Consider the following 72,089-nt stretch of genomic DNA (forward strand, 5'->3'; position numbering starts at 1 on the left):
TGTCACGTCTGCGGCGGCCTGAGTGGCAGCATTTCACGCTCTCCCTGCTGCTCGCCTCTTTTCGTGACGTGCACGTCTCAAAGTTCTGTCAGTCGTCATTTGGTTGCAATAATAAAAAAAATAAAAAGCAGCAGCCGGGCGGTTGCTGGGTAGGATTTCCCCACTGGGTGTTCATGGGTGACGTTGGGCAGCCGAGCCCGTTCCAGGAGTGTGTGTGTGTGTGTGTGTGTGTGTGTGTGTGTGTGTGTGTGTTGTGTGTGTGTGTGTGTGTCCCACCTCCATTAGATTACAGCAGACATTGATTTTCAGATATTTCGATACTAACAGAGCACCAAAGGAGCTGACTAGATCCCGCCGCGTGGTTGTTGGCAGCAGGCCGCCGCTTCTCCCCGACTTTTACAAACCTACAACGGCCCCTTCGGGGAAAACATATCGGTTGAAGCTCGATTCATTGCCTTGCACCAACTGTTGGCTGTGTGACGTCCTTTCTATCCTCATTCTTTAGCTTTTTCCATTTAGAGGTAAAGTGGGGTGTCGGGCAGAAGCGGCGCCAGCGATGACTCCTGTATTAAACGGGCCTCATCGCGCCATTCTTCCATTTTGGCACCGTCCCTGATATGTAATCTGCACTATCTGCTCCGCCGGCGTCGGCTTGCGTGTGATGAACGCGTGACCCTAAAGAGAAGAGAAAAGCCTCCGAAATAATGAAAGAGCTGGAAGCAGAAACTCCCGGGAGCGCAGATTATACCTGCTTAACGTCGAGCAGACCGAGAACCACATAAAGAGGCGCCCGAATCAGCCGGCTGAGTTTCCCTCTAATCACGCTGGAGAGGTTCGACGCTGGCAGGAGCCTCACGAGCACGACTTCAGCCGCGCGTGAGTGAAAAGCAGCGGACTGAGAAGCTGTCAGCTCTTCAACAAAAGTGTAAATAACACCGGTCATATTGGTCCAGCGGACCTTCGGTAAGGCGCTGCGGTCCAGAAGGAGGCTTGAAAACACCAACAGATGTTCTCAAACAAGGCGGCTGGAGATCGGTGGTGAAAAATTGGCCAAAAGAGGAAACAAAACACGCGTTGGACATTTCTTCTTCGGCCTTCACATCTATCAAAAAATCCAAAAGGGCTGTTGACATTCATCCGATGGCAGCTTTATTATCCTCCGTGCTGATCCTGCGTCAGCTGCGCAGGTCCAAACACTTGAAGCAGAGCCACTCAAATTCAATCAGGAGACCTTTTCTGCTCAAACGCCGGCACCACGTGTGAGCTGGTCGCGGCTCATCAACATGCATGCGGGTTTCATTCTGATCCTCATGGAACGCCTGAAGAACCTGCTCATCTAGAGGGGGCAGAAAACCATCTCAGATGATACAAATTCCTCCTTTAAACCACCGAAGACAAGCTGACGTTTTCAGGTGGGATGGAATTAAGGCAGATTTGAAAGCACAAATCAGATCCATTCCAGACAAGGAAAATAAAAGGGGCCTATTACGGGAATATTATAGCCAAGGAAGCAGTTATAAGATCTAAATAATGTTAATCGCCTCCTCTCATCAATCTATAGTGTCTCAAACTCTGACCCATTCAAGCCATTAAGCCTCAATTATCAGTGCTCCATATTTATAAATCGATATAGAGAATTCACCCTCGGCATTGTAGCTTGTAGCATTTAGCGATGCTGAAATCACTGTTTAATTCCACGACGTCCAGGGCGAAACACCTCAGCTGCGTTGCCTTCAAGTGCTCATCACATATCAAATTAGCAAAAGTAAACATTTAAAAATGTAAAATCAAAACAAATCTTGTAAATAAGACCGCTTAAGCTGATGCTCAGGCTGATTTAAAGCAAGTTTTACCCAAAACAAAGTTAATTACAGCAATTTGCCTCTAATTACCCCCTAATTTGGCGAATTAGAGGAAGGTTAGAGAAAATGTTGAGGCCTCTGGTTTGTTTTGGCTTTGTTTTCCTCCAAATGCACTTTACAAAGTTTTTACATGGTTTGACAACAGAGAATTCTTATTCCCCCAACACTTGAGATGACAACAGATGTGTTACTGTGGATCATAAACAACAGGCCAAGTATTGCATCTTCTAGTTGGCTGTTGCTGTTTTTGAAGCGTTTCCTGTTTTTTTTTTGGCCTTTTTTTCATTCCCAGTGTTGCATCACTGTCGCCTCGATGCCAAAACGTCCTCTAACATCCAGCATTACTTCCATTGGTTCACTCTGCTCCCACAGAGAGATGCTAACTGTGCGGGCCTGTGACAGCATATGTGTGGGTTGTAAAGACTGGAATCATAGTGGAGTTGGACATCTGTGCGTTCATTGTGCCATTATTTTGGCAGATTAAACCTCCCCCAGTTCGTTATCTAAAGATGACACTACATAAACACACACACACACACACACACACACGTGCTACTTAGTCTGCAAAGAAAATGCCGCGAGAGATGAAGTCATTATTGATTCTGGCTCAAGCGGACGCGCCAGTAAACGATGCCTTCAAGTGTCAGGATTGTCACGGCCAACAAAGCGCCTGTTCTTTTTAAATACAGAATCTGTTCTTCGCAGTTTAAGAGTGCCACAGAAATGGCAGCAGCGTTAGCATTATTTCATTATTATTATCCGCATGAACTGTTCCCGTGTTGGGGACACGCAGGACTGAGCAGCTTCCTTTAGCTAGGTCACCCATTCAGAACCCAGGTGCACCCATGAAACGGGGGTGTGCCAATTTGGCTCAAATGCATGTTGGGACTATTGAACCGAGCAGATCTAACCTGACATCTCTCTGGCGTTATTTTATGTTCCCCCCCCCGCAGGTGTGAATGAGACAGTTGCAGATTATGTCCTCAATATGACCTGTCCTGCTTATACAACCTCAACTACAGGCTATACGCCTAAAAAAGATGATCACAAACAACGACCTGTTTCTAACAATCGCTACATTGTTGTTTTGATCAAACGATTAAACAATGTCCAATGCTAAAAGATAATGCTAATGACGATGTAGTGGGAGCGGTTATTGCATAATATCATTGTTGGACCAAAGAAAGTCTACCTGGTTCAGACTTGGGGGGGCTTCCAGAAAAGATGTGGGGTGCAGCCTCGCGGCAGCTTACGCTGATGATTACGCAACGTGTCTCCTCTGTAGAACAATAACAAGTCTGACTGTTGTAATGTTAATTAGAAAAAAATGAGAAAATTTAATCAAAACAGTCAAAATACTCTCTCTCTCTCTCTCTCTTGCTCTCTCGCTCAAATGCACACTCACACACACACATGTAGGTAAAAAACAGTCACGGTGACTCTTGGGAGTCTGAAAGTGATGCAGCTTGTTCGTTGGCTCTGTGCCTGTGGAGTAAATGTTCAGAGGGGAATTTGGGCTAATGCACCGTGACAAGACGACAGCTCTGCAAGCACCTGCCTGTTTCCTCTACACCTGCCACTCTCCTTGGTTCTCTGTGTTTGCCCCTAAAGCCTCCATCAAGTTTTTGGGGTTTTTTTTTTTGAGACTGCTTTCTTAAACCCCTTCATGACAGCATTCCTGCAGTACTGTTGCCCCTCAAGCTCTGTTCTGCAGGAGAGAACCAGGAGATATAAACCAAACAATCCTGTCTAATGTTTGACAGTGTGATTCAGGGGTTTATTCCATTTCAATTTGGATTATGAACATTTTCCTCACTGCCCCAAAGGAGAAACAAGTCCCACTTCACTTCAGAAACATTTGCATACTTATATAATAAGTGAGGCGCTAAAGTGCATCTGAAAAGACAACGCAGAGCTCAGTAAACTGCAGTAAACTGTGGTCATTTTGATACTGTGAGGTTGTTCTGGACTGTTCTGGACTTGGACTGGTGCTGCCCATGGTGCTGCCATGGTGCTGTCCATGGTGCTGTCCATGGTGCTGCCATGGTGCTGTCCATGGTGCTGTCCATGGTGCTGTCCATGGTGCTGCCATGGTGCTGTCCATGGTGCTGCCATGGTGCTGCCATGGTGCTGTCCATGGTGCTGCCATGGTGCTGCCATGGTGCTGTCCATGGTGCTGCCATGATGCTGCCATGGTGCTGTCCATGGTGCTGCCATGGTGCTGTCCATGGTGCTGCCATGGTGCTGTCCATGGTGCTGTCCATGGTGCTGCCATGGTGCTGTCCATGGTGCTGCCATGGTGCTGTCCATGGTGCTGTCCGTGGTGCTGCCATGGTGCTGTCCATGTTGCTGCCCACGGTTCTGCCCATGGTTCTGTCCACTGTTCTGTCCGTGTTTCTGTCAATGGTGCTGACCATGGTTCTGTCCATGGTTCTGTCCAAGGTGCTGACCACTGTTCTGTCCATGGTTCTGTCCACGGTTCTGTCCATGGTGCTGACCACAGTGCTGTCCACGGTTCTGTCCACGGTTCTGCCCATGGTTCTGTCCACGGTTCTGTCCACGGTGCTGTCATGGTGCTGACCACGGTTCTGTCCATGGTTCTGCCCATGGTTCTGTCCACGGTTCTGTTTGCTGGTTCCTGAGTCAGAGGCGACCAGAGGAGCTGTCCGTGGTTCTGAATACTGATTTCCGTTCTCACGCGCATTAGTCCAGGTGAGGCGGTAAATCAGTAAACCTGTTTGATAAGAAGCCTCCTGATGATGGAGACCTCCATGTTCCTGCAGACGCATTAACAGGCGTCACGTGACGCAGCCTGAACACGCAACCGCAGTAATAACGACAATATTAATATTGATTTAAATCACACATTTCGAAAACAGCCCCAGCTTTGGTTCCTAAGGCTCCGAGATCAAGTTCTCACGCCCGCTTCCGCTTTGTGGAACCACGCATGTGTTGATCCGCCGCAGCAGCGCGCACCGGGTCCTCCCTGACCCGCTCCGTCCAGCTCCGTTCAGACCGAAGCTCTGCTGGCTCCGTCTCAGCTGCTCCGTATCAGCGGAACTCATCATAAGACAGAGGGTGGGAGGGGGGGCGCGCCGCGGTCTCTGTTGGGGTGTTTTTTTAGGCCCTTGTTAGGTTGTCGGTCGGGGGGGAGAAACGACGGGAGTGCTGCGCCGCCGCGCTTCCTACCCGCATCCATTCCGTTTCGGGCTCATCCGGTTCCAGCGCACGTCCGTGTCGGGTCAAGATTCGCGGACCCGCTGCCGCTGGCGTGCGTGATGCACCGCGGAGAGGGAGAACCCAGTGAATAGACGGACGCGTCCATCTGCGCTGAAGAGGAAAGGAAGCTGGTGATGATGGCTCCGCCACATTTAGCCTCGGCAGCAATGGCGAAGCCTTCCCTCCCCGTCAGGCTCTTTCTCTGGGTCTTCATTGTCGTTAATCTGCCCACAAGGTAAGGCGGAAATCTGCGGCTCGCTTCCCGGCACACCCGGGGCGACGTGCAGCTTCTGTTCGGTTCGGATTTTTTTCCCCCACCCCACATTTGACGTGATTTTGCGGCCAACACAAGCCCGCTGATCCAGGGTCTGTGGCGTTACCATCGAGCTGCGTCTGTAACACCTTAGTGATCATGTTTTATGCTCACTATGGGTTTTTTCCCCCTCCATTGTGGCGTATTTCGCACGTTCTAACAGCCGCATCAGGGAGCTGTAGGCTAAAGCTAATATTTGATGGCATCCTGGCGATACTTCTCATTTTAATCAAGCAATAAAACGCTCTGCATGGTGATTATTTGTCTTAATGCCGCACACGGGCTGTTAGAAATAGCAGTGAGCGGCTAATTTCCCCTGAGCTAACGCTGCTAAGCTACCTTTAAGGATCAAGCCTGCTCTGAGAGCTTTGAAGCTTCACGAATGAATGTTTGGACTTGAATTCACATTATTTGACAGAATGAATGAAGCGGTGGTGACCGCAGAGGTGCCACGGGTCGGATTTGGGGGAAAAGAAAAACAAATATTTCAAAATGGCAGACGAGCAGGGGACGCAAGTGTGCAGGCACAATAAGGATAAATCATATCGTTCTTGTCTTACGCACGGACTCGCGCGCGCACGCACGCGTGCACACGCTCGCTGCCATTTGATCTCAGGCGCAAACGTTTGGGAGGGCTTTTCTTTATCTCTTCTTCTTCCCCCCTTTTCTTCGATGCCCCTGTCAGGACATTCGACCCGAGCGCGCAGATAGGACGCGTCAGCAGGACGGATGCAGCGCGTCCGTCTTGCGGGGTGTGCGTGTGTGTGCGTGTGTGTGTGTGTGTGAAGGGGGGGGGGGGTCTAAGGAAAAAATAAAAATGTAGGCACATGAGCCTGCCGACGTTCAATCACCGTCACGTTGGTGTCGACCTGAGCCAGGAGGACTCTTGTGCAGGGCTGTAGGGCCTCACTTCTTCTTCTTTGGTATTGGGTCACAGTATTCCTGGGTAAACACCGCAGCTTGTCCCATCATGCACTTGGTTGGGTTTTATGGATTCAAGACCGGTTGAAAGATTGATCGCAGCAAGCGGCGCCGATTCGGCTTTAAATAATCGCAGGGGGGCCGAGTGTGAGGTCATTACTCAGCAGCTTGTAAAGAGTTGATATCTGGCTCCAACGTATACATTTATATATTGAAAAAGTCACCTGCCCCCTCACTGGCAGCTGGGAAGTTGCATCGGAAGTTTCTTGTGATTTATGTACGAGGAGTCTTACGTAAGACTGCTCTCAAGGCCTCCGGCCTGCTCCCAGTAATCTTTGGTGCTTTGTGACTCATTGTGACAGTTACTATGTGGAGTGATGTCTGATGAGTACCAGCACACATCAGGTCCAGGGGCCACAGCCGGGTTTCTCCTGAGGTGTCTCAGCATATGGAATCAAATGTAGCTCCGCCAGGAGCTCAGAAGACAACTCTGAGCTCCACCAGACACGTTGCTAATTAACAGCTAGTTTTGCTCACCTGAGGTGATAGCGGATTAGTGGCGTTAAAGTCGGAACTGTTAGCATGAGGAGAGCGAGGAGAAGGAGGAGAATGAAGAAGAAGCTGCTGGGTGACTGTTGGTGTTTGAGTAAGAGAAGACCGATGAGGGAATCAGCCATGAGAATAAATAATAACAAAGCTCTCACTTGAGCCAACTTAACAGGCTGGAGGCACCATCTCAGCACTAAACGTGTGCCCGTCAGGGGCATGCACACCTACAAAAATGACAGAACTGTGATTGATCTTAATCTGTAAAGCATCTGGGATTCATCTGAAAAAACAGTGGCACGGTGACTGGTTTGTCCGACAAGATGGTGTTTTTCTCTATTTTATCATTTTGCACCTGTAATGAAAGATAACGTCAGTGATGTTGGTGAGGAGGGGCGTCCGAGACAGCTTTTTATTAACCTAACGTAGCACGTATTAGAAACATTGCCCTTTGGTACCACTGACAGAAGGAAGTCAAGCTTACCTGCTAATATTAGCTAAACTGGATTTAGCCTTGGCTAACTGAAGCTCATTTATGTGGTTATTCACAGACAGCCTGACCAATGTTGGTACGGGTCAGCCATCAAGATGTGGGATGATCAGATGAAATTGATTTCATCATAGTAATGTGAGCTGGATGCTAATGCTAGCCACAGCCTTTGATGTGCTCAGTGTTGGAGCATTGTTATGGCCTCAGCTGTACTTTACATTCCATCCACCTGCCCCCCATCCCGTCTTAAGGTACTGCTCCCATAGCAGGGATGTATTTAATACATTCTGACTCACCGTTAGTCAAAAAAAAAATCATCACACCAGAACATGAGAAAGCTATCAAGGCTTCTGTCCTTGTACTTCACCATGGAAACAGTGGCTTTCCCTTGCACCATTACTGATTCTTTATTATTTCATACATCCCATTTCATACGAGTTGGATCCAAGGTTGCTCTGTAGGACGCCTCCCGCAGCCAGTTCATGTAGCTAGCAAGAGGTGCGGCGACACAACTTCAATCAACGCCACGTGCCTCATTGTTTATGCATGTCACCATCCTTGAATCCTTATTTCTGCCTTGAACGTTGCGCGTGGAAATAAATCCGTTATATAAAGAACAGCTGCATCTCCGCCACGGCCTGCATAGTAATTCAAGATTGCGGCTCTCATGCATATGCATACGCAGAATCAGACTAATGGCAGGAGCCGCGATACCTCATTATTGCCTTCTCCCCGTTTTAATCGCCGTCCTGACTGAAATCGATTGAAGCAGATTAAAAAGTTTCGTTTCAGTGCCGGCTGGAGTTTTCTGTGTTTTCCCGTGATGAGTTCTTCTCTTCTCCCTCTGAAATGTCGCTGGAGGGTCAATCATCCCGACTAACCCCCCTTTGTAGTCACTTTTCATGCCCCAAAACGTCACAATCATGCACTAGAGGCATCTGGGAGGCACTTTAGGACCCTCGTTATATAACAAACTGCCGCCGTAGTAAATCAGACTCTCGTTACGCACGCAGCGCTAATGCTAATTGAATGTAAAAGGTGCCGTTACGTCCAGAATTCTGACTCATATTGCACTTGTCCTCCGATCGCTTCGTCTCCCGGAGTGCTGTGTTTGTTTGACCTCAGCTCCGAGTGTCTTCGAGCGCCATCCCATTAAACCTGAAACTGTCTGCTGCAGGGGGAGACCTGTTGGGTTCCGTCCCTGCAGAGATAAGGGAGGGACGTTGGAGCGTTTTATCTTTCATGAGGCTTTTTTGAAACATCACTGGAAGAAGTCTGAGATTACAACTCTGGAAAATGAAGAGGGCCTTAAAATATAACCTTTCTTCACTCACCATATAGTTTACTCCTATTTTTCAACCCGATAAATCACAACCGTGTTTCATGGGAACGTAGAATCCGACTGAATGCAGACGATATTTGATGAAAAGGCTTTTTTGATTATTTCCAGGCCTCAATATTGTCATCCTCAGCCCCGCTTTCAGAGAAAATCAGCTAAAATTGCCCTTCCTCTGTCGACAGGCCCCATCAAACAGGGCCCAAACCCTGACAGACGGGAGCAAACACAATGTTTCACATCGAAAGAGTTTCAGTTATCGTCGGTCATGATAGGAAAGAATAAAAACAGACAGTGGAAAACAGGAAAAAAAAGCTCAAAAATGCAGGAAGGTGTCACACAAGCCAAGATCTGAAGCAAACGAGTTCAGCCTGCTCGCCTCATTTGCACATCAAACGTCAGGAGGGTTTGTTTATCTGCTTTGGCCTAAATGCACGATGAGGCCGGTCCTGCAGAAACGCCGCGTTCTCATCGCTCATCACTTCAGTATCTGCACAGGCGACGTGGAGAAAGACTAAAACCGGCTTAAAGTCGGCACATAAAGGCTAAACACTGACATGTTTGTGTTGTTGTTCTACCACAAACTGTCCTATTGAAGAATTTTGCCCCATATTTATATAATAGAACGTACAAAAGGAGAGCATGTTTAGCTAACGTTGATGGCTAAAGCCAAAGGAAGGTTGGTGGTCATTTCCTCTCATTTGAGCTCCTGCTGATCAGGACCTGAACGCTTCCTTTCCCTGAACCCGAGTGCTTGAGAGGACCAGCGCTGCGCCTTCACCGCCCGCCCGCGCCACCGTTCCAACGTCAAGCGGCAGAAAAGACGGCAAAATACTTCAGCAAAGCCGAATTTTACCTTCAGTGGTGCCGACTGGGCCTGTGTGTGCGTTGGTTCCCGACTCTTCCTCAGCACTGCCAGATCTCTCAGGCAGACTTTGTCAAGTCTGGTCTCAGTCCAAACTCCCTCCGGTTACAAAATTACACAAACAAGCGACCAGTTACATAAAAAACAAGCCCGACTCCATGTGCAACGCTTGAATTTGTTCTATTTTTGCTCTGATTTGCTGAGTTTTGTGGTTAAAACACACTTGCGGGCCGTCTTCGCTCGTCCCGTGTCCGAAATTTCCGTGCAGATATTTGAACAGCTATAAATTCCGGAGGCTTTGACGTGTTGGCGAGCCTCTAAATGTGCTCTGATTGTCCTCGTTTGGTGATTCGTGGGCCCCCAGTAACACCTGGGTGTGCCCATCATGGCTGGACGGACGCACGGGCGGATGAACGGAAGCCGTTTCTCAACAGGAAGCACTTCCGTAGATGATGAAACTCTCTCCCTCTCTCCTCCCGCAGCTCCTTCCAGTCCGACGACGATGACGAGGTGTCCAACAAGACGTGGGTCCTGACCCCCAAAGTCTACGAGAGTGACGTCACGCACATCCTGAACAGCCTGCTGGACGGCTACGACAACAAACTCAGACCTGACATCGGAGGTGGGCCCCGATTCTTCCCGCAGATGATCCGTTTAGTCACGGAGCCGCAGCGACGCACGCCCACGCGCGCGGTTGCCTTTGCCGTCCAACATGTGTGCGTGATGTCTGCCCATGGTTTTTTTCTAGGGACTCTTGGTAGCCCGGAGCCTGCCATTGTCTCCTTTCATGGGGAGAGCTAATCTGGGATTTCGTAACGGCGACTCGCACGCGCCACCTTTTATTCCTTTAGTCGGAACATTAATGAGGAGAAACCTGTTTTTATAACATATTAGCTGTTATCATGCTAGCTCATTAGCCAACAGGAAGGGGGTGGTGATTCCTTATGGATTTGGTGACCTATAGATATATAGATTATAATTGACAGATCTAAAATGCTGAGTGGGGATTGGTGAACATTATGGGATGTCTCTTTCTGCCCCAGACTTGATTCTGCTCCACACGCGAGCTCACAGGCTGAGTATTAAATAGGAGCAAAGCCTTGAATTAGCAAAGTGAGTGGAGAGGAGCGGCCTCCCTCTGACAGACAGGCAGGCAGGCGGACAGGCAGACAGACGGACAGACAGACAGGCGGACACGCTAGCAGACAGACACGCTGGCAGACAGACAGGCAGACAGACGGACAGACAGGCGGACACACTGGCAGACAGACAGGCAGACACGCTGGCAGACAGACAGGCAGACAGGCGGACAGACAGGCGGACAGCTGGGTAGGTTTGTCTTGTCTGCACATGCATCCTAAACCCGCCGCGTCCCTCTGGAGGAAGCAGACTGGGAAGTCTTCAGCACCCTTTAATGCCTGATCCACGGGTGCGTTTTTACTGGGAGCACTGGTCTAATCCCAACTAATAACTGTGGACGGAATAATAACGGTGAGCCGTGCATGAGCAGCTGTCAAGAGGACGTTGATGGGACATGGAGGAACAGACCTGAATCGCAGGAAGCAGCAACAAAGTGTGCTTCCCAAAAAGCTCCAGCAAGTCTCACACACTCCCTAGAGCCTAACTAGTGCACTAACGAGGGTGCGGGGCTGTTCAGTGAGGATTGCTGGACCCTATTTACATGAAGAGTCGTGTCCAACCGACCCACCCCAACCAAGCAATATATCCCATCATACTTTGGAGCCACAGCTAGAAGCAAGGCCTGATGCTAATTATTGATGAATCATTATTAAAGGCACAGGAGTAGATCAGCAGATAACGGAGCCAGGAGTCTTTTAGTAGTCAGAAGGGAATAAACTAAAGGCAGCAATTGGGGCTGACGTAGGTCTGGTTCGTGTTTGTCATGTGATGCTGAGACACTGTTGCCAAACTCGTGTCTGGATGCGGAAATTCAGCTCATTAGAGAGCGCAAAAAGCAGCAATATCACGTACAGCTAATGGAACTAGCTTTGCTGTCAAACACCTGCGCTGGCATTCATGAATGATTTTGAATTCATACAAATTTCTCTTAATTTTCCATTTGTAGGAATCTTTAATTCTCGCCGAGCCATCGGTAACAACGGCCTTTATTTACTTACCAACCCTACATGCTAAAACAGTCTCGGTTGCAGAAAAAAAGGCAACACGGCATCACAGGTGTGGCAGTTTTCCCACTAATTCCAAAGAATAGAACACACTTGCTAAAATTCCTCCCCTCAGGATGATAAGAGGGAAAGATGTTGAGGTTTAATCTCATTAATTGCATCAGGTTCCTAAAAATTCGTCATGTTAGCATGGAGTAACTAAAGTAGCATCCGAGCACCAGACCAAGAAGGAAAACTGGACGTTTCAGTGGGGCCGGACCATAAACAGCAGCCAAAGACGGTAAATACAAAGCTAATTAGGCTCCCGCCACTTATGGCGCAGCGCAGCACAAACAGGTTTTACTGTCCTTCCAAGACGAGGACTGAGCGCCCTGGAAGGGGCGCATCTTCATCATCAATACTTTAAGAAGTGGGTTCTTGCTTTAAAAGCCGCTCAGATGCTTTGAGGAGCGGCTTCAACCTTTTGGAGCCGCCGCGCAGCTCAGAAGCCGACTGCCACCGTCTCAACCGTCATCTTCAAACGCGCTATGATCTCACTCCCCTGACGTTGGTCTTCCAGCTGCTGCCAAGTTGCTCAGCTACAAAGGGGTTATAATTAGCTGGCTATACTGTCATGTGGTGCACCAACCAATCACGCAACAAATTGTAGCGCCGCTCCACGGAGCTCGGAAATGCTGCGGATTTAGATTCAGCGCCGATCGCCGCGACTCTCCTTTGAAGTCCATTGTGATGCTCATTTAATTTTAATGCCCCTGGAGTCAACTGTGTGTGTGAAAACCGAGGCGAGGAGTGCAGAGATGTGATGGAGGGGGCTGAAAAGACTCCTTATTTCATATTACATCAGGAATGTGATCCAACCAGCCCAATGGAATGTTTTGTACCGTTTGTGAAGGGGAAGAGGAACTCGGCATGAAGCTGTTTTAATAAAACATATCAGCAACCCGCTGGTACAACAGTGACTTCTGGAAAGCCGATTCAACCAGATTCCACCAGTATTCCACCACTATTCCACCAGTATTCCACCAGTATTCCACCAGTATTCCAATAGTATTCCGCCAGTATTCCACTAGTATTCCACCAGTATTCCACCAGTATTCCACCACTATTCCACCACTATTCCACCACTATTCCACCACTATTCCACCACTGTTCCACCACTGTTCCACCAGTATTCCACCAGTATTCCACCTGCTCTTGGTGGCTGTGTTGTTGAGCATTAGCTTGTCTCCGACTCCACATTTGAAGGCCAATGTTTGTTCAATGCTCTGAAAGAATCTCCAGGCATTTCTGCTCTACTCCATTTAAAATGTCAGTAGTTGTTATTTTTTAAATTTCTTTCCTAAAAGGTATTTTGCACAACCTCTTAAATCCAGCAGAGCGGTACAGGAATATTTTCACGTGCCGGCGTGTTGGGATCACAAGCGAGGTTGCTACGCAAGCAAACATGACAGATGGCTGCAAAATTACACTCCCTCCATTTTACCCCCCCACCCCCCACCAGAGCCCCCCACATCATCCAGCTTGAGGTCGCTTAAGTCGCTCTCGCAGATATAGTGCCCAGTCATCCATAAGCGTGCGCATTAGTGCGGTGTGGAGGTTGATCCGGGCTGACTCGGAGGTTCTGACAGTGCACGGACGTCCATTTGACACCAAGCTGTGTGTTTCCTCAGCCGCACTTTATCTGACAACCAGCTGTCCGTCTCGCTAAATTGCTCGGGGCTGTTTGCTAAGAGGTGCACGGCGCCGGACAGATGTAAGCATGCAGGTAAACAAGCAGCAGCAGCACGTGTGTCCCGTGTCCCCTAAGGACCCCCCCCCCCCCCAGCTGGGCAGCGTCCACGTCATCGCTTCTCACTGGTTTGGTGTCAAGTTTTTGTAAAGTCAATAGTGATGCTGTCGTTAATGAGGCCTCTCTGTTTTAAAGGGACACAGAGTAAATAACTAAATGGAGTTTAAATTTAGCATAGAAAAAAAGCTAAATGGCCTTTTAGTCACCCGGATTGTGAGTTTATTGGTTGTGTGGACCCTTAATAACAATTCTGCTGAGTCATGTTGGTAATATGATGGCTGACTCCGTCCTAAAAGGTCGTATTTTCATCCGTACGATTAAAAACTGTTAATCCAAATGATAACAAATCGAATTCTGAAGGAAACCGTCACCGTTGCCCTCCTCTAAATCCATGTTTCTGTGCTTCTTTGCAGTCAAACCAACTGTGATTCACACGGACATGTTTGTCAACAGCATCGGCCCCGTAAACGCCATCAACATGGTGAGTAAAGCCGGTGTGATGCTTCAGGGGGGTCGTGTCCAGCTTTAGGGGGCCGCCGAGGCCACAACCAGGGTCTCACACCAGATATTTGGTCGGTCAGCTGGCCCCGCCCATAACGGCGCCTTCGTTACTGCAGTGGCCTCTGCACCGCTTTCATTTAGAATTCAGTTTCATTCCAAAAGCAGAAAGTGCTGATTCAGAGCAGCATCTGCAGCCCGTTGCTAACGCCGCTGTCCTGGTGTAACGCTACGCATCAAAGTGGGGAATCCATCCAGGTTAGGGTAAGGTGGCTCCTCACGCTCCTTCTTCACCCTCTCAGGCTCCTTCAGCTCCGTTCTGCCTTCCCTTTCTTTAGCTCCTCTCACTTCTGCAACATTCTAATAAAAAATCTCTTGTTTTGTTCAATTTCTTCTCATCCACCTGTTGAAATATTTCTCCATTATATTCGAAAGGCAAGACAGACGTGTCCTTCTCATCCATACTTTATTGTGGCGCCCATTGAGTTCTAAAGATGAACAACAGAACCAAAGGGAGGGAAAAGAGATCAGAGATCAAATTAGAGAGAGAGAGAGAGTGTGTGTGTGTGGTGTGTGTGTGTGAGAGAGAGAGAGAGAGAGAGAGAGAGAGCCACACCTACTGACCAACATATTGATGATTCTATGCACAAACACTGTTATTAATTGTTTTATGTTTCATATTCATGTTTTAAGCTTCTGTGGAATTAAAAACAAAGTTGCCACCGATCCCAAACTTCCCCAGCACGGCCCCACCATGGACCCGGTGGCTTTAAAAGCATCCCAGAGCCTTTACGGTGTCAAGATAATAAAAGTTTATCCCACTCAGCAGAGCCTCTGGGAAGCTCAAAAGCATCCAATCTTTTTCTCATCACTGGCTTTTATAGTGTTCTGCCCTTTTGTCGAAAGGGATTCCGTTTAAAAAAAAAGGAAAAAGCTGGAGCGTCGCCAAGCGAAAATGTTATTTTTCAGATCTCGTTTAGGACACTTTGGCTCGGATTTAGCCTTTATTGTCGGACACTAATGCCTCGGTGTCCTCGCGCGCCCAAATCCCCTCCTTTATTTTTCACTCCTCTTTGAACCTCGGGGCTCAACCATTCCAGGAACCCAATAACGGAATAAATAAAATCAACAAGTCTCACACGTGTCATTTTGTCTACATCGAATTCTCTTAAAGGGACTGAAGAGAATGTTTTAGCTTGTGGGCTTTGATGGCTTTTATGCCAAACAATGAATAATTAATGGCCTCAGTGAGCAGGCGGAGTGATGGTTTATTGGTTTCTTTGTGAGGACTTCTGGGTTTTTAATACACCCCCCTCTGCTGCCAGAATGGAAGGGGTTTGAAGCCCCTGTTTCTATTTGACCTTTGCCATAGTGCAGCGACGGTTCCGTTAGCATAAACATAAACGGAACATTTCTTGGTTTCGCCCCGCCGACAGGAATACACCATCGACATCTTCTTCGCTCAGACCTGGTACGACAGGCGCTTGAAGTTCAACAGCACCATGAAGGTCCTGCGCCTCAACAGCAACATGGTCGGGAAGATCTGGATCCCAGACACGTTCTTTCGCAATTCCAAGAAGGCCGACGCCCACTGGATCACCACGCCCAACCGCATGCTCCGGATCTGGAACGACGGGCGGATACTCTACACGCTCAGGTAGAAGTCCGAGGTCATTCCATTCACACTCATCCACACGGCCTGCTGAGCTCTCCCATTTAAGCCAGGTTTATTCTTCTGCCCTGGAATCCATCAGAAGGAACAATCAATGCGGGCAGAAGGAACCTACCTTATGATAAATAAAACATGGCACTGATTATCCTGGAGAGGCCCGGGGCCTTTCGAAATTCCAGTGAGTAAGGAACACTGGGATGTCCTCAAACTCCTCATTTTCCAGCAGCTTCGTGTTTATTTCGTAATACCGCCATCAACAGCCTGTGTTAATAAGAAAACTTTTTGACCCCCTTGCTTCAGAAAGTGAACGATTGTTAACCCAAAACCTGTGAAACAGAAGAACTAATTAACTCTTGTCGCGCTAATTAGCATGTTTTACATGCTGGATACAGCAAACATTAGCGCTGGATCATAAGTGATAATAAGAGCGAGCAAACTCTCCTGGACTCAATCAGGACGTGATGGATGTAGTGCTCAGCAGAACCCCCCCCCCACACACACACACACACACACACACACACACACACACTTCATTAATTAGTTAAAGAAGTCTGAATTTTCCCAGCGCTTCATTAGGATGACCACCATGATTGCGAGGACAGTGATACATGACAACAGCCAGTGTGCAGATAGGTGAGGTCGTTGGAGGTCATTTTCTCATTAAGGGGAAGTTTAATGACTTTGCCTCTAAATTCCCTCAAGTGTGAAAGAGAGAGATGGGAGGCTGCGGAAGCATCAGTTTGCTTTACTGAAATTTTAATTAATGTGGCCTGGCGTTAGCACGGCGGCGTTCTAAATATGCTCCTATTTACACAAGCTTCTCTCACCTAAAGAAGTGGAGCGGGTGCGTTTATTATACAATTCTCATGCCCACGTATAGAAGACAATCAATTAGACAAATAATGAATGCATTAATTTCCCAAACAGGCGCGCACAAAGCCCCATCTGTTAAGTCCCACACAGTCTGAAAGTCATTTTAAAACTTTTAGCAAATTAAAAATTCTCCAATATGGAATTCAAACATCAGATTCTCATTTAAATACACTAATTATGGTCCCAGATGGCTGCGGGCAGCTGTGGTTATTTGCTGTTCTGGGCTCTGAGACGAGGAGGCGCTGGAATCTATTACTTAGACCCACTAATGCAGAAACTTTGGTCGAGCGGATCATCCATCGCTCGCAGATCTAATTGTGCGGCGCATCCCGATCAAGGCTGCTGCAAACGATAATTGGATCCAGTTCCGATGTTTGATGAATCGGAGCGTCTGTTCGGACGCGATTCCACAAAACGTCGTTAGCCAGGGTCGCGTTAGTTAGCGGCCGTTTAGTCAATTAGCTGAGAGCGGAGCCGTGTCTGCTGAGTCGCACAAATATAATAAAAGCCTTTGGTTCGACTTTATTTCGTGGAATCTCAGGAAGCATCGGGCAGGACCGGCCTCGTCAAAGATACTAAAACTGTGTCCCTGCAGGTTGACCATCGACGCAGAGTGCCAGCTGAAACTGAACAACTTCCCAATGGATGAGCACTCGTGCCCTCTGGAGTTCTCAAGCTGTAAGTTGACCTTTACTGTCGTGATATAGTCTGCGCATGTACGTGCACCCTTGGACACAGGCAGCCTAGCAAAGCTGTCTTTGTCAGGACTCCATGAAATCCATTAATTTGCTCATTTTGTTGCTTCAATCAAGCAAAGAAACAAATCATTGTTTTTCCCTCTTTTTGTCTAAAAAGTTCGACGAGACCAAATGGGTCACACCTCCCACGTTAAGCATGTTAATGAGGCTGCTGCGGCTCTACAGAGGTGCACTATGGGATATTCCCCAGAGTAAATGCCTCCACCAGAAGAAAAAGAAAGGGAAACCAGCAGGTGTGGGTCCTAAAAGGGAACAAACGGTTCCCTAAATGGATGAAAGCCGCGGACGGCCGCTGAAGTTTGGAAGCTGCTTCGTGCTCAATCTCAAAGGAAACAGGCCGAGCAGCATTTATCACGCTGCACATTCCCCCGACGGCCTCAAATTGCAACGTTTGGTGGCAACAAGGCCTCTGCTACAAGCTAAAAGGTGTAACGTTGAGCTCCTGGAAGAGACAACGACGCTTCCGTGCGCGCCGACGGCCTAGCGGTGCAGAACGTGGCCGATCCGTCCGTCCGCTGAGCCGCAGAGTGCCGGCATAACTGAATATCTGAGAGCACTTTAGTCATAAAGCCATTTAAAGTTTGCGCCGAGGAAGATTCACGTGCATTATTCAGCCCTCGCTCCTCCATCGACCGCACACGACGCCTCGCCAGAGGAGAGGCGGAGGAAAATCCCCGTTCTTGTCGGGTTCTGGTTGACACCGGCGGGAACCCAGCGCGGTTCCCGCCCAGTCAAATGAAAGCAGGCCAACTGGAAGCTCTGAAACTGGGATCTTGTTATAAAAATGCATCCGGTTAGATTCAATCAGTATTTACTGGTTTACTGGAATTCATGCCGCCGCGCGTGGAGTGCGTTTGAAGCGGCGTTCTTTCCCGATCTGATGTCTTTCTTCTGTGGAGTTGATGAATAATTGAAATATTCCACACCGGTTCCATTTAGGTATCAGGAGCGACACACGCACCCCAGGCCTATCCAGAACATACTGTACCTCGTCATGCTAAAGTGAGCCGCCATGGCTAGCTTAGGTTAGCTTAGAAGTACACGAGCTGCCTGTAGTTTTAGAGCTTTTCCGGAGTGCAGAACTTTCTGGAATCATCAGTCCTGAGCTTATTTCCCTGAAGGGATGCAGATGAGTCTGAATAAGGGGGTTATTTTTTGCACCATGCAGCTTTTTTCTGTTCTTTCCCTCCTTTTTTTTAACTTTGTACTTTGCCGTTCAGATGGCTACCCCAGGGAAGAGATCGTGTACAAGTGGAAGAGGAGCTCAGTAGAAGTCGGGGACATTCGCTCTTGGAGGCTCTACCAGTTCTCCTTCGTGGGCCTGAGGAACACCTCGGAGGTCGTCAGGACCGTCTCGGGTAAAGAACCACGGCTTTTGCTTCCTGCTTTTGTTGTTTTTGCTCTTCACCTCCTGATTAAACCCTCAAAAAAGCCTTGCTGGTTCCTGGAACCTATACCCCGTCAGGTTTCCCACACTCACCGGAGTGCTGGACTCATTTCCCTTCCTCTCAGTCCATCCCAGGTCATTATGTTACACTGTTATGTTGGTATTGATCCGGGGGATGGATGCTTTTTTGGCTGCACTTCGGTACTAATCTCTTTAGAATATACTGTTGGCTGGAAGGATACAGTAAGTAGAGTCATTACATCAGATACGTGGCAGCGGGCTATTACTCTTGCTATAGCATGTTCAGCCGGGTCTGTCCAGTCGCTTCGTGCCCTGATTCCCATTTACCAGCGAAGCTCAGGCTGCCTGGTGGGACGCAAACACGTCAGAAGAAGGAATTACAGCATTGTGAGGAATGAATGTGCACTACCTGTGGTACCGTCCGCTGCCTGAATCTTAAAGCTTTAACCTCAGAAGGCCACTTCAACGCTGCGGAACAACCCAAAAAGCAGCCCGCGTGCTGAGGGACAGCGCCGTGCCCGGGTCGACAGCCTGGTGAACGTGCACGCTTCACAGAACAAGGCCCACAAAGCCTGTGTTTATTCTGCGCGTCGCCGCACAAAACAGTCATTTGCCAGCTGAGCGCTACGCAACGATCAGACACAAGGACCGATCGTTTTTTAGAGTGTTAATTGCGTGTTTACACGGTGACCCGCTGCCGCCCAAATTGATCCAACAACCAGATTAAAGAAAAGGGAAACTTTCGGTTTTAACCGAGACATTTTTTTTTGGGGAGAACATGAAAAAGGCAGTGGGAGTGGGCGGACATGCCGGAGAGGAGCGCTTCCATCTCCTCTGTCCCGGCCCGGCTTCCTTCTCTCCACAAACACCCATCTGCTGTCGGCGCCGGGGCGCAGAACCTCGGCTTGGAGAGCTCGTGCCTCATCTTGCAGTCGGTTTGAGTGTGCGACCCGCTTCAGCCCCGGCTCGATGATCCTCTCCCCTCTAAAAAAACAGAACACGTCTGATTGGGCTGAAACGTTTGGCTCTGAGGTTCCTAATGGAGAAATGTTGTGACATCACAAGAGGGCGGAGCCTCAGGGTGCAAGAGGAGGTTAGGAACGGGGGCAGGAGTTCAATGGAAACCTGAACGGACAGACAGGACAGGTGAGCTGACCCTGACAGCGATGGTCACAGGAAGTCAGCGCCTCTCATCCTACATGACGAGCCGACCCCCCCCCCCCCCCACCGCGCTCTGCTTCTCCCGGCGCTACTTAATGTCCCCCCTCCACAGGCAATCTCTCAGTGTCGCCTTTAAAACGGGGATGAACGATTATTAAAAAAAAAAAAAAGTGATATTAGAGAAACGGGCAGGACGTGGAGGTGGGCAGGGCGGGGGCGGGGATTAGCCATCTGCCGCTACGATGATGCAGCTCTTTATAAAAGGGTATGTCTGCTTGGATTTGTTGATCTTACCTCTCTCAGCCAGTGTCCAAAGGGAGGGTGGGGGTTGGGGGGGGAGGGATGGTCCTGTTAGCGTGTCACTTCACATCTAGTCGGCTGCACTGCCTGGAAGCTCATACCTGCATTTGTGCAGACAGACATTCGCATGCTAACACACACAAAATGAAGCAAAAAAACAAGGGGAGAGGGGTGGGGTTGTGGGGGGAGTGGGCAGCAAGGGTGGTTGAAAGGACACCAGTGAACGGAATAGCAATAAGCTGCCACATCTGCAGAACATTCTAATGTATGACACCCGAGGTGTGAGGCACGCAGCTAGCTGTGGTTAAGTTTAGCACCGAGTCAAATGTGTGAACAAGATGAACGGAGGCATCAATTATCCCGGCAAACCAGGATGTGGTGGCAGTGTGTGTGTCTGTGTGTGTCTGTGTGTGTGTGTGTGTGTGTGCGTGTGTGTTTACAGGTTTACTGTGGACGGTTACCCAAGGATGCAGGAAGTCGTTCGTCTCTTCTAAAGTGACGCGGCCAGTGGGGTGCATCTGCGTTAACCGTCAGATCTTTGGTCTCTTTTCTGCTGTTTGCCATCTTTGCAGCACATTAGCGGAATAAATATGCCTAATTAAACATTGCTTGATGGGCAAAAAGCTTTTTCCTTTCAAGCATAAGGAGGTGAAGCCATCTAGCCCCCCCACGACAGTTATTTCCCCAGCAGTGAGCCATCCGATGCTCCAGCGAAAGGCGAGATGGTTGCTTGGCCGTGCACGAGTGCGTTCTCTGTGCGTCCGTCGCTGCTCTGCTGTGTGTGTGAGTGCGCTGGACTGCATCCTTGAATTCATGCATGTTCCTCTGTCCATTTGCCTGCGTGCACATTCGGCAGTGCGCCGCGTATCGGGCCTGAACCATTTTTAGCTATTCTTAGAGTGACCTTCCGAAAGCCATGGCGTGCAGCCCTGTTGTCTGTGTGCGGCCGCCTGTGTGATTCACTTTGAGTGGCGAAAGCCCAGGGACACATCAGCGGTCCTCTCCCGATGAGATAGTTACGCGTTCCGCAGACGATTCTTTGATGGGGCGAATCTGAAGGCAGCGCGGATGAAAAAGAAGTGACCCGGCGGAAGAAACGGTAGCAGACGAGGCAGGAACGTCCGCGCGTGGTGCACATATGCACAAACAGAGCACGTTAGCTCGCCAGCAACGGCTCCTCCTCGTAGCGGAGAGCATCATCATGCTAGTTCAGGTCGGGGAACCTACGCATCACTTAAAGTTTAACTACACACCCACCAGGGCGCATCAGAAGGATATGGGCCCCTCTGGGTGAATTAGGAAACAAGGATTACTATGGGATCGCTCTCAAAAGAGCGTTAAAGATGTGAGGCTTTGGAATCCAGCCGCTGGCTCGCCACTTCTGCTCCTTTCTGACCCTCTATAACCAGTCAGAGTCGCCTTCCATGTCCCCCCCCGACCAGGCCTTTGCAGCCGTTTGACGCTTTAGAAGCTTTTAAAGACACACAAGACCCAGATGAACTGGGGTTTGGACCCTTCACCCTAAATCTATCCATCTGTGTTGCCCATAAAAGGGCACGACGGCCGACTCCTGATGGCGTTCTCTCCCCCATTCTTCGTGCGTATCTCATTTGGCTTCATATGTATTAAAGAGGGGCCTTTGTGGGAGAAGGTTGTTGATGCTGCTGATGCTGACACTCGTTTGTGTCAGGACTCTATAATGAATCATCAGGGCTGCGTTTCATTAAATCCAAACTTCCAGATGCAGAAAAGCAGTTTTACTAAAATACCCATGCGAGAGCGACGACGGGCACATGGCAATATTGTCTGGAGGCATCAGGGGGTTTGCCCAATCCCAGAGCGCCGGCGCGACAAGCGCTCGCATCTTCAATATCGGAAAAACAAATTGAAATGAAATTTTTTTGGCAGATTTCTTGGGAGTAAGATGAAGCGGAGGGAAAGTTTGTCATCATCGGCTTTGATTAATAAAGCCAAGATGGAGGAGATGAAAAGCAATAAAAGCAAACTTCCTTTTTTTCTATATATATTTCTAATATTACACAGATATTGCTTTGCTAACCCCTTCAGCATAGTCTGGGAAACAACTACAGATGCTGCATATGAATTCCCGATAATGCTCAAACACGGGGAAGTGAAAAGGGAAAACGTGGCCCCGCTGTTACGCGACAGTTAGTGGAACAGCAAGTTAAGTTTAAAATAAGATGATTGCTCTTTCAGAGCATCTTAAAAATCACAGCACTCGCTACAATAGCCGCAGCTGCCTCGCTCCCATAATAACCCCGTCCCTAATCTCCCCCTCCGCGCTCATTCCCGACGTCTCCGTCTTGCTACTGGGCGATAGTTGTGATGGACAGGAGTGGGAGGGAAAAACGCCCTGACTCAGCCGGAATCCTCTTTTTGTGAAGTTAAATCCCAATTTGCACCCTCTCCCGTCCTCCACGCGCAAATCCTGCCCTGCCCCATTACTGTATCCACGGTAACACAAAGGCAGCAGATGCCCAACTGCTTCAAAATGACTCTTTTTTTTTGTCTTCTTGTCAAGTTCTTGTGACCTAAAAATGTCCGCGCTCGCTTTCTCTCTCTGCATTTGGCCAAATAATTAAAAGCTGAACGCAGGCAGGGAGGGGGGGAGGGGGGGCAGATTGCTCTGGGTAAGAAAAAGCACATTAAAAAGTTCCCGTAGGTGGAAAGAAGGAGAACGTGCGCTCAAAAATATTGATTCTTCTGCTATTTCCTGTCAGTTTGTTATTATTCTGCGGTGCTTCTTCTGTATTGGCGGACTGGAACAGGTTATTGAGAGCGCACAAAGATATGGATCGGCGCTCATAACGTGCACTTGAAATAGAAATTTAGATGTTCTCCCCCCTCCCGACTGTAAAGGCAGGAGTGTCGGGGGCTGATAAACTAGGACACCGGGCGCGTCGACTACAAAATTAAAGCCGTCTCATTTGCCAGAGTGGGTAAAGATGGAGGGGGGGGGGCGCTGATGTAATCAGGCGATGGTAGATCCTGTGTTTGTTGTTAGCAGGCTGGAAGGCAAAGATGGAGGTCAGGGGGTGGAGAAAGGCGAGGGGGGGGGGGGGAGCAAAGCCAAAAATAAAACAGGTCAGCGCAGTCAGAGATGCCTGTTCTAGAGGTTACACAGAAAGTTTCTATTGAATTTGGCAGGATTCCCTTTAGATATGAACCCCTCAAGATGTAAAGCATGCTACTGCAGCACGTTAGCGGCACGTTAGCTCCAGGAAATCCATGTTCCTGTGGCTAACGCAACCGTCCCTGCTGTGATGGACGGACGCGCTTCGGATGCTCACAGCAGTTCAGAGTTGATGTCACTCAGTAGAGCAGTTACTCATATAGGTTGAACCCTGGTTGCTCGATAAAATGGTGTGAAGTTACGCTCCGGTCCCAGATAGTCTTCACGCTCGGCTTATTGGCCTCCTGCAATATTCAGCAGCCCAGGGCTTCAAAGTAATTAGCAATAAGGAAGGAGGAGAGAGTCCTGGAACACTGCATCCGTGCACATATTCATCTCACTTTTCTGCACAAGCAGAAGCAGCTGTCTTCTATGAATCATGTTTTTTGGGGGTTTTTTTAGTGTCAAGTCAGAACGTATAAGATTAGACGTCGTTTGTCTCAAAGGTTAGCATTCTGAGCCTCGCAAAAAACGGACAAAAGAATGTGACTCATCTGTGCGAAGCTGGGCGTCTAAAAAAGGCCGCCGTTGTGTTCCCATGGATGAAAGATGCCCATGAATGTGCACGAGAAACGTCATATTCATGTTATATTGGTGCGGTTTAAGTAATTAACGGGAACCAGGTTAGCAGGAGTGTCATTTTGGTGAGGATTAGCCATTATTAATATAATAATTTTGATTCCTCCCTCCTGTTTTAGCACTTCCTTAGATTTGCCTCCTTGACTATAGTCGTAGGTTAGGAGTTATTATTTTGCCCTTCATTTTAATAAAAATAATAAATAATAAAAAGCCCAGTGTGGTGAACGAGGAGAAACCAAGTGAGAGTCAAATGTTAGAACTTCCATCCAGAAGCTCATCTCCGCGTTCCGTGATAGATGATAATTATGCCAGATTTAGAAGAGGATAAAACTTGGAGACGGAGTTAAAAATAAGCCCGTAAATAATGTTTCATTATACAATGTGATGAAAACAAACGCGGCGATGAAGTTTGGGTTTGCATCCTGGAAACTGTTCAAAGGGAAATGCAAAGCAGGAGGACGGGAACCGAGGAGGCCGCGGCCCTGAACCCACACTCTTGGTGTGGATCCACAAGGACGCACACGTTTTTGTCTGGACAGAGGTTGGGCTGCTGGTAGTCGGCCACAGCGGTTGTTGGTAGGGGGGCGGTCCCTGACGTTCCGTCGTGATCCAGGGAAGCAAATGAGCGCCCTCCTGGCACTGTGGTCGTCTGCCTCCGTCCCATCGACCGCGTTACCAACCAGGCAATCGAAGCCCACGGCCTGTTGCCTGGAGTCCAACGGCGCCGCTCTTTTGCAGCAGTTTCTCACCACTGTTGTGGGTTTGTTTCGGGTTTTTCCCCCCTTCGACATCATCAGCTGCAGCAGCCGTTGAGGACGGAACAATCCGTCTAATCAGTTTTGGGAAAAGTGATGAGTCGGCGCTTTTGCTCTGAGCATTGCTGCCCCCAAAGCAGTCAGCCTCCGGCGCGATCATTAGCAAAACCGCGTCTGGCGCGCACGCACGCCCGTGCGCGCCGTCCTCTGTCATCTTTAATATAGACGACCCCTGACAGCGGAGGAGCTCAGCACGACAGGCTGTCAGCGGCGCTCCGACGCGTCTGGCTCCTCTGGATGGCCAGCATGTGCCTCAGGTCTCTCTCTCCCGTCCACATCCGCGCCAATTTACAGCCTGTCTGCCTGCACGATGATATTCTCGCGTGACACTTCCCCCCCCCCCTTAGGTCAGCGTTTCTCAATTACAGTGCGTCATTCCACAGCACTCCCCTGTGGCTGTTGCGCAATAATACACAAGCATGAGGGCGGCGGCTTTTACACTATTTATCGTGACATTAATAAAGGTTTCCTCCAGTGTTTTTCTCCTCTGCTGTACATGTTTAGGTCTAAATCTAGGTGCCTCCGCTGGCTGGATCTTCTGATGAACGATTGGCCCCCGCCAGGTTTTTATGGCTTGCCGTAGATTACATCACCCCGTGCTGAGTTGCCTTGGAGATTCTAATAGAAATACATCAAAGCGGATCTTTGCCCAAACAGCTGCTTTGCGCAGTCGTCTGCTCTCGTGTGCGCGGAGAGGACGGATGGCTGCGCCGTCACAGTCGGGAAGACGGAGCAGGAATTAGCACATGAAAGTCCGACCCCGGGTTCAGAGCGGGGATGGCAGATGTGAGGATGTGGGCGGCGCTGAATGCGTGTGAAAGATCAAACCCCCTGCGTCATTATGAGAAACACTTCATGTTCCGTCAAAGCAGATTTAACCCCGGTCACAACGGCCTCTGCGCAGTCCTCGTGGAGTGTGAACACCCTCGTCTGTTGTTCACTGTAGTCAAGTGTGTGTGTGTACGTGTGTGTGTGTGGGGGGTCTGCGCGGGCTTTGTTGCTTTGATATTGCGCGAACATGGTTTCCAATGGAACAAAACAAGACAAGCGGGAGATTAGATTGCATGTACAGGCTTTAATCCCACAGAGGTGTCTCGTATGGGGGGGCCAGAGGAGCCCAGCATCCATTAGGAAGTTCTCAGGCTGAGTTGGGAGTGAGTCTGTGTCTGTGGCAGCTTTTGTAGGCACGGTTGCCATGGAGTTAGGCCCTTTTGGCACCGCCGTGCAATGAAATCATGTGTTTTTTTCATCTCCAAAAAGCACAAAAACAGCCTCGTCTGTGGAACCCAAATGGCCAAACAAAACATGTAAACATCAAATTTAACCAATAACAGCCTGGACTCTGCACATAAATCCTCGCGGTCTTCACATGTTTAATTCCTAAATGAAGCAGAACAGCAGTGGCTAACCCCGAGTCGTACGAGCATATGCTAACAGCTACCCGCTAACCACAGAAACTGCAGACAAAATACTGAAATAAAGTGCTATGAAGTACACGTGTGCCCTAATTGCCCAGTATGATTTCGTTAAACCTCACCCAAAGACTCAAAGCTGTGAGCAAGCTTTTAGCTTTTAGCTTTGAGTGCAATCAGGAGGTCATTAGCAAACAAATGCATTACTACGCAGCCGTAATGACATGCTGATTCAGATATATGGTGCTGCCAGAACACAAGGGCGGCGGTCGATAACGCCTCCTCAAAGTGTATTCTTGGCTCGCGCTGCGGCCTGTAATGAAACTGAGGAACAGATGAAGGGAGGCGTATAGCATGTCGGCGGCTCTGATAACCAGCAGACCTTATCCCTGTGGCGGAAGCCCCATTATCATTAGGCGTGCGAGGCAACGTGAAAAAGCGGGTGTGTTGTGCTGACCCAGCTGGACTGAGCGTATCAACCGGCAGTTTCTCAGCTACCAGGGGTCTCAGTTTAGGGCCTCTGCTAATGTAATGTTAATCAAAAAGAAAATAGTGGGCTGCAGGACCCCCGAGAGGAGCCTTCATGTGTCTCCGACATCTCAGGCTGAGGTGCCGTAATGGACGGCGGACCTGCACGCCTCAGCAGAAAACACCTGTGGTGATGCGAGCGGCCGCGCTCGTGCTGCCCAAGTTGTTCTGCCAGCTTTATTTAATGATGCTATCAATGGCTGGGCGAGCAGTGGTGCATGCTGGGATAAATCACAAAGACTTGGTGCGTGTCCAGAGAGTAGGCGCACTCACTCACACAGGGCACGTGTTCAGAACGAGCACTGAGGCACTCGTCTCTCTCGCTCTGTCCTGTCCTGTCCTCTCTCTCTCTGTCCTGTCCTCCTCTCTCTGTCCTGTCCTCTCTCTCTCTCTCTGTCCTGTCCTCTCTCTCTCTGTCCTGTCCTCTCTGTCCTGTCCTCCCTCTCTGTCCTGTCCTCTCTCTCTCTTCCTGTCCTCTCTCTCTCTGTCCTGTCCTGTCTCTCTCTCTGTCCTCCTCTCTCTGTCCTGTCCTTCTCTCTCTGTCCTGTCCTCTCTCTCTCTCTCTCTCTGTCCTCTCTCTCTGTCCTGTCCTCTCTCTCTGTCCTGTCCTCTCTCTGTCCTGTCCTCTCTCTCTGTCCTGTCCTCTCTCTCTGTGTCCTTTCTCTCTCTGTCCTGTCCTCTCTCTCTGCCTGTCCTCTCTCTCTCTGTCCTGTCCTCTCTCTCTCTGTCCTCTCTCTCTCTCTCTGTCTGTCCTCTCTCTCTCTGTCCTCTCTCTCTCTGTCCTGTCCTCTCTCTCTCTCTGTCCTGTCCTCTCTCTGTCCTGTCCTCTCTCTGTCCTGTCCTCTCTCTCTGTCCTGTCCTCTCTCTCTGTCCTGTCCTCTCTCTCTGCCCTGTCCTCTCTCTCCGTCCTGTCCTCTCTCTCTGTCCTGTCCTCTCTCTCTGTCCTCTCTCTCTGTCCTGTCCTCTCTCTCTCTGTCCTGTCCTCTCTCTCTGTCCTGTCCTCTCTCTCTCTGTCCTGTCCTCTCTCTGTCCTGTCCTCTCTCTCTCATTAACACACAAACACACAGATGTTGGCTGTTTTTCCCAGCAAACTCCAGCGTGTCCTGTGTGCTCTCCTCATGAGGAAAATTATTAGCCAGCTGCTCAAACCCCAGCTGCAGACTGTTCAATGTGTTGTGGGTTTTTAAACAAACCCACACTCACACACACTCACACACACACACACACGGATCCATGGCTGAGATAGAGCGTGCCCTGCGGGTTTCAGACCGCGCCACGAGGCCGGGGAAGGTTTAACCGTGCGATGTTAATCAATTAACGGAATGAGTTTGAGGCCAGGAGTGAACTGTCATTAAAGTCCGAGGCACAGACAGGTAGACAGACAGACAGACAGACAGCTGAACACAGCACACTATCGGCAGGGCATCGTCACACTGTCAGGGCGCGACTGAAGCGTGTGCGATGAGGTCACCCCCGTGTCACCCACCCTCCCCACCCCACCCCCGGGTTCCATCGGCCCACTCTCTCTGTGAGGTCGCAGCTCATTCACAAAGAAGTGTGTGTCCACGCTCAGCCAGGAAGTCACTGTAAAACAGGCCAAATGATCCGTACAGCCGAGGTCAGATCTGTCCGGGACGAGATAACCTCGGCCAGAGAACGGCCAACAACCGCTGGGGGTCAGGCAGCAGGCGCACGGCTGACGCGTCACCGGTTGAATGCTGGGGTTCGTGTTCCCGCAAACTACTGGCAGGGGTTTGGCATGTCTGTGTGTGTGTGTGTGTGTGTGTGTGTGTGCCTTCCTTCAGTTATCAACAAGGATGATCCGAGGCGTTATAAACCTACCGTTCTCTCTTTGCTTTTCCCTCCCATTCGACCCATTTGCATCCATTTCTCTGTGTTTTCCTCTCTCCCCAGGAGACTACGTGGTGCTCACCGTGTTCTTTGACCTGAGCAGGAGAATGGGCTACTTCACCATTCAGACCTACATCCCCTGCACCCTGATCGTTGTCCTCTCCTGGGTCTCGTTCTGGATCAACAAAGATGCCGTCCCTGCCAGGACGTCCTTAGGTACGAGACGCCGCTAAACGCCCGTGGATTTATAAGAGAAATAGAAGGACGGTGGCTTCGATTCCAGTAGTTCCGTTTACAGTTCATACAAAGATGAAAATGCATTATTCATCGTTATTACTCTCCTGCATCGGCCGCAAAGCACCATTGTTCTATCTGTGTTTATGTTTTGTCGGCTGCTTCACTCGTGGAGGAGTTCACTAACGCTGCCCCTTGAGCTTGAACGCACCTCCTGCAGGTGGATCGGCGCCATTCATCAGCCCCGCTGGTCCATGGTCGTGAAGCCCCGCCTCCCAAGCTTTGTCACATCTAAATCCTTTTCTTCTTTGTTCTTCTCACCATCCTTCCTCTCGTCCTCACCCCCCACCCCCCTCTGAGGCCCGGCAGGTGCTCTGGAATCTAGCACATCTTGATGAGAGGAGCCCGTCCTGCCACATATGTTTCCATGCGTGGCCTAATGAGGCGTTCATTATGCAGTGCATCGGGGAAGACGCAAAGATGCACGTCTCAGCACAAAGGCGGTGCCGGCAGCCTCTTAGTGGAGAGAGAAAAAAAGACACTGAATCGCAGAAAGAGGGCAAACGTGGGGACTTCAAGGAAATTTGTCAGCTTGTGAACTTGACCTTAGCGCTCGGTGAACATCCTCAGTGCACTTATGTCCGGATCTCCTAGTCAGCGTTCCTCTCGGCCCCAGAAGGGCGTGAGCTCCGGCCCTCCACTCCATGTGATGCCATCATTAGCGAGCAAATCTACATGTAAAGCAATCCCTCAGGCAGAGCGCCTCATCCTACCTCACTAACATCATTACTTTCCATATCATTAATCTCTCTAAAAATAGGCTGATTTGTTTTCCTTTGCTTCCGAGGCTCCAGACATGATTTGCCATGGAAATAATAACGCCATTAATCCTCTACTAAAAGTGCACCAAGAAAGAAATGTCTTAATTTCTTTTGAAAGATGATGCGGGGGGGGATGGGGGGGACTGGAAGCCAGGTGGTTAGGAGGCGGATTAATGCAGATGACATAATTCCTAATCCTTCAGTGTCATCCAGAAATACATCAGCTTGTTCACAATAAGGAACATCTCTCAGTCCACGTTAAATTTAGACGTGAATCAGTGGTCTTATACAAAACCCTCACATTTAAAGAAGTGGGGGTGGGGGGGTGAGCTTGTTAACCAGTGGGAGTTGTGATGTCACCACAGACTTGTGGATGGATTTTCTCATTAGGTGGTATCATCATCTTGCGAAAGTGTGTGTTTGTGTTTGTGTGTGTGTGTGTGTGGGGGGGGGGGGGGGTTGGGGTCAGATGGAAGGTGGCCATCAGCAGTATGTGGATCAAGAGGACAGTCAAACATCTGTCATGGGGCCACAGCCAGAAACAGACTTTAATAACAGACTATGTTGCATTAACCCAGCTTTTATGTGTCTTCTCACCGACTTGACCAGGCATCACCACCGTGCTCACCATGACCACGCTGAGCACTATTGCCAGGAAATCCCTCCCTAAAGTCTCCTACGTGACCGCCATGGACCTGTTCGTGTCCGTCTGCTTCATCTTCGTCTTCGCCGCACTTATAGAGTACGGCACTTTGCACTACTTTGTCAGCAACAGAAAGCCGAGTGCCAAAAAGGACAAGAAGAAGAAAAACCCGGTGAGCATCTCTCTAAAACTAGCGCGGGAACATCGCAGCATTGTTTTGATCGAGCCGAACGAACGGGCGTCAGTATGGCCTTCTGTGGCACGGTTTATCTAGGTGAAAGTTCACGCTCGCCGTTCCACCCCCACTGTATTACACCACAGCCATAAGCTGTAGGACGGGAAAAAGCAATACGCTAGGAAGTATCCCAAAGGGAGCATCTTCTCAAGGGCCCCACGGCAGAATTACTTTATGAGTCGACCACGAAGCTCAAACCTTAATCCACCACGCATCTGCTCCATTTGTAATTTAGAGCCAGGTCACGTGATTGAAGAGGCGGCCTGGCATCGGCCTTAAATCCTCGAAGAGATCATGGAAATTCGATCGGAGGGGGTCGTGATCTCTGGAGAACAATAACAGCACTTGTGGAGCTGTTGGTAATGTCTGCCGGAGGACCTGTTGGTCCTGCTCAAGGTTTCTTCCTGTTTAAGTTGAGGTTTTACTGCCACTTCTGCCTTTTAAGGGTTCAGGCTCTGGGTTTCTGGAAAGCATCTAGAGACAGTCGTGATTGTGACAGATGCCGTAGGAAGTTAAACTCAATATAATTGAATGGTGCTAATAAAGATGACTTTTTTAAGACGCGGGCGTGGTTACATGTAATTCATGAACCGCCCCACCATTGAGTGCCCTGTACTCCAGCGGGCAACCTTATCCGACCCGAACTTTTGGAGAAAAGTGGGCTGCTCCAGTTTAACTGAGGTTTTGTGTTTGGTGCAAGAGTCTCGTGGGCATGAATGTCTAATAAAGTGGAAGGTGAAATGCCAGCCCGGGCATCTCCCAGGGGCTTTTCTCAGGTTTTCTGCATGACTTGCCGTGATGTGTGTAAAATGCTTTGCAACTGAACTTTTTGGTGATCATGAATTGTTTAAAATATAGAAATAAGCGCAACAGTAACAGATGTGAAGTGGTGCGAGCACTCTCTCTCCTCCTGTGGGCAATCATAGACACTAATGACAGGAAGTGTTTCTGTTCTCAGTCTGTCCACGTTTAGCGTTTTCTCCCAGGTGACTCTGCTACGAGCATGTGAGATACATATATCCCACCATGCATCTCTCCCCGTCTCTGGAATCTCTTTCTAAATGTATGTTTCTCTACAGTATTCTTCTCTCTCCGTGATGAGTTGGAGCGGTACAGCGCGTGTAATGTTCACGTTATCGTCTTCTTTTTGTTGCGTTACATGTACTCTGTTCATTTTTTGCTCTTTCAATTCCACATACTGTTTTTTTTGTTTACTTCCCCCCCTGTCTGGACAAAAGCTCCTTCGGCTCTTTTCCTCAAAGGTATATTGCCTGTGTCTGACTGCATGTGTCTAATGCATTTTGGCTCTTAGAGCCCCCCCTCCCACCAACCCAGTACCTCACTGCTTCTCTGTCTGGTCTAAAATGGACGCATTTCTTCCCTCCCCCTTTAGCTTCCTTGCATTCCTCTCCTGAGTTATTTAATAAGTGTCACAAATAACATGAGAAAGGGGGCACAGTGCGGAGGCAGCCGGCCAGACGTGCTTATGCAATTTTTCTGTGTTTTATTTATCTATTTGTTTTAATTCGAACATCCCACGCATCTTGTGTCCAGAGGAATTGAATAGTCCGGGTGTGTGGTGGACTTATTCTGGCTCCCTCTGTCCTGTTTCACTATGTGTTGATGGTTTTTTTCTTTTGCTATGGGCAGCTGCTGCAATAGCTTCCTCCTCCTCTCGTCCCTCCTCCTGCCAGTAAATCTATACCTGTGTGTTCGTTTGGGCTTCTCAACCTGACACTTCCTGCGGAGTCAGCAGAGCCTTAACAGACTGAAACAGACAACCCCGGCACTGCGTTAAGTCCAATTAGTGTTGGAGGTGCATTCAGGAGATTAACCCATGCTCATCTTTGAACAGCTAAATCTAGTGTGGCTGGGTGAGAGCCACCAAAGGTCTAAATTTAACTCAGCAGCTAAGCCAAGCTCATCAGTTTTGATAGCTGTTCAATGAATGTTTTTTTTTTTTTTTTAATCTGCGCCCATCACAGCATTGTCCAGGAATGATGCGTTCATGGGCAGTTGTAATCCGGAATGAGGTTGTCTATTTTCAGCCGGTTAAAGTTGCCAGTGCTACTGTGTTTCTTGTCTTTTCTTTCTTTTAATCTCACCAACACCAATGCGGCCCAGCCCAGCTTGACCCGGCTATGTGACAGGACAGTGTTAGCGCTCTTTCTGCTTGAGCTTCCACCACCGCACCTCCTCCAACACAGTCATCCCCTTTGAGAACAGTCATAACCTGCCCCCCATCTAATCAACACGCTGTCCGTGTAATGAGGACAGGACAAAAAGCTTTGTTGTGGTTATGTATCGTTTTCAAAGGGATGCCAGGTTTTGTCTTTTTATTTAGTGTTTTGGCACTAGTGCTGGGCAACATGAAAATGGAAATTTTGTTTGGAAAATGCTGATCACTTGAGCGGACATATTATGATGCAGTGATTATTTATGCTACGCTTTATTAAGATATTGTGATACAGTTTTGTTTCTGTCATCAGATGCAGAACATTGTCCTCATATTAGCTCCATTATTGAATCTCAAATAACACAAGTTCTTCTTTTTATTCATAATTTTACATGAAGGAATGCAATAATAGAACGCACCATCTTTTAATTCATGCACATGTTAATCTGGACATTTGTAGATTCTGACTGTCTTTGGAAAGACAAAATATGCCAAGAAAGGTCACTGGTTTGGAGCTTAAATGCTAAAATTTGAAGAAAGAAGGATCCTTGGACTAACCAGTGAAGGTCAAGTAAACATCATTATGGCCAAATGTAGATGGGAGGGAAAGCGGAGCATAGACAAACAATCAGAACTCTCATTTATGATTCATGGCAGGATGTTTTTCCAAGATAATGCCTGATTAAAATTGTCTATTTATGTCTGCGTTTGAGCTCGAGGCCAGGGAGTCGCTGGTGTCACCGTCCTATTTTTGGAATAATCCCAAATAAAAGGAATAAGGCCCTCCAGTGGGAACAAAAAGTTCATTTGGAACCAATTTATGCTGGATAAATATTAAAGTGTCCACCAGCATAAGCTTCTATCTTAGCTTCACGCACTGGAGCATCGTGTCCTATTAGTGTCAAAAAGCACAACATCCACACTGAGCCAAACAATTCGAACAAATGGGATGCACAATCAATACACCAGGACATTTTTTACAGTGTTTCTGTGTAGCAGCAGAATAATCAGTCTTGTTGCCCAGCACTAGGTCAATCTAGCTACTAATTATAGCCGTACAACTGTACTCCGGTTTGATTGCCGTTGCTACAAGCTACAGAAAATCCGCACACGAAGGTGTAATTTGCATCTCGGGCTCCTTGGGGCCCGACCCTCTCACCAAAGCCTCACTAATTGTGTCATTAGTTACGGGTCACCTTCCTTTTTTTTTTTTTCTTGACATTAAAAGGCCCCAAGTTGAAGGTGCAAATTACATTTCGCTGCTTAGTAAAAATGAAAAGCGACACAGGACCAGCTGAGCGTTGGCTTCGCGGCGAGGTCTGAACCAAAACCCTCCCGTTGCTAACCGGGTGTCCTTTTCTTCTGTCCTGAAAAAGCAGACCCCCACAGTAGACATCCGCCCGCGCTCGGCCACGGCCATTCAGATGAACAACGCCACGCACATGCAGGAGCGCGACGAGGAGTACGGCTACGAGTGTCTGGACGGGAAGGACTGCACCAGCTTCTTCTGCTGTTTCGAAGACTGCCGCTCGGGAGCGTGGCGGCACGGGCGGTTGCACATCCGCATCGCAAAGATAGACTCATACGCACGCATCTTCTTCCCCACCGCGTTCGCTCTCTTCAACCTGGTCTACTGGGTCTCTTATCTGTATCTCTAGGCCCACCGTTCGGCTGCATCCATACGTTCTCTATAGGCTTTGGAAGAGACATTTTAGGGGTGGGGGGGGTGGGGGGTGTTTTTATTTATTTCCCTGTAGGAATCTCTGCGTTCTGGGAAAATTCATCTGCAGACTGACATTGCAAATGTTGTAGCATTACATTCTATCAGTGGCCAGAAGGTTTGCGATCAGACGAAACAGGAAATGCGGTTCTCTGACATGTTACCAAACAAACTTTTTTTTTTAATCAACTCCTTCAACGGCGCCCATGTCTATAATGCGTTATAACACACTATGAACACAATCCGACATTTAATGGCAACTTAAGTGCTACATAAGCATAGCTACAAGTGCTCATGTTTATTTATAAAGCATTTATAAAGACCTAACAAACCCTCCTGCCTGTTATTTGGTGCACACCTAATCAATCATGAAAATTCAGATTGTTTTTACATTGTGTACATATTTGCTCACTGTATTTGAGCGTTCATAGTGTGTTATAATGCTTTATGAACATCAGGCCTCATGGATTCTTAAAAAAATATTCTTATTCTCTGCAGAAGAACAGATTCCGCCTGCAGGTCCACTTTTAACCGGAACATTTTCTGTTTTCAGTCTGAAGCACTTTAACAGCACTGCTCTCCACATTAATTTGCTTATTTATTTACGTGTTTCAGCACAATTGAACACCATTTTCTACGCGTGCTCCGAGAGATGAGGCCGTTCACGGACAATGCTCAGCTGTACAGCGGATGTATATATTTTACTATTAGATAGTGGTTTACATTTATTGCATGCACCTTTCAGGCCAAAAAAGAAACACTTTAGGGTCTTCTATTGTAAATGAAGGCGGTCGAGACCCATTCAGGATTTCATTTACGTTCGGTCGGAGAGAAAAATAGAGGCTACGGTTTCCAGCTGCACCTTTCACGTTGGAGTGTTGTCTTTGAAATGAGGACGACAGATTTGTGATTTGTGCTAACACGTCGGGGCTCTCATCCTCTCATCACTTTATGGGTAAACAGAAATATTTGCATTGTACGCAGCATTGTATTTTGATGTCCTATAGGCTTTGCCATAAAAGACGAGTTTACCCAAAAGAAAAAACCTCATTAATTCAGTAAATTATCTGAATGGGGGAAAAAAAATAACAATGAACTCAACAAACGAGTATTAAGCTCAGAGGACAGAAACGACCGGGTAGATGGGGTGAATGTCATGGGTTTTTTTTTCACTCTTTTGTATTTATTTATTTTATTTTACATTGATATTTCTGGTGGATCGTGAGCCCCTCGCGCCGACGGCAGACGGACCAGACTCCTGTCTGATTTGCAAGATCATGAAGAAAAACAAACAAACAAACAAACAAAAAAACAGTGTAAATCACAATGTAAATAAGTGATTAAGGCAACGAAACACTTGTCAATCCCTTGGGATTTTGTAAAAGTATATATTTTGTAATTTCACTGTCAGATTATGTCATCATAAAGTATATTAGACTTAGGGCTGGACATCTGTAATATGGGTATTTATTTATTCATCCATTCATTCATTTTAAAAGACATTGTAATAAATGTCCATATAACCCCCCGAAAAGAATAAAGAAAATGTTTATGTCAGAGGTCATTCATGTCAGAGGCACATTTTGTGGATGCGTCAGTGGAGCTTGAGCTTATTTATCTTGTGTTTTCTATGTTGTGAGCGATGTACGCTGCTCTCACCGAGCTTGTCCAACTGTTCTCTCTGTTCAAATAGTTGCAACCTCACCCGTCGCTGAGCTTCTGAGTAGATTTAACTATATTTTAGGTGGGGAAAATGACAAAAAAAAGACCTTTCCTTGCTCACAAGGATGATATTTGATGCCTCACTTTTAAATAATTCCACTTGATATGTCCCATCATGCATCGGTGATGCATTTAACCGATGATGTCATATTTCCTGAATTTGTATTGAATGTGTTACTGTTGTGTTCCCATTCCTCTCCATCCACCTGTTCCCTGCTGTGGGATGGGATGTCGTTGGACTGCTCCGCAACGCGCCAAACGGACACACATGCGACAGAGAACATCACCAGTGAACCCACGTGTTGAGGATTTAAAAGAAAAAAACAAAGACGGTGTTAACTGTGACGGTTTGTTTCCTCATTTCGTAGTTTTACTTGAGTTTAAATGAGTGAACTGCCCCAAATTTAACGGCTCAGTTCAGGCAAACGTCTGAGATTTCTGAAGCTGCCTCTAATTAGACGCCCCCCTTCTGTCGCTCATTTATGATATTCCTCCATCCGCTCGACTGTGAATGGATGTGATGGTGTATTCCAGACGCTCGGAAAGGCGCATGTTATTTACATTTGTGGTCGAACTCCAGGGAGGTGTGGAGGAGCCGCTTCCACGTCATGCATCGATCCCACTCGTTTCGCTGTTCTTTATCTTACGTTCCACTTAGACCGAAAAAGAGAGAATTTTCCCACAAATGAGACGACACGCGCCGATATTTGCTATTATGTCTTTTGTCAAGTTGCAGAAAACAACACAACACGCTGGGATTTCAGAGTCTGTCAAAACAAGATTAGAGAACAAAAAATAAATAAAGGAATGAATTTGATGGGGTCCCCATATACACAGTGTTATTTATTTGCAAAAAACTGTATATTTGCGTGTTGTATAAAAGGGGTACTTATCAGTTCTGTTAGGGTCTGCATAATAACGCTATACCTGTACTGGAAAGTCCTTTTCATTAAGGAATTGCACATAACTGTGGAATTTTACAATAAAATGAATGATTTATCCATTTGCATCAGTTTATTATTGTTTTATTGGCTGTGGATGGATGGATGGATGGATGGATGGATGGATGGATGGATGGATGGATGGATGGATGGACGGATGGATGGATGGATGGATGGATGGATGGATGGATGGATGGATGGATGGATGGATGGATGGACGGACGGACGGACTAGCCTTTCAAATAGTGGATTAAGCTAAAATTGCATTAAGGCAGCACTCAGTCTGCTGTTGATGGATTAGACGCCGGTCATATAGTGTATTAATTCTATAGACCTTCGTGAAAACAAGGCAATACCATATTAATCTAGACTTCCAAAGACTTTAATATTCCTCCCGACACCGCGGTCCGACTTTCATTATGGCGGCCTGTCAGGAGTCGCAGCGCCGGAGTGTGTACGTGTAAAGAAAGGCAGAGGTGATGCTAATAAGAACGTGTCGCTCTCGTAGATATCCAAATATTAAGATTATGGACGTTTCAATTTTAGAGCTGCTGCATTGGATGAGGCCTGAGCTGCACATATTCTTGACATCCCAAAAGGGAAAAGGCAGTGGAAGTATAAATACTGTATATTTAAACACTGAACAGTGGCAGCTGTAGCAGGCGCCGGGCCCACGTCAGATATGCCTACAAACGGATAATAATCCTGATTTATTCAATGCGGATGGACGTTTTGTCCCAGTCCCGGTGTCCTCTGCATGCTCCAGGAAGAGAGCAGCAGTTGGACGCCTGCACCTCTCCCTTCACTGCACGTCGGCTCCAAAGAGCAGCGAGTGAATCCCTCTGATTATTACACAAGCGCCTGTGGTGTAACCACGGCTGTCATGGCCGACCCTTTCATCAGCGGAGCTAAAAGCTCTTCAGCGAGTCGGGGAGTCCTGCATGATTAATGCGCTCTGCTTTTTAGGACCTCATCTTTTCCTTCATGACAGTGTGCGATGAGGAGTGACAAATATGAAGCTCGACCGCGAGTCGAGCTGAGGACTGGATGAGCCACGTTGGCACGGTGGGTTACATTTAAAACTTTGCAGATGATATTATAGTTTTGATATTTTGAGGGGAAGACAGGAGCAAAGCACCGGAGCAACATTAGCATTTCATACACCGCGCCGTGGTTCTCAGCTGACCAGATAAATCACCTCACTACAGATGTTTGCTTGACCTGAAATAGCCTTCACCTGGGCTGGGCGACGTTTAACGGCACCAAGAGAAGCAAAGGCCATAAATCTCACTATCACTTTGAATAATATTACATGAAAGGCTGTCCTGAGTGACAAGGGTGATGTATTCAGGCACCCAGGGATTTTACAACACCGACTAAATACTTTCAATTCCCCTCTCCCCAACCATCTGCCAACTTCCAGAAATCAGCCTTTCACCCCACATTAAAACAAACACACAAATCTAACAGCGGCTAAAGCTGAAGCTTATTGTTACTCCTGACAACAGGGATTATAAATTTGACCAGCGATTAAGTGGCTCAAAGCTGTGAGGATGCAGACACGAATCACCCGAGTCATTTAGAAATGACTCAGCCTTCCTTCTCCCACCCCTGATGGGAGGAAATAAATAAATGACAACATGAAGTAGGTGAAGTCAGTAATGGCGCCCATGAAAAGCGCGCATGGTCGCTGTGAAGTCAACGCTGCCGACGCAGAGCACGAGAGATGTCGGCTGTTGGAAAAGAGAAAATTGGTGTCCAATTTGACAAGCAAGATCAGCTTATGATCCTCCCGTGGGATGAAATTGGCGGATGAGGATTGCCAGAGCAGCCTCCTCGACAGCGTGACGCTTCGCCGCGCGGAAGTGACAAGTAAGACTCATTTCATTTAAACTAGCAGCGGATGGGGGGGCATGCGAGGGAGGGAGGGAGGGGGCAGTAAAGGATACAGAAGAGAGATGAAAAAGACCCAGACCCTGCACTTAAGAGCAAAGTGAGAAATCCATCCACACCAACGAGGGAACTGCATCTACTTGGACGTCCTGTTACGCCATCAGACCACAGCGTTCACGAGAGGTGACATTTAGTGATCTGTCAGCTCTTAAATCAATGATGCACGCTGGAAAATGTCAAGCAGAAAAAGAAGAGAACAGGCCTTTCATGTGAACTCTGACGGTGACGGGCAACGTTTTGCTACATTGGCGCGAGAGGCATCTGCGATGTCTCGGCACGTGTTTGGGATGTGGGGAATAAACCGCACGCGTTTGTGCGCCGCTCATTAACAGCTCAAATGTAATCTGCTTGGGCTCTGTTACAGTGTGAGCAGGGCAACAGAGGGGTGGTTGCATAACTTCATACTTTAGCCAACACACTTAGTATAAACAGGGATTAATTACCAAAGCTTACTGTCAGGGTTCTCCAATTCACAACCGTCAGAGGCTGATGATGCGTGCAGAACTGTTGGGTTTGCTTCTCCGGCTGGCGCCAAACACCTCACATGGCCCCCCTGCACATCTGGATTCATTCACAGCATCTGAGGGACATGGACAGATGTTTCAAGATACCAACATTGTGTTATTTTATAGAATAGATAAGAATATTTGCAAGTATTTTGGTCGACGAGATTGGCAGTAAAGCAGCTCAGCACGTCCCCGGTCTGCAGTCCATCATCTAAACAGCAAACATTTCAATAATCTGATAAGAAAACTGGCTGATATTGCCCAACGCCTGGCGGTGGGGTTTATTTGTCGAAACTATTGTGCACACGGTGGGGAGTGGCGTAAAAGTGTCAACAAGCAAAGATCCTGCGAGGACGAGTCTCACCGAGATGAACAGACACAATTTCTCTCTTTTTGCCTGTGTGAAAGTCACTCAAATGATCCACTTCTTTGCAAACATTCGCGGTGCCGCTTTAAGCACTGCGACCCTGCGGAGGCAGGAAACAAGCTGCAGGTGTTTACAGTAAATCTCTTCCTTCTGACATGTGACTGTGACTAACTGTGAAATTAGAACACTCTGTTGCTTTGGGTTACTCTGAAGATAAGAGCAAAAGCTGGCTGATGCCGATTAAATTAGGCAACAAAAGTTTGGGAGCAGATGCTTTGCTTTTTCAACGGGAAAAACGAAAACGAGCCATCAATTCCACGCTAACACCTCGACTCTCAGTCATTCCCTGAAGCGGCTACCCGTTTCTGGAGTTTCATTTCATCCGGGTCGTAACCTCACATTTTCTCCCCCCCATATTACGGAGTCACGCTTGTGTGGCTGATGTATATTTTATGAGTAATGAACGGGCTGGGCCGCTCGCGCCGTCGGTGCCAAGACACTCAGCCGCAATGAAAAGCTGGTAAAGTCGGGCCATTAGGAGGCCTGCTTCACAGTTGGGTTTCGAGATGAACTGTGGCTGCGAGCTTTGGCAGGATTGATAGCGCAGGCGGACGGGAACGACACAATGTCGCATACATTGCCCCCCCCCCCTTCCCCCCTGAACATGACCGCGTCACCCTGTCGCTGCTGGGAACAAGACTTCCAAAGTACACACCGGCTGGACGAGGTGCTGTTCACACATCCAGAAGCCCTGGGCGGCCTGTTTTTAGCATTTAATGCATTTCAAATACGTCGATCTGCAAATGTTCACATCGCAAACGCAACAAATGAACTATTCATTCATGCGAAGCATCAACGCGACACCCGCCACATCAGTAACAGTCTTTGTAGACTTCACTCCTCTCCCGACAGCTTCTGAACCGATGAATCAACTTGATCCCCACCCCCACCCCCACCCCAATCAAAGCAAATATTTGTCCAGTTTATTTCAGCATGAGTCACTGTTGCTCACCATCGAACCATCTGCTCTCCAAAAAACATCGTCTGGATATGTGAAATAACCCATTTAAAACCCAGACGAGCCTTCGAGCAGCTGTCAATAAGGAGGCTGACGGATAAACACGCTGTGAGGGGTGGAACGGATTCGTCCGTACCCCCCTGTCACACGAGGCAGCCGGGGCTACCGCTCGTCTCGGAATAGCCGGAGCTGCTGCCCTCTCCAATCTATCGACAGAACGACTGAGATGTTCCGGGGGTCCAAAGGCCTGTCAGAGAGTATATCCACAAAATTACCACAGAGATGGTGGGTAATGTCTGCTTTGTATCATTTGATGACAGGAACCACTGCGCAGTGCCCACGGTGCTGCTTCAGCCTGAGGAGTTGCTCTTCGTGAGGGGTGCGTTCATATTTGTCCAAAACAACCTTGACTTTGAGGGGCTAAAAAGGGGGCTAAATTATAAAAGAGAGTAAATCATGAAGGTATTTTTCCTTCAGTTTTCAAGGTCTGCCGGACTCGTACTCGTCATGCTGCCCTTGACAGGACCTCTTCCTTGGGGACCAGCCAGCATAAACTCCTCAAGGCAAAGTCACTCAAGCACCAACCCGACTAGTCGAGAAAAACGGATCTATGTCTGCCCACAGGGCTGAAGACCCGGGGTTGCGTGCCGGGGTTGCCTCCTGCACCGCCTGTGACTTGGCTGCAGTGGCTCGGAGCAACGGCACCATAACAAACAAGTCTGATAAGGAAAATTAGAAAAACTGTAGAGATTCTAAATGCTATGTAATGGTGCCAATGGTGAAGGTGAAAACAACCACGCTGAGCATTCCCAGAGAAAAACGACGACTAAAGAGTTATTTTCGCGGACAGCCCCGTCATTTTGATGCCAGTTGGACGGTCTCCTTCCCACCGGTGGATAATCCCTCCATGCAGGTAGCGTTCCGATAACATGCCAGAGCCACAGTAATCGCATTGATCCAACAGAGTGACGTTCCTGCTCCAGGTCCTTGAAAAACCCTAAGAGGTGGAGAAGTTTGTGTTATAAAGTTCGCTTCTAGCCCAGTGATGCTCAGATTTTTTTGCTAACCTCATATTTGTTTAATGAAATGCTCGTCTCATCCAATCATACAGCAGTTAATGTTCCACCCTTCTGTCCTCCTCGTCTATATGTCTTAATCTCAAAGCAAATGCCGCGGGACAAAAGAATCTACTCTAAATGAGGAGACAACAAGGTCAAGAGTCGCTGGGCAATTTCTGCCTGTTTGCAACAGCATCCTGCTGCAGCGTCTGTCGGGGCCACGAGTGAAAACTGCTGTCAGCTGTCTGATATCATCATTTATTAATACAAATGTCAGCGCTGATGTAGGGATGAGGGCCGTGATTGAATTCAAAAGACTGTGTCAAGTCAGAGAGGGAATCACAGGCGCCGGATAAAGGTCGGGGGTTTAAGGAGCTTTTTATTTCATTATTTGCTTCAATCTAAAAATAAATCCTGAGTCCTGGAGGGTGCTGGATGGCCTTTAGGAGATGGCCCGAGATGGCAGCATTGATTGATGAGATTCTTCCAGATGCAAATGTTAGTTTAATCAGATTAGCTTCGATTCATCTCCGGTTTTTGTTGGGAGTTGTTAGATGGTTTATCTCTTCTTTTATGTGAAATGAATAAGAAGATCCAGCAAACACTTCTATTCCCTGATTTAAATGTATAGAAACATGAGTAAATGTACTTTAAAGATAATTGTAACAATAATAATAATAAAAACAAGTCTTAAAATGCCTGTTTAGCTGAATAACAGCGGTGCTCTCGTTGCCCATATGGCGTTTGCTTCTTTTGTTAAGTAGAGTGTGAAGTGAGCGCCCCGACAGAAGCAGGCGTAGAGGCTTCGCATGTTTAAAGCTAGATCCAACATCTGCTCCTTTTCAGAATGAGCTCAGTTATTAGTTCAGATGGCATAAAAATAAAGCACGCAAAAGTCATTGGACCATCTATCATAAAGTCAGCTGTCTAATGAGGACGTGCCGTATGTAAATATATACATTTATGTTGAATAAACGGAAACGGCGAGAGCGAAGCCAGGGGAGCGACGTAGGATTCGTTAAAAACGGAATCTTCCAGCTGTTCAAGTGCGCGAAGTGATGACCCCCCAGCTGCCGAAACCTTGTCAGCCCTTCATCAAAGACAGAGACTCATCCTGGTTCAACCTCAATATAAAGAGGCAGGCAGATGTTTCCCATACATTACTTTATATCTGTACATTTACCCCTCACATTTTTGGTTTTATGATCAGATAACGACAGAAAAGACGCGTTCACCAGGGATCCTACAATCGGAGTGATGACCTTGGAACTGCTCAGCCCTGCAGAATCAAACTAGACGCTTCCTGATTGTATCACATTAAATTAGAGACTCCATGTTTGTCCAAGAATGTAAAGTTACTATAGGTGGGTTGAGACAGGCCAGCTTTCTGTCATGTTCTTAGCAACAGACCACTCTTTCATCGTGTTCTTTAACGGGATCTGGCTAATCAGCCACCGTCAGCTTGAAGTCGATCACTAAACAAGGAAAAACGTGTCATTTCTCAACAAGTGATCCTCGAAAACGCTGTAATGTGCTTTCGCCTGCTGTCGCGCGACGCCGTCCCAGAATGCAGTTCAAGCTCACTGCGCTATCAGGAGCCTGTGTTTGCTGCATGGCTTCTTTATCAGAACCATTATAAGCTTCCTGGCTCCCCTGGAGCAGCAGAAATGATGCAAAACCCACTGAAATGTTCCGCCGCTCCCTGCTTTATCTCCTCCATCTTCTGCCCCTAAGGTGCTGGTTGACAGACATCACATTTTAATCTTCACCTCCTCTTTTTTCTTCTCTCACATCTACTTACTCTCTGTTGTGGAGGCAGAAGATACATTGAATTATGTTCAGATTTGTCTCCAACGTCTTCGACTCTCTGGTTCTCTCTAAATCATGGAGGCTGGAATGTATTGATAACAATATAGAGGTTAGCTGCGTGGCATCCCAGTCTAAATCATTTTTGTTTTCCGCGTCAGGTTTGATTTCCTGCGTCTGCAGGGTTCTGCCAAATGCCCTCGCAATGCCGTCTCTTCACATCCTCCATCCACACTCTCTGGGTCTCCAGGAAGCTCATCAAACCTGAGATGGATTTAGGGCTTCGGTGGGAGCCACGAAAGGCGGGAAGATACGAAGGCGTATTTGCCTGCAGCATTCACAACCACCCCGGTGGGAACGACGTTCAACACATCCACAAGCAAAGGAAAAAAGCTTCCATCTGAAAACAATCTTCACGTACGTGTCAGTGGGGTTGGAGCTTAATCTCACCGTGGCTCCGCATGGTTAGGAGTGACAATATAAAGGAAACTAAGCCATCCCCACATTACAGCCCTTGTTGCTACCTTAATGTTCTCTATCAGCCGCTGCTGCCTTTGTTCTTTACCTTAGTGCTTATTTGTGACAGATAAACATGATCTTCCAAGCAACCAGAGCAGCCACCATCTTGATGTGGTTACACTCTTCTGTGCTCTCCTTAGTTATAACTGTGTATTTAACAGTGTGTTAACTTAGCTCTCGCAAAAATGGGAGAATAGTTGACACACTGAAGCAAAAATACAAACTTTAGTTGCGCATATTGATGGATAAAGATTAGATTTGGGAGAATTCAATCCCCAAACCATGTTATTAGACACATATCCATTCGACAACACCATCTGTCTTGGCCTAAAGCTCAGGCCAACTGGCACAGCGAAGGTGCTTGTTCAGTGGAGCTGTGAAGCCTCGCTCCGCCCTACAGATGTGAAGGTGCATGGAGAGGTGCAAATGTGAGTGTGTACGCACATGTTAATGTGTGCGTGTGACAGAGGGAGCTGCAGAGAGCCACTGCAGAAGAACAGTGGTGCCGGCAGTTCAATCCTTTCACGGAGATCAAAGCGGAGCTCCTGGCAGTGCTGATTTGATGCGAGCGGCTGGCTAGCTGCCGCTGCTGCCACTGACCTGGTTGAAAGTTTTCATTTGGACAAAGATAGCTGGCCCTATTTAGCTGCTCTGTGTTTGGCTGCGGACGTGTTAGCAAGCAGGGCACCGACGGGCAGTGGTCGCAGTGAGAGGCAGTACATTAATACTTCACACGGCGTCGGCGGACCAAAATGGAACACGTGCAGCTAAAAGCTAAGAATAAGTCTCCCAGGGATCCCTTCGGTCAACTCTTGGGTCACCTGACAGTTGGAAATGTTAGCCCATCAAAGGAAATGTAATATTATTCATTAAGTGTTATTTTTTTACTTCATGAGGAAACAACTGCTGGACATAAAGTTGCTCCATGTGTAGCTGAAAAAAGCTTTGATTGTTGCCTTTGCCCCAAAGCCAAAGCACACGGACACTGTTGCACACTCATCATCATGTAACATAAACGTTCATTGATCATTCTTCTCCAAGCCTGAACATCAAGACTGAATTATTAATAAGAACATATGAAGACAGAGCACCACAGGGGCCACGCATGTGGCTGAAACACTGTAAAAAAACAAACTGCAATATTTCTCTGCTGGAGGGAGAAGCGGCGTTACTTCCTGGAGTCATGTCGTTTCAGTCTGACGTAAATTCTCCCACAAACACATCGTTTCCTTTAGCATTTAAACCGAGCAGCCTCCTTTATTTTGGGGGTGTCTTAACACTAATGGCTACCATATGGCAGCGAGTTTTCAGATCTAAACTGGGAGGTGTGACACGATCCAAATTTAACAAATGACCTGAAAATAAACACCTCAGTCGCTCCAACATTAAGCCACTGGGGGCGTTAAATGCTTTAAAGTTACATTATATAACGTAAGAGTTGATGAAATGTTGTAGATCACGGTGGTTATTCAGAATAAAAATAATTTGTGATGAAATAACCAGAGTCGGGACCCTCTGTACCAAAGATCCATTTCTATGTTGACCCATTAAAAGATAAACTGGTTATTCAGATCAGTCAATGCCACTTCAGGGCCTAATTTCCAGGGAGGAGGGATTCAAAAGCATAAATTGCCATGAAAATGTGCAGATACAGGTGGTATTATCATATAATGCTGGATTGTTAATGCTGTTTGCTGCTTTTAATGGCTCCTATTAACTTTGAACCCTTTTTTGACAAATTGGGATGTAAAAAAAACCCAAAACTACTGAATTGCATTCTAGAAAAAAAGGATGTAGATTTGCTCCTTTCTGACCAGAGATAGGGCACGTGGAAATGGATTAGAATGGAACCGAGTTGCCTCATACAGAGGTGGTGGGTGGAGCTTCCTGCTGCCAACTTTAACACTTGGAGTTGTGAAGAAGTTGTGCTAACATACCTTCTTCCTTTCCCCACACATTGGTGTCTGCAGAGCGAGGTGGTGAAAGACAGATCAGATGACCTTCTGTCTGCTTGGCATTTAGAAACAGATCGAAAGGGGTGAAAAAGGAGGGAGATTAAGCTTTAGTTAAAAAGTCTGGGGAAACATGCCATCTAGTGTTTTGGGGGAGCTGAGCCTCTCAAGCTTTACATGCCAATTAAAGGAACACTTGCCCAAGCAGGTCACAAACGGATCCGTGCGCCCCGACGCTAATGAAACTCCTAATTATTTCAGACCGAGCATCGCGCATTGACACGCAGGTTTCTGAGGGGATTGACTTCCTGTGCCTCCACGCCAAACGTTGACAGTAGCTTGAGGAGAAATCGGTGGACCGAGGTTCCCACAGGGCAGAGGGATGGATAAATGGAGGGAGAATGACAAAAGGGGGAGTGGGTAGAATGGAAATGAGACAAGGTGTGCGTTGGAGAAAGGCCAGGGAGGCTTTTCTGTTGAAGGAGACGATGTGCAGTCACGGAGGGGAGATCTCTGCCCGGGTTGAATCAGGTCCTCGGGGACCGTAACTGCTGCCGTGGAAACCGTGTGAGTAAATTAGCTTTAAAAGTCTAGTGAGTGTGTATCATGACCTCACAGAGGAGTCAGTGAGACCAGTGCTAACACCAGTTGAAGACACCTCATCTTCAACACCATGCGCGTGTGTTGGGCCCCCAGCACTCATCATTATTAGGCATGTTTGCCAATTAGCTAGCATCATGCTTTCATATTTGCTGCATCGGCTTCTCCTCTGTGTAAAATCCTCCCGGGAGACTGGTAAAGATCTCCAGTGATCTCTCTCCAGAGGAGTCGTTGGTAGCCCTGGTCACTTAGCACTTGTTATGTATGCTTTGAGCACGTCGGTGATTAATTAAAGCAATCTGGAGTGCCAGAGGGGAGCTCAGATGCTGCTGGAAGGATTAGCGACCGAAAGAAACCTGCAGTCCCCAGGGGTGACCTCGACGTAACGGAGGAGAATACGACACCACGGGCAATCAATTTTCTTTCTAATTGTCCACTTACTATTTGTCATAGCGCAGTAAACAAAGAGAAGTGGGGACAAAAAAGAAAATCTCCCCTTCAAGATAAATGAGCGTCAACCATTTTGAAGAGCTTGCTTCAGAACTGGCTTGTTCGCTTGAATGTAAAACATTAAGATAAGTGAATAAAGGTTTTCCTTCATAATAGATGACAGAAAAACAGCAGGACTAAAAACACTCTCCTCAGTTTGAGAGGAAAAAACTGATTTATTGTAGACTCTTTTCTTATGTCCGTTCATCCATAATTCAGATAACAAGCAGCTAATTACTTTTGAACAATGTCGAGCCACTCAGTCGGGTTGCAAAAATCCCTTCCCATAATTAAAGTGCACCTAGCAGTTTTGGCAGACATTCCTGAGTCCTGGCATTTTGGACTGTTTTACTCGAACAAGGTATAGCCATAATAAAACGTAGTCCAGAGTCTGGATGTGAGCTAGTTTGGAGAATTGGTAATAGAGTTAGACCTCTTCCAAAGAGCCCTGATGGTCAAAAACAGCTTTTTGACCATCAGCCTTTAAACAGCCTCAATTTCAGCCACCGATTGTTGAAATAAGTTAAAGGATCTCTGGGCAATTTTTCACTGTCAAGTTTTTTGGGGTTTTTGTACTTTGGCTCTGCTTTTCTTGCAATAATGGCACTATAAAAGGAGGCAAATTAGAACAATACCAGACAATATGTTGGGGAAGGGCTGGCAATCATCTACACACTCGTTAAAATAGACTGAGGCGATCAGACAGGTAAATAAAGTAAGTTCGGATCAATGACATGTTGCGAATCTAAAGCAGAAAGACATTCAAGCTGTGGATTAGATGTTAATTATTTACCTATTGTCATATGCTCGTTATTAATGGAATTAAGTGGGGATATTATTCTGCAGCATTGAATTTTGTATAGTTCTCCCCACGAACACATTCCAACACTTCACATCGCTCCTCTTTTACCGATATTGGCTTAATGAGAGAGAAAAACCTAATGTGTAGATTTCAGACTAACTAAACTATTGAATGCTTAGCTTGAAAGCTTATTAAGCCGCCTCACCTCACCTGATTTAAACCTATCACTACTTCATATAACAAATCGCCCCACTTTTAATGCCGTCCTCCGGTGCCAAAGCTCTAAACCATGTCTCCGAAAGACCACGGGGAACACTCGGGTGTATAATCGTGCCAGGAAAGGCAATTTATCAGACGATATTGCCTCTGTGTAGAATGAAGGTCCCTGTGCTCCGCTCTACCAAGAACTATTGGGTTCTGACTAGCGGCGAAAAGCGGGGGGAGGTCTCCTAACTGATCTGTGGTCTGCTGCGATCAATCTTGGAGCGATCCCAGTGGTTCAGTGGACACAGCTACACTGGGCCTAATGAAGGCCTCACACGGAGCTGTGGCCCCTGCAACAAAACATGTTTATCTCTGTCAAAGCCTGCTGGGTCAAGATTAGCCAGGCTTTTGTCAGCCATGTTTTCACCCGTTTGATGTTCACCAGATCATATTTGTTTCAAAATATTCTTTAAACAAATAAATTCTGTGATATATGGTTTTTAATGAATATTTAAATAGTTTGGGGAATTTGCGCCGCTGCCGATACAGGGAGTCTTGCTTGACTTTGAACTGTTGACATCCCATTAATGAGTAATTACCCTTAGCTAGCATCACTTTTTCAACTATTCCATAATTAATGCAGCATCTGTCCACTCAATGTTGTCACAATGTCTGGTTACCATCTTTTTATCAGTCATGTTTAATAGCAATGTGTGCATCGTTAACAGAATGTTCAGTGCAGTCCACTGTCCTGTTGGGCATCCCGGCTTCCTACCAGAGTCCAACATGCAAGTTAGGTTAAATTATATAATAAATCCTGTCACACTGTTGCTGTAAATGTGAGCGTGTTTGTTTTCTTATCTTGGGAACCTCCACATTTTACTGAACATTGACTTGGACACCATGCTGAACAAATGTACAATGTACAACCTGATTTTTACAATGATCTGATTGTTCTCAGTTTATAGCCGTGTAAATGGGTCCAGTGAGGTTACTGTGGAATTAACTGACTTGCTTTGTTTTGATGTCCATTTTCTCAGCTTTTGATGGCCCATCTTGACTCCAGTTCTTTAACACATTTGTTTCATTTATCCCAGTCGTTTCACTGCTGCATGACCTGTTGCCCTTTTTTTCCCACATCTAAACCAGGCAGCTGTTGACCTTAAAGGTCAACATGCGTTCACCTTTACTGGGACTGCGGCCTTGTTACCATCATCCACAGCCACCCAACAGACAGACTGAAAGAGATATTATTTCTCTTCTTTAAATGTTTAACTCCATACATTGTTTGGTCGACTCACATTCAAGCCTATTAGACCACATGACACAAGGAGGGGTCATATTTACTGGGTGGGGGAGTCTGGGAGTGAGAAACTGAGAGAAAAGGGTGGATCCTTAAGGTGGCACAATTACTGGCACTTGGTTTTGGCCCAAATATTCTGATTGATATAAGACACGAAGATGAAGATGTATAGAATAAGATTAGAGGTCTAAAGCATCGTGTTAATTATCTCAGTGCATTATTTACACAAGGCTCAACCTTTAACTGATCAGTTGATACTATGTTTGATTTGAAAACAATAATTAGCTTCAAGACCTATAATTGCTCCTGCTAACCGCTACATGCTCTTTCGAGCTTATGACACGTGGACAGAAGCTAATGTAATCAGGAATAAAGGGAGGATTGCACAACTATAGTTCTGTCATCATCATATAGAACAAAAGAATTCAAAAAGATTGCTCAGCAACAATTATATACCCAATAGATGATACTGCCATTTTGTTTAGTTTAGGAAAAAAGCCTTTGAATTGCTCCCAGCTCCACTTACTGAATTCATTCAAAGCAACAGTTAATGTTACTTTAATTTGTGCTAAATTAATGGCATCGTGGGTTCTCTTAAAATCTCACTTCTTTATTAACATTTTTGTAAATGTTAAAATGTTTCAAACCAGTGGAGTAAACCAAGGTTTAGTGGTTTCCTTGCATCTCTTTGGGCTGTTTACCAAGAAACTTATTTGATTTTTTTCATCTGATTAGTGTCACTCTGTAGGTGTTCATTTCCAGCTGCCTCCAATGTGAGTTGAAATAAACTTTGCTTTATGCATTTATTTACTAGTTTACTCTCTTCAAAACACTCTATAAAACCTTGATTTATCAGGCTCCAGCCTGCCTCTAGATTTAATACTCCACCAACAACATTTTATTGGTCTTTTATACCTCCATGGAAAAGTGAGTTGCATTCATGAGTGATTGAAACAGCTGGAGATGCTGCCAGTGCTGCAAGAGGGGAGAAATCGGCACGTTAAGGAGCCAAAAATGATGCATGCATTTAAAGTTTTTGATTATGCAGTAAGTCATGTTTAATTCACAGTGTATTCCAGTGTTAAAAGATACATCTCACAGTCATGTAATATTGAGAGGGGGGCCCCCAGAGGCAGAAAGTTGCAGGCTTCCCTGCACAAAAGATCAGAAAAATGAGATAACGCAGCAGTTGTAGATCTAGGACAGCGGTGTATCTTCTTGATCCTCTTATCTAAGGCTGCGATGCAACATCATGTCACAGCTACAGAGCATGTTCAGGACTGAAAAAGGACATGTGAGCACTGCAGGAGGTCAGGCCCGCTTGATGAAGATGAGGACAGCAGATGACCTCACCAGCCCAGGGTCCAGAAGGTCACCAGCTACACGTTCAGCAGCATTTTAGCTCAATAGGGAGATGTCTCCCTGGTGGAGGACCTCAAGGTCCTCTTCTATATCTGTTTTAAGGAGGAGTCACCAGAGATGGATGCCACATTCTGATGTTGGAGGAGTGTGACGGAATCCAGGGAAAAATCTTGAACCCTATGGACATTCTAGATGGTTCCTGGTCAGCTTTTTCCAGTTCCTGTTCCCATACCATCATTACCTGAGTCTTCTGTCTCCGTGCTTCTGCCTGAAAAGGCCATCATTAGAAGTCAGAGTAACTACCATCCATGTAGCCATGAGGAACTTCGGGAAGCAGGTTCCATGTCACATCATTCCCATCCTGCCAACTGCCTTGGCCCCACACCAGTTTGCCTCCAGGGCTAACAGGTGGAAGCTACTGCAGCAGCTCTCCGGGCTGTTTGGAGGCACCTTCAGCAGCATGAGAGCTGTGCAAGGTTGGTTTTTTCTCAATTTTTAGCTCCGCTGTCAAAGCAGTCCTCCCCCACACACTGGTGTCCAAACTGGCAAAGCTGGACTTGACTCCATCCATCTGCTGCTGGATCCTCGATTTCTTTTCAGAATTTCTCCCAGAGTCTGAGAGTAGCCCCCCCAAGCCTCCTCAGCCATTGGCTGACATTCAGCAAGAAGACTTCTGCACTCTGGAGGAACCTTGTAACAGAGGCAACACACACACTGCTGCCACTGCTCCATTCAGAGTGTGTACTGGTGTGTGTTTGTTATGGCAGCAGTGGAGTCATCACCTCCACCCAGAAAATCATCGGCTGCCCTCCCCCCTCCCTGGGTGAATTGTTTAGCACCCAATACCTCAGAAAGGCCAAAAATATCCCCAGGGACCCCCCCAGTCAGGACGTAACCCATGTGAACTGCTGCCCTCTGGCAAATGGAACAGAACAACAAAAATAAGGACAAACAGGTCAAAAGAAAAACTATTTTATTCAAAAAGTTTGAGAGATTTAATATAAGATGGCAAATAAGTGCAATGGTGGGTAAAGTGTGTGTGTGTGTGTGTGTGTGTGTGTATGCGCGTGTGTGCGTGTGTGTGTGATATTATGTACATATTTAGATTGATTCTACTATCAAAGTGAGGACATTTTTGCATACTGGGGTAATTTTGGGTGGTCGTCAGAACATCAAAGGACTGTTCAAGGGTGAAGACACAGTTTTAAGATTAAAACCGAGTTTAGGTCAGGGTTGGGTGTGAGTCGGGCTGGTTATGGTTAGGGTGTGTTATGTGTTCCCAGAAATGTCCAGAAATGTTCCCAGAAACATAGAAATGTAACAATGTGTGTCTGCATGTTGTATTATTAACAGTGTTTGAGTGTGTGTGTGGTTCATCTCTGTCGGTGGCATTGAAAGAACAGCCTCACACCAGGGAGTCGTGTGTGTTCGCTGACAGATGACAGACGTGATCCGAGGTTAGCGTTTGATTTCATGAGGCCGAGGTTAGGGTTTGATTTCATGAGGTGACTAGAAAAAGGTTTTTTTGTTAGCGCCAAGTCATTTCCCCACAGATGCCTGATCCATTCTATCTGATGTAATCCCCCGGGTTGATTAATATAAAAGATAGATCCCATCTTCATGGGCTCTGCTCTTTTCACAGAAACAAACTGATCTAAAAGCTTTCTTTCCCAGAAATCCCCCCTAAAACCCTCTCTAAATTCAATTCATTTCAGACTGTGTCCATTGGCAGCTCAAACGTAGGCTCTTCCCAGAGGCCTACAATAATCCAAAACATTAGAAAGGCAGAGTTTAAAAATAGAGGTGGTTAACCGCCATATTGGATAGTTTACCAAGTTTGTCAGGATGCAAATTGTTAAGAAAGCTTTTCAGTTGGAGCCACACTGCTGGATGATGCGGGGGCATCTATCATCAGAGCATTCCTGAACATAATAGAATATTTATAAACAGCATTTTCACCTGCTAGTATAGAAATTATATTGACACCCCCCTCTCATCTCTCTATAGGGGCGGTATGAGGCCCCAGTGGGAGATACCGCCCTCGGCGGTGTGACCGATTCACTGCTTTTCCTGCGAGCGAGGTCTGTGAGAAGACTTCAAGGTAGCTCCGATACCAGCAACAGAGGTTAGTCGGGTCCCAGCAGCACTAAAAGCGTTGGTCCCGTTACTCTCTGGTTTACCTGATGGGTGATTTCCAAATGTGACCCGCCAAACGCGGCTCTACTTCCTGTCCCCGCTCGGGTTATCTGAAATCACAAAACTCTTAAAATTCATGAGGTAGACCTTTCCATTAGTTCTAAAGAGATGGGTTTTTCGCCAGGCATCCGAAGCCCCCTCTCCATCTCAGAGAGCGTCATCTTGAATAATGCACGGGCCCCGCCCCTTAATCCCCAAATTCCATCAGCAATTATCCCTCACATCATTTACATGAACAAAGTCCAAGTCCTGGATTAAACTCTTGCAGCTCCTGAACTACATTTATCCTCAGACGTCACACACCCCCACCCTAGCGGAGGCTAGTCTATCTGACGCGACCATGTAGAGTCTGCTGATTGTTCCAGTGGCTGTAAACCAGCGTGGCACTGCCCCCAGGGAGATGACACACACGGTCTTCCTCAAAGGCCACGAACAGGTAAGGAGGCCTTTCTGGATTGGCTCCATCCAGAGTGTGTGTGTGTGTGTGTGTCTGTCTGTCTGTCTGCCTGCTGACGCAGTAGCAGCGGGATGATGATGGGTGTAAAAATGCCAATATGAGCACGTGCCTGTAATTCCCACTCTGTGTGTTCACGCACGTGGAGCCGCTCTGCCCTCATTTTGCCCATCTACCATGTGAATGCACACAGAGACACACCCTCTCTCGCTCTCTCACACACACTCTCTCTCGCTCCCTCTCTCTCTCTCTCTCACACACACACACACACATACACACACATACCTGGAGGCTGAAGAGGAGAAAGAGGTTGGACATGAGGACAACCACTCCCTCGGGTGTTCGACCGTCAGGGCAGCAAATGCGCAGCTCGGCAACAGACCTGCAGCCCTCACATTACATCTCATCAGAGCGTCTCGTCCCACAGAAGCAACAACAGCGCCGTTGTTTTGAGGCCGCTGCGTCTAACGGAGTGTTAACTACGTGCGGGAACACATTACGCAAAGCCTGAACCGTGTCTGTGACCTTGTTTATTTTTATCAAAGCGTGTTCTGATATTGGGGCTCTCACCTGGGGTGTTGTATTTTCAGCCATGAACTGTTTACTGCTAATTTGTAGCACGCCGGATGAATTGTTTGGATCTTCCTGCGTCAAGCGGGGTGACGTCCCTGCAGCAGCATTGTGTGGGAACAAGGTCGCGCATTGTCTTTGCACCGTGTACTTCGGGGACGTGAGTGGAACACACACACTTGTGTTGAATGTGTGTGATTTGTTATGGCTCTCGAGCACCGCGCGGCTGGGTGCGAGGTAGTCTCTGCCACCATTGTGCGAGTAGATGTGTACAGCCTTAGAATGTCGAGTTAAATGTTCAAAGATGAGAAGAGACGCTCTATAAATAATCCATTCGCCGTTTAGAGGAGCTAAAATAGGTAGCGCCCCGTCGTGACCCATTTGTAACACAAAACGAGGTTTATTGTGGTGTGACAGCGGAAACTCAAGTCCAGCACAGTTTGTCACCTGAATCCTTCCAGTTGCTGCCTGGTGTCCATGTTTAGTGTGATAATTGAGCTTTTTCTAATGGCCTGGTTGACTGCTGCTCCTCAAACATGCGTAATCCATCAGACATGGGATACAGCCTGTGCTGAACCACCTGGGGCGGTAGTCAGGTGACTAAACAGGAAGCGACTTCTTCAAAGTGATGCCATCGCCTGTTAATCTGTGTTATTAAGCAGTAACAACTGTCATGTTTGCTTTTTTTGCATGTTTTTGTGGGTCAATTATCATCAGTATGGATGCCTTCAAGACAACCTAGTGTTGAGGAGGAGGTTTTACTCTCCTCTAAAATGCAGCAGCGTTATAGAAAATAAATAAATAAACGGTACATGGATGTGTTCACACCTTTGGCAAATGGGCCTGGAACAGGTGCCTCAAGGGACACCTGTGTGTCTGCTGTTTGGCGCCGCGCCGACCCTGCTGCCAACAAAATGAAAACGTGAGAAATGTGACTGAAGCGGAAGCGGTTCATTTAGTTTTTAGTGGGGTTTTTTTTAGTGGTAATGTCATTTGGGGAATGAGGCTCAGTGTCTGTAAAGCCAGTGTAAGATGATCTTTTTTTCTTCTTAACGTAATATAACAGAGGACAGGACTTTTTTGAGATATTGCGTATGAAAAAAACAGGCCAAAAAATCTTTACATGCTGTATTTCCTTCCTCAGCAACATCATTAGGAAGCTAAAACCTCATTAAAAAGGGACAGAAGTTAGACGGCACGGAGAGTCTTTGGAAATGAAGTTTCTTTGCTGCTGACACTTAAGGTTTACATACAGATGGGGGAAATACATCCAATATAGACGAGGCATCCAAAGCAAATGCAACACAAGCTTAAGAGGAGCTAAATAAATTCTGCTGCCTGGGTGCAGAGCTGAGAATAAATGACTCGACATCAAAACCCTTCACATCCTCCGTGTCCCTGCAGACTGCTCAGCAACCCTCCCCACCATCCCCACCAGCAGCCAATGGAAGGGGAGCACAGCGCTCCTCACCCAGATGCTTCATTAATAGCTTGTTTGTGTGTTGGTGGCATCCTCCACTTCAAAGTTTCATCTGATTCCTCCCACCACAGAAGATAAGCTCCTGCTGGGAGGTCTCAACGCACCAGTCTCAATGTACAGTTTTTTGGGGAAATAAGGAGAGTTTCCTTACAAATGTATAACAAGGGCAGCTTTAGAGATGAAACGTCACTCCGACGAGGAGGCGGGAAGTTGATGGAAGCCGTCAGAGCAAAAAAGGTCCAAAAAAACAGATGAGGTGATATTTTAATAGAAGCTTTGGGATGGGAAGATTGATGGGTAGAATATGCTAGGGTAATACACTCAGACAGGAGATGAATCAGGCCCAATTGCAGCTCATCCTGTCATCTTCCCAAACTGTCTGGTTTGACATTGCGAGGATGAACACCACCCCCTGCTGGTGCTCGTCTGGACAGACATTGGGGGAGTCTGCGAGAGGGACGAAGGTGACAGGTGGCAAAAGGAGTGTGCAGGAGAAGAGCAGCCATACTGTAAGAGACCGACATCTTCATTTGTCATTTAGAGAGAAAGAGATATAAAATGTCATTAGACCATCATGTGAGTGGGGGAGCAAAGAGGAGAGGAGAGATGATGAGAGGAGAGAAGAGAGGACAGGGAGAACAGGATAGAGAGCAGGGAGGAGGAAAAGGAGAGAGGACGAGAGGAAAGAAGAGAGGACAGCACGGAGAGAATAGGGGACAGGGAAGACAAGAGAGAGGACAGGAAGGAGAAGATTGAGAACAGGGAGGAGGAAAAGGAGAGAGGACGAGAGGACGAGAGGAGAGAAGAGAAGAGAGGACAGCACGGAGAGAATAGGGGACAGGGAAGACAAGAGAGAGGACAGGAAGGAGAAGATTGAGAACAGGGAGGAGGAAAAAGAAGAGAGGAGAGGAGAGATGATGAGAGGAGAGAAGAGAAGAGAGGACAGCACGGAGAGAATAGGGGACAGGAAGACAAGAGAGAGGACAGGAAGGAGAGGAGAGGAGAGGAGAGGAGAGGAGAGGAGAGGAGAGGAGAGGAGAGGAGAGGAGGATGTTTCCCCTCCCAGGCTTCAACCTTTCTCCAGGTTTTATTGTTAATCTACAAACCAAACAGTGCTCATGATGTGGAAGAGCAATTTTAGATTGCCATGCCAACTGATTTTGTTCACACGCAGGGGAGATTTTGGTGAAGATTAAACCCATTGTGTTCACAAATAAATCCAGATGAAAGATTAGTTAGTCAAGAAAGGACAACCCCAAACCCAAACCTCTCAGCAGAGACCCCTGAAGAGCCTGATTTAACAATTTATCAGGTCAAAGCGTTTTTCCCATCTCTGTACTTCTAATATGGGCATGAGGAAAATGCTAATCTCCTTAAAAAACAGCCGCTTAAACAAGCATATCTGGAGCATAACACATAATCTGGTTTGGTGACATTTTGGAATGGTAAATAACGGAAACCACTCATCCTCATAAAGGTAATCATCTCATGCAGCCTCTTCAGCGTGAGTAGTGAACCCATGTGTGCTCAGAAAAAGGTATTTTACCATTTATTTCCATCTCAACAGGAGACAAGCTGAGACAATATAATATTAGTAGATAAAGGAGAGGAGAGGAGAGGATTCCTTTTGACAAAGATGCACTGATGAGATAGAGATGGAGGAAGAAAGAGATGGAGAGGGAGAAAAAGGGGGAGGAAGGGATGTGTATTATCTCAAAATAGAACCCTAAGCTGCGTGCCTGCAGCGTGGACACAATGGATTTCCTGTCAGGAATCATTCTTTCCAGATCTATATGGCTTACCTCCATTAGTGTTTGCTGATACAATAAATATGTCAGGGATTATATTCTCTCATGTTAGTACTTCTGAAAGTTCTTCCTTAAGACACCTGCAGGTTTGAATGGACCGTTACTGGACAGAGAAAGGGGGAACATCTCTGTCAGCCCAAATAAAGATCTTAACCAGGAAAGGTGTCACAGGCATGAGACATAGACAGGTCGCAGGTTATTACTCTACTATTTACCCTCTGACCCAGCAGACGCAATTCCCGGCCTCCACGATGAGATGCTCCATTTATCTCCTTGTCAAGGTGCCACGGTTGGGTTTCCTCAGCCGAGCTTTCCCTCATTATTGCGCATAAATGAATGATTATTTACCGTAAGTCCTCCTTGCAACCACTTGTTTTTGATGACGTATGACAGGCACGAGGAGAGCGTGCACAGGAGAGCAAACGGGCCGGAATTGAAGAGACAGAAGAAGAAACCGGCGTCCCTAGAGAAATTACGAGTTTGATACTTAATTTTCTCTCATCTCGCTGCCCTTTTTTTTCTTTCCAAATTTAAAGCCCTTAGACATTCAACACACATCATGATATCCTTTGAAAACGGAGGAGTTTTTAGACGTAGGTGCGCGCCTCAAGTCTCTTTCTCTGTGTAATGTTGCGGAAACGTTAGGGCTCACGTCTGAATGTTCCCCATTGAAAAATACACTCCCTGAATTCACATCATGGCTTGTTTGTTCTTGTTGTTCTTGCCGTTTTGCACCGTTACTGTCAGGAACATCGAAGCTGACAGTGATGAACACTGGCTCTTCTCGGCGCCTTTTTCAACCATAGAGGCTGACACCTTTGTTGCTTTGACAGCTCAAAGTTTAAAGAGCAAAGACAAAAAGACTATGGACCAGCGCTGCATGCACTGAAAGACGGAGGGTTTTGATGGACTCACATGTGTATTTATTTCACTTTGCGCCCCTCAATGCAACACTAGTGCTCTGAAATGGACTTTTTCCTTCAGGTCTTGTATTGTAAACTAGTTTTATGAAAAAGTTTTATAGATTTATCATCTTCATCTGTCTCTCAACCTTGCAGATTTTCACCCATTGCCAGCAGTTCTACCACTCTCAAACTTGGAGTCGACGGTAGGACCGGCGCGGGAAATCCGATCTTTGCGAATTAAATCATAATTCAGTTTCTTTGCACATGGAACAATTTGATCAGAAGGCATCTGACACGGATCCGGCTGAGGTGACAGCATTCGCATCTGCTGCAGCAAAAGACCCTTATGTGGCTCCCCAATCAGACAATAATGAATGGAGCAATTAGCAGAGATTATTAAGTGCTTTGTGTTGCTTCCCTTTGCCAATTTATCATGCGTGCAGGTTCAATTTATCAGACCACCTCGAGACATGCGATGATGACAGGCATCCGCATAAACACTCAGCTCCCCGCTGAACCTGGCACAGAGGGAGGATGATTGAAAGGGTGTTAAGTCTATTATGTGGTATGGATTAAGGACATCATCATCAAGCTCGCGGCAAACACCTTAATGTATGACAGGGGTTGGGGACTGACTTACAGCAGCACATTTGAGGACAGGGAAAGGAAAAAACATGACTTTAACCACACCTGTGGCCTGTTTGGTGCGCCAAATGAGCCTTGTAGATAAGGGAAACTGGTCCCACCACCAGTGAAATATGCTATTGATTCAGTCACGCTTCACTTGCCCAGTACGTGCATGGTCCATTATGTTACTCAAACACCTTAGAAAGTCTTCATTAGGTCCCTCTATCCATTGTATAACACATGGTGTTGATTAGCCACCAGGTGTCAAGGTCGTTGTCATCAGAGCTGCGACCCTGAGGAGCGGCTCTCCCGCTGGATGGATGGGCTTTTGTTTTGCAGCTCTTGTTGCCTTTGATCAGGAGGGAGGTGAAAAGCAGATAACGGGTTGGCGGGAGGCAGCCACGGAATGACTGATTATAGCACATCTTCTGCAGCACTTCATCACCTTCTTCCGAATCCGTTTGCTTGTGCAATCTTGCCGCTGAGCCAGCTGAGGTGAATCAAAATCGAAGGGGAGCAGCAATCAACGCAGAGCGGCACTGTCGGGCATTGTTGTCCAGCAGAGGCGCGTCAGGCTAATCACTCTTAAATACCCCTCATTGGAATGTTGGCAGCATCCAGCCTGGCACATCAATCACATTTAAGGAGTCATCAAAAACTTACAAACTTTTTTTTCTTTCTCTAAATGTCAAAGCATCAGCAGAGCGCTGCATAAAGGACATCTATCAGAGGTGCCAGAGCGCTCTGAGCATCTCCGACTCATTGTGAACTTGGCACGGAGGCAAGATGCATGTTCGGGTTTAGCAAGCATTCCTCCAGGAAGACGCTGCCAACAAGAGGACTTTATTTCCCAAACTGTGTCCCGACATCTGCGAGGCCAGGTTGTGCAGGAGATGGAGTCATTTTTATTTGCACCATTGACATTGTTTAACCTGTGTAGTGTCTGAAGAATGTGTATTGTCCCTAGCAGATCCTGACTTTTGACCTTTGAGGATCCTAGCGTTGGAGATCTTATCTTCTTTTTCAGCCGTCCTGGCACCATCTCAATTCTGTGCTCGTGATTTAATGTCTTGTTATTCCCTAAGTACAGGGGTCCACAGGCTCTTGGGCCCTTAGACTGGACTCTATACCATTTGGTTGCTTATATTGTGTCACGAGATCACAAGAAAGGAATGCGTTTACTTGACCATATATAAGGGTCTACCGAACAAAGCACTTCGGAGATCTTCACCATCAGGACCACGAAACCTCCCTCGGACAAGCTGCAGCGTCCGATTGATGCCTGACTGTTCTCTCCAATAAACATCTCTCATAACCAAGTCGGTGTCTATGGAGATTCCTTTTTCATGAGCACATCTCAACTATCACCAGAAGAAATTTACCACACCTGTTTGGGTCTCATAGCAGCATAGCAATGGGGAGCGGAGCTGGAGCTCCTCCTAATAGGGCTACACTCTTCATGCAGAGCCCGGCTGTCCATCAACAGCCTCGTGCTTTTAGTCACAGATGACAGAAGGTGTGATTTTACCCGGTGGGGGAGGGGATAAACTTATCTCTTGTTTATTATTTATTTCAGTGTAAGTTAAAACAGACTAATGTATTTTAAAGGGAGATATTTTTAAATTGAGTTTGCACATAAAAAGATATTACTCTGTTGAAAGTGAAAGACAGCTGGCAAATTTGACCCTACTCGAGCTTGTGGAAGATGGAATTCCGCTCGCATCCCAATGTCGAGCCAATGCATCCTAAGCAGCCCGGATATGGAGGAAAGTGCCAATTAAGCCCAACAGACCGGATCGAATCCGTGAATCGAATCCGAGGATAATACAGGTGATCATTACATTTGTCATCCATCACTTACAAGTTTGGAAGCGCATCAAGACGTGTTGAGAATCGCCGTGTGACGACATTTGCAGGGAGAGTTCTAATATGCCCTCCTGGCCGGTTTCCTTCAGTGCTCACCATTTTAATTTGTTACAGTATAACGATCTGTTCTCACTGCGTGTGTTCAATTATCAAGTATAAAGTGTGACCTAGGTTTGTGCGCTTGTCCAGTCCGTCGATGATTCACAACATTAAACCTTGGACATTGGTGAAAGAGCACTGGGCTGTTTCAAAATATCCAATAAATATCACATCTTGACCCCAATAATTACCTCGGACGACCTCCGGTATAAAAAGCCTAAAGTTATCCCCAAAAGGTTTCGGTCTGGATCTAAAATGAGTCTGGCTGCTGTGATAATTCAGGGGCAACAACCGACAAGAGCCTGTTTCTGCCTCCTACTCATTTCAACAGTGTGACAGCAGTGCTGGAAGTATTTCACACAGAAGCTTCACTGTATTAATATTAATCAGAGGCAGAGGTAGAGGGCTGGGGATGAGTTTGCAGGAAATCCAGTACAGCCATTTAGATTCAGCAAAAGAAATGTTTGCTTGTGGGTTGTTTTTTTTATGTGTTACAGTTGAGATTAGCAGATTTGAGAGCCAATGCCCACGGCTGTGGTCAATCTGGGGGCCGCGGCCCCATTGGCGGAACGCCAGGGGACTTTATGGGGTCTTTGGAAAATTGGAGGAAACATGAGGGGAAAAAAATGCAAATCCAACAACATAGAATATATTTTTGAAGCATTCTAACTTTCTTTTTGCCAAGCCTATCGAAAATGTGAAGTAGTGAATGAAAGTGAAAAAATAGATTCTAAAAGTCGATGTTTGTTTACATATTTTGTAGGATCACCAGCGTATGCACACATTATTACCATGCTTGGAACAAAGTGACAACAAGAACTGTTACGCTTTAGCTGCTACATTAGCAAGGTTCAATACCTGATGAGTTGAGAGCAAGAAATGTCGGAATTGTGCACACAGCTTCAGACAAATGATCGTTGAATTCATAAAGATTTAGAGGAAGAAAAGGTAAGTTTGGTAGCTTTTTCATGGAGCAGCTGACACTTTCCAAGTGTCCTCAATAACAAACTTTACTGGATTCACTCACAGGTGTGTTTGTGCACATCAGTGGACGTGGTGCCGCTCATTTACCCATGCACTATCAAGAAATGTAGTTATCTGGTGTTGAACTTTTATTGAAGGCAAGATTTCTTTCTTTGGACTCCACTGACCAAATCCCATTTACATTTTCCTTGATCCTGTTCAAAGGGAGCCTGTCCTTTGAAAAGTCGTAAGGAGTTAAAGTTGTAAAAGTTCACCATGAGCATTTGATTCAGACCTCTGCTGTGATGGGTTCGCAAACATTAATAATGTATCTTAGGGCATCATGTTTAATGCATCTGGGCGAATTTGCATTTATATTGAATTAGCGTTTGGTTATTATCACAGTAGTCATCACTGATCTTAATAAATGAGTAATAAGTTAAAGGTTGCTGGAAATTAGACGGCAGCATTACGGAGACATTATTAGCAACAAATATTTGAAGCGGCATTAGTTTTGTTGGTGTGGACATAAAATAAATAAGGTCAAAGGTCAGCTCACACTGCATGGAAATAACAATGCTTTTCCAAGACTAACCCAAAATGTTCATATCATGCTTTGGGATACATGTTCCCAGAAGCTAATTGCAAACATAAAAACTAAACTGCCACTAAATACACACACTCATTAGCTTCATGTAGGTCTTCACCTAATTTGATGTAAGGTGATTTGTTTGATGATGTTCACTAAAACAACTCAGCTGGTTTGTGTGTCATTTTAACAACCGTGACTCGAAGTTTTGGGGGGCAAAAAGTCTCCTGATCTGTCGATGTTCAAACCGTAAATGGCACTTCAAAGACCCCTCAGATAATGCAACCCAATGTAAGCCTTCATTCCAGCAGGACCTCCCTCTCTTCCTCCCTCCCTCCCTCCCCAGCAATGATTCACTGTAACAACAGCGTGACACTCACAACTGTCAGCAAGCATCAATTCCACCGTGTGCTGCAGTGTGGTGTCAACAATGCCGAATGGAACGCTCGTCCGCAATCCTTCAACCGTGACGGTGGGGGGGGGATCAAACAGCACAGCGGCTGCCACATTCATCCGAAAAAGCCAAGATGTCGGCTTAAGCGCACCTCTCTCCCACCCACTTTTGTGTCCTTGGCGTTATCGGTGCCAAGTGCTCGTTTCACTCTTTTTTTTTTCCACGTCAGTCGCCACAATCGGGATCACATCTTCATCCGCGACGGTACATGCAGACGTGTTTTGACACGTATCACACGCTCACATCTTCCTGCGTGTTCCTGCAAGTGACAGGAGCCATTGAGCGCAATCGCATGAAGGCTTGCTCAAATGTCGGGAAGAGTAGGGATCTATGACCTTCAGTGCCAGCGGATGGAAGAGAGGTGCTCCTGGGCCTCAGAGAAACCGGAGGCTGCCTAAAAGTTGACATTATTAATGTCAGCAAAACATAAACCTAACTAGCATGGCATTGGAACACGATGAGTGACAACATTATTGCCTTTCATGCAACAACTTCATTATTCCAGGGTTTAAGATAAACAAACCTGGTGGCTTTTGCAAATCCCATTCTTCGTAATGGCGCCGTCCTTTTGAGGGAAATCTGTTCCATCCTGCTGCAGCTGACCGGCTTTGACATGGTGACGAGCCTATCGAGGCATAAGAAGCTTGTTATTTCCCCAGTAGGCACCTCATTAGAAGCCAAATGACCTTTTACAGATGAAAAGACCATTGGTCATGTCACAGTTTGAATGCAGATTTCCAGTTTTCCGATTGTTTTTCTCAAAGAAAACTCTACGACGGGAATCTAAAGCCAACCTGGATACTGACATCATCACTCTCAGTAATCATCTATTCTACACGAAATAATTATTTTACTATGCTAATAGCTAGAGCATAGACTGAGGTGATTCCGATGATTCAGCACTATTTCTCTTAAATCTACATCAATATATTTTACAAACAAACGGGCAAAGGGCTTCTCTCTTATCTGTACTGAATTGCCGAAATCCATTTCAAATTGAGGTTCCACCTCTATTTTTTCCCTGCTAGCATGCTGGTTTGCATATCATTAGCACAAGGGGAGTGCAAGGTTTGTCACGACTGTAGATGACCTTCACCTGCACAGTGCATGCATAATTTGAACATCTTGACTCCTTCTGCTCCTTGTATCCTTTTAATAGCTTTTGCCACAGTAAGCAGAGCATTTTCTCTTCCATAACTCCTGCAGTGTCCTGTAACGACACCAACCGATCGTTCCTGATAGTCGCTCAGGCCGTTATCAACTAATACTTATCTACTTTATGTCTTTTGGTTTCAAACAATTGCTTTCAGTCTCTCGGGTTCAATCTAAGGGTTTACTTCAGGAAAGCTGCCATCGCAGTTCATTGGCTGACCCGAGCGCCTCCCTTGTGGGCTTTCACTTCCTCTCAGCTAAACTGCTGTTTATATGTCACGACCTCATACTGCATCTTTCACCTTGCCTCTTTATCGCACTCAATTGTGCCAAGAACAGGTAATGGACTAAAGCAGTGATACAGAGGGCCACGACAGTGACACAAAGACTGTTTAATTTCCCCCACCGCCATTTAAGATCCCTCTGATATGCCGGGCTACTGCCATAATTGGAGGGATCAGGGCCAGTTATCAAGATTGAGGAAAGATGCCCTTGACCCAAGGGCTCTATGTTTTCTATGTTTTGTGCGTGTCTCCTTCTATTAGCAATGGCTTCATTGAACTACATGTGCCTGATGACATATTTTCAACCACAGACTGATTTTGGTTATTAAATCAGACTGTCCATTCAAAAGTGACCAGTACGTGGAACCAAAGTGTAAAATTCCAACACAATCGTCGGCTCAGCTGGGAGCAGAGCTCAGCTCTAAGTTCTGAGCTTTCATTCTGATTCATAAAGTCAAAGACCTGATTAAGTCAAAATGCTCTCATCCATGAAAGATCCCGACATTAAATACAGGCAGACAGTGCAAAGATGAATACAATTAATTTATAGACGCGTGTTTATTGGCTCCGTTTGCAGATGTATACATTTTGTGTTTATTTGCTTCATTTGCAAGTTTGATTGGCTTCCTCCTGTGTTACTGGGAGATCAAACACGAAAGCATGGATATAATCTAAAAATATAAGGCCTATACAACCTGACCCTGATAAATTCAGACAACACTGATGATCTGGCAAATAAAGTTGCTCGAGGCTTCCAACAGTAACCATGATTAACCCCCACTCCCAGTCAAACAGGTCTAGTAACGCACAGTTGTGCCTCATGTTCTGCAGGTACATACAATCAGAAGGCCACAATCATACATACTTCTAATGCTTGTAACATACAAACACACTCTCCTCCCTTCAACCAACGTCAACCATCCCTGGCTCTCCCCTTTAGCATCCCCGGCTGACTAGCTAAGCCTCCCGACTTTCTGGAATATATGTTACACTACCTCATCTGATCCTAACATGGAGAGCTGTAAATCCACTTGCAGTCCCCTTTCCAGCACTCAAAGGCTCCACTTAAAACATCTGACGGCGTCACAAAGGGCCGTGACAAGCTTATTGAGTAATGGGCTGTTGCTTAAACTCTCCATTACAGCTGCACTGCCTGACACGGAAGATTTAGCTGCTTATAGCATCACCTGTAACGTTTTAAACGCGCTCTGCAGAGAGCTCGTTCCAAAACTTGAAAGTGCAATTACGTTAAAATGATGGTGGTGAAACATAGCAAACAACATGCCAAGCATATATGGTCATAAAAAAGCATTGTAAAAGTTTAGAAGTAGTTCATGTATGTGTTAGCATTGCGACAGCATGGATCAGGAGGATTTTATACTTAGATACTTGGATACTTTATTTTCTTCTTCAATTTCATGCTTTTCTGGTTTCATCAAAATGTCTCTGAGAACGATAAATACCAGCCACTCATTCCTGCCACCTAATGAGATTTGCTGACTGAGTCCTCCCACCGTCATCGGCACATTTTACGTAGAGGTCATGACCCTGATTAGCACATGTAGCATAAATCCACATTATGCATTCAGTGGGAGAGACACGTTTCAGTCAAGCAGACGTGATGAAGGCAGACTGATGTCGTACAGTATGAATTTAAAGCATGTTTAATGAGTCACCGTTCAACCACCCTTACTGCAGCACTAACAGAGAACTAGTTCACACCCCCCCGGATCCTGATGCATTTGGAAGATTATTTTAGGACGCATGGAGTGTGAGAATAATTTAAGTGCAAAGAAGCTGATTCATCGCTTTCTCTCCCCTTAAATATGCACGGTTTAGGCCAAAAAGCACAACTAAGTTATTCACACCCGTGGGTCATAAACAGACTTCAAAAGAAAAGCATGACTCACTCGGCCGTTTCTTACGAAGCCAATCGAAACAAAGGGCATTTGTTGTGAGAAAAAACCTTTCTTCAAACATCGATAAAGCCGTCCTCAGCAACAATTGTTAATAGCTCAGATATTCAGAGGTTAATCGACATAACTGCCCAGCTTCCGGCCAGTTGACTGAAGTGACCCTGCAAATCTGACAGAAAAGAATGAAACTGCCCCTCGATCCAGGGCAAAAATCAGGATGATTAGTTCAATTCTTCCCCAGAGGTCTCCTAATGCAACCCCAATTAAGCTGTCCCGGTTGCCGAAGCGAGCCAGACTCTTCGGCTTTCAGTTTATTACAGCTCATCAGTGTGTACGCAACCATTTTAATCTCTGGACATTTTAATTTCACACACTTTCAATTTTCGCAGCGGCGAAACGCTGCCTTTGATTCAAGAGATATCCCACGCATCCGTGGATTATCTTCGTTAGAAACGCCTCTCGGGACTGTTTTACATTTGGAAGAGTGGTTGTTTCCATAGCGGAAAGAAAAACAGTATCACTTTGGAAGGGAGAAACATGGAAGGGATCATTTGCTGCCGCGTGGTCATCACATCCAAATGATCAAAGCCATTTTTCGGTCGCTGATTTCTCTTTATTCACCGCTGCGGCTCAATTTTGCTTCGTGAAAAAGGAGTCATTAGAAACTGAGTCCGAGGTGAACGCGAGGGCTAATGCTGTTTACAGGGATGTGTTTTTCCTATTTCGGTGCTTCCACCGTCCACCCACTCCCTCCGTAGACTCCTTTTATAGGCTACAAGAGAGCAGGGGAGAGATAGAGAGGGCGATAGAGAGAGGGGCGGGTAGAGAAAGTTCAAGCATTACATGGGAAAGAAAACACCAAAAGAGCATCGGAACAAAAATAGCTGCAGGGCCAGCAATGAAGGACAAGCCTTTCCATCAGCAGAGGAGTATTATTTATGTGTTTGCTCACAGGTGTTTGTTAAGAGTCCAGTGAAGGATGCAAATGACAAAGACCTCTTCATGAAAGGACTTTTAATACCTCTGGAAATCATTTCACTCACAGCTGTTTGTTTTTGCCAGAGTTAATATAGATTTTTAAAGGCCCTGCTGTGATTTTTACAGCATTTTCGGGATAATTCAGGTCGGGGAACTGAACAGCGACATCTTAGCATCCATGGGTCTCGTTCATGAAACGTGAACAGAGCGAATTTGTGTGTAAACTGTTCGTAGTCGTAAGTTTATGTGAACCTCGCATTCACCAACATTTTAGTAGCGCAGATCTGTTCGTAGCTACTAACAAAATCTACACGTGCTTTCGACCATGTGTAGCGCTTGTGTAAATGTACAAATGTACACCTGTAAATAATGCTTGTCACTCTTGTAAATTACAATTTTAATTCATATTGTACTCTGTTATGTAAATAATAAGAAGATGCCTTTGAAAAACACAATATAGGCATATTATAAACATGACAAACGATTAGAAATATAATAGGCAATAGGTTTAAGATCCAAATTAGGCTGATGATTGTGAATGAGGAACTGCTGTGGGATGTTATCTGTACCACTTTTTAAAAACGCTATATAGCTCTACAGTCCAACAGCTATCAGGGATTTAGATCAGGCTATATCAGTTACGCACAATAGAACATTAATTGTTTTCACATTTCTACTTCAATGGAGAGAAAATTAGCCAAAACGTTTGGTACGGTAGGACATGGACTAAATTGATCACCAGTGTATTTGTGATTTTTCAGATTGGAGACTAATGTGACAACATTTTTTACCTCACTGTCTGGGGTTGCTGTCTCCATCAGGGAGGATTCCTGACAAAGGGCGTTTTGATCTCAAACCACTTTCTTATGACCTCGGCCATGGTTCTGGGGACGGCAGAGACCACATTAACTCCTTCCAGACTTTTGATTTGCCTGTTCTGTCACACCACTGCTAAATGATGACAATAAAATGTGTGGTTTTTTTTTTTTTAAACTCAGCTAAACAATTAATAATCTCTGCTTCAGAAAAGTTCGTTCTGCTTTTGGTGGAGTAGGATTTTATGTGTAAATCTGTTTGCAAATTTTCTAACATTTCATGAATGAGACCCCACAAGCGGGAACTTGTGTCAGTTTTTATGTAAATATCCCAACAGATTATGATGCTAAAGTTATCCAATACAAAGAATTTGAGGGTATTGTCAGAAAAATCAATCCAGATACCCAAAATCAGGGAACTCACAAGCATTCACCCAGATTCTGAATGTTTAAGATCAATGATAAAAGGGCTTGTTCTGCAATTTTTTTTATTGTTCTAAATTTTGTTTTTAGTCTAATGTGCCACGAAATGGGACAGGAGGGGATTCGTGATCCACATCGCCGCAGGAATGACAGCTTGGTGCTACGAAATCAAATGTTACTTGTTTGTGTCACACATCCAAGTCCAAGTTCAGATGAAACCCATTAAAAGCTCATTTGGAGTGTCTGCACCAATGCGCCGCAAAGAGCGCAACAAAGCATTAAACGGGCATTTGCTTTTACGGGAGTTTAGTTTTTTACACATAAATGATGATTTGTAGAAACAGAACTGAGATTAGTGGACGCATGGGTAACGGCGGCTCTCCATGTGTGCCTGATCTCATTTCCTTTCTGTGAGTGGAGAGGCTCTGAGGAGGAACCCAGAGATGTTGCTGTGCATTACAATATCCTTCCAGGCCAATTGTCATTCTGCCTGAACCTGGGCGTGAATGCAGCTTTTCTTTTGTCACTCACTCGTTCCCTGATCCCGAGCCCCGATCAACACAACGGGCCCCGCGGAGCCGCCGGACTCTTCCCTCTATCGGCTGCAGTTTTTAAACCTTTTAATCAGGTGTGACTGCGGTGTTACCCCGAGTGCCATCTCCTCCCTTCCTCCCCGTCCTCATCAGAGCACCTGGTGATCTGCCTGCAACAGCGATAAAGCCGTTCTAAATGGAATTCGCTCACCCCGACCCTGGAGGACCGGGTCTGTAATTAATCACTCGGCGTTTTGAAACACAACAGTCTGCTGATGCCGATTAGAGGTTCAAACGTGCATCTGTGTTTACAGACCTCTCGCTTCCAAACACAGTTTACTTGCAGCTGATCCGACCTACGGCGTCTTGTTATGAGCCCTTTTCAGAAAACCTGTGAAACACATTAGCGTTATGCATGTGTCCACAGGTGAGCGACGGGTCAGACAGGAAGGCCCACATTGCTACCCAATGTTTTCAGGTAGAGAATTGAATGTTGTTAACTTTTGGGGTTTTTTCATCAGCAGTGTCTCCCTCCGGCATATGAAACAACTGACGAGTGCACTCAGAAATTTGCTTTTGTGCCTCACAGCTAATCTAGTTATTACATCGCATTACATTTTCTTTATTTTCAAAAAGCTCTGCGAGCTGCGAGAAATGAGGTGGTGGGGGAAAAAAGTCGACCGCCTGGCGAACTGCAAATTCGGTTTAGCGTGAGAGATGGGCGACGAGCACCAAGTGAAAAGGAATCAAGCTGTCAAAGTCTTCATGCTGCACAATAAACCAAACGTAATAACGCGGCCCCCGCAAGACTGGATCTATACGTTCATTAATCTGTGAAGTGACAAATGCAGAAGAATGTATGGGAAAAAAGAACGGACACACATCAAAGCGCCATCTGTTGTTCAGCGTTCATTCATCAGCATTCATGGTCCAACAAATGTGCAAATGCGCAGTGCATACGTGCACAAAGTAGCAGAAGCGTCATCGGGCTTCACATTTGAGCCTTGTTTGAGCACAAAGAGACAGCGAGGTCAAAGGTGCAGTGATGGTGGCCAAACGTCAACTGCAGCCTCCTGTTTGGACTGTGGTGCTGGCTGTTTTACAGATGTCAGATCAGCTATAGCTGCTCTCTAAAATCCACTACTTTAAATATGTAGTGCAAACAGCAGCAGTAACAGAAGGCCTCTGTGTGTGTGTGTGTGTGTGTGTGTGTGTGTGTGTGTGTTTGTGTGTTCTTGCATTTGTTACATATTGAGTACCAAATTATTGATTCCACCAGCAAAGAAGATCGATTTTGCTGGGAGTCACAAATTCAAGGGTCTGTTTAAGGATTCAGACATGTTTTCAAGGTTGAGGTCAGAATTGGGTTTCGTTTAGGGATGGGGAAAGGGTTGGGGGTTAGTTTTAGGAAGCTGGGGAATGCGTTATGCCCCACAAAGATGGAAATACACGAGCATGTGTGCGTGTGTTGTCATGTGGAGAAGATGGAGTGAGGCCAGGTGGCGGAGACTGTTGGAAGGTTTTAATATGTGGGGGAGAGGACACGGAAAATGTTGAGCAAGGACGGCAGGAAGTTGGAGATAAAAGATGAGAGTCAGGTGTGTCTCGGTGGATTGGAGACCCGACGCTGATAATGGTGCTGTAAATGATCCATTTTCCATGGCAGAAGATAAGAATTTAGCCGTGAAGTTTGATAAAAATTTGAAGAGGTTAGATTACTCCAAATGGAATGTTGTGCACTTATATAAGAGCAGATCAAAATTTTGAATATTAAAATCAGTAATGCATAGTAAATATGTCTAATTTAAAGAAATTGCTCATTTAATAGGTCGTTAGATAAAGACCTAACGGAAAGCTATGATGATGGAGAAGGCAGGGAGCTGAACAGAAGACGGGAAGTGGAACAAACGGTGAATATAAAAGAGGAAAAATTCTGGAAGAAAAGAGCTGCCACAGAGGGAGAGTGAAGAGCCCTGAAAGGTGGACGTCGCTGGCAGAGTGCTGTTGTGTGTCCTGGCACAACTATGGGATGGCACAGTACACCTGCTTTCAGCTCAGTCCCTGTGGGGCCACCATTACACACACACACACACACACACACACACACACACACACTATTATTTCAACTAATACGGTAACTATACCATGCATTTACATAAAGAAAAGATGTTCACACTTTCATGACTGCAAATCTCAATTGATTTCCCAGTGATTCATTTTAACCAGTCCCTCCAATTCAAAACCCACAGTGGTGGCACTGGTGAGTCTGACGAAGAGGATTAAATCAAGTATTTTGGGATTTACAATGAAAAGTGCAGAAACAGATTTTAGAGGATTGTGAAGGATTTCAAACGCACCATCCAGAGAATGGTCCCGGCTGGCATGTGCTGAGATTTGATATCAATTAAACCATTGTCTTCTTTGTATCCATACAGCAAAAATAAATGTGTGAAATGAGGACAGTCTGGTGTTCAGCTCAGTGTTTAGCACAGTTCTACCACTGGAATTATTTGGGTTTTTCTTTTTACTGTTCAACGATCATATGTAGTATTATATTCCACAGTTTGGGGTTCCTGAATCACAGCACAAAATGGTTCCTGGCTCTGGTTGGGGGTCTCTTACTATTTGCCCACTCCTTGAAAGAAATTCCCAAAATAAATAATTTAATCAAATTAAATATGCTGTCCCAACAAAGTTCTTTATCACAGATCTTTAAAGGTCATTTTGGCGCTGTTGAGATTACGATGAGAGCATCAAACCCAGAATCCATATCGAGATTGAAGCAGTGTCCATCCTATTTATGGCCAGTTTAGTTTGGTAGTGGACATAAAAGATGTTTATCGTTTAACCTCCATTCTATTATAGAGTATCTATGGTTCTTTTCTATTTAATTCTATTTCCCAAGTATTTCTAACTCTTTCCCTCTTCTGAAATTCCATCTTTGAAATTGCTTCAACTCTTCTTTCTGCCATTTCTCCTTTTTAGTTGCAGTTTCATCTCTTTTTCACAGGTC

General features: G+C 46.4%; 1 protein-coding gene across 3 annotated transcripts; it reads left to right on the top strand.

Moving 5' to 3' along the window:
- The first annotated feature begins 4,973 nt into the window (after positions 1-4,973).
- gabrg2 (gamma-aminobutyric acid type A receptor subunit gamma2) lies at positions 4,974-37,093 on the top strand. Of its 3 annotated transcripts, none has more exons than XM_057054286.1 (10): positions 4,974-5,316; positions 10,035-10,174; positions 13,899-13,966; positions 15,420-15,640; positions 17,124-17,206; positions 18,507-18,644; positions 28,597-28,749; positions 30,198-30,403; positions 31,705-31,728; positions 34,019-37,093. In XM_057054286.1, exons 1-10 carry the CDS (start codon positions 5,216-5,218, stop codon positions 34,298-34,300), a joined length of 1,416 nt encoding a protein of 471 aa, XP_056910266.1. In that variant the 5' UTR covers positions 4,974-5,215; the 3' UTR covers positions 34,301-37,093. The 3 variants fall into 3 exon arrangements, with proteins under 3 accessions (XP_056910266.1, XP_056910267.1, XP_056910268.1); XM_057054287.1 differs by having other exon boundaries at positions 34,022-37,093; XM_057054288.1 differs by lacking the exon at positions 31,705-31,728 and having other exon boundaries at positions 34,022-37,093.
- Positions 37,094-72,089: the final 34,996 nt, after the last annotated feature.

Source organism: Takifugu flavidus, chromosome 14 (assembly GCF_003711565.1).
Source record: "Takifugu flavidus isolate HTHZ2018 chromosome 14, ASM371156v2, whole genome shotgun sequence".
Classification (NCBI taxonomy): Eukaryota; Metazoa; Chordata; class Actinopteri; order Tetraodontiformes; family Tetraodontidae; genus Takifugu; species Takifugu flavidus.

Coding starts and splice junctions, on each gene's coding strand:
- gabrg2 (XM_057054286.1), top strand. CDS start 5,216: ATGATGGCTCCGCCACATTTAGCCTCGGCAGCAATGGCGAAGCCTTCC. Junction 10,175..13,898: donor ACTCAGACCTGACATCGGAG/GTGGGCCCCGAT, acceptor GCTTCTTTGCAG/TCAAACCAACTGTGATTCAC. Junction 15,641..17,123: donor CGGATACTCTACACGCTCAG/GTAGAAGTCCGA, acceptor GTGTCCCTGCAG/GTTGACCATCGACGCAGAGT.